Raw genomic sequence first — 68,762 nt, forward strand, 5'->3', positions numbered from 1 at the left:
CTGGTTTAGACCTGGTTTAGACCTGGTTTAGTCCTGGTTTAGACCTGGTTTAGTCCTGGTTTAGTCCTGGTTTAGACCTGGTTTAGTCCTGGTTTAGACCTGGTTTAGACCTGGTTTAGTCCTGGTTTAGTCCTGGTTTAGACCTGGTTTAGTCCGGGTTTAGACCTGGTTTAGTCCTGGTTTAGACCTGGTTTAGACCTGGTTTAGTCCTGGTTTATTCCTGGTTTAGACCTGGTTTATTCCTGGTTTAGTCCTTGTTTAGACCTGGTTTAGTCCTGGTTTAGTCCTGGTTTAGTCCTTGTTTAGTCCTGGTTTAGTCCTGGTTTAGACCTGGTTTAGTCCTGGTTTAGACCTGGTTTAGACCTGGTTTAGTCCTGGTTTAGTCCTGGTTTAGTCCTGGTTTAGACCTGGTTTAGTCCTGGTTTAGTCCTGGTTTAGACCTGGTTTAGACCTGGTTTAGTCCTGTTTTAGTCCTGGTTTAGTCCTGGTTTAGACCTGGTTTAGTCCTGGTTTAGTCCTGGTTTAGACCTGGTTTGGACCTGGTTTAGTCCCTGTTTAGTCCTGGTTTAGACCTGGTATAGTCCTGGTTTAGTCCTGGTTTAGACCTGGTTTAGTCCTGGTTTAGTCCAGGTTTAGTCCTGGTTTAGACCTGGTTTAGTCCTGGTTTAGAACTGGTTTAGTTCTGGTTTAGTCCTGGTTTAGACCTGGTTTAGTCCTGGTTTAGAACTGGTTTAGTCCTGGTTTAGTCCTGGTTTAGACCTGGTTTGGTCCTGGTATAGTCCTGGTTTAGTCCTGGTTTAGTCCTGGTTTAGTCCTGGTTTTGACCTGGTTTTGACCTGGTTTAGTCCTGGTTTAGTCCTGGTTTAGAACTGGTTTAGTCCTGGTTTAGTCCTGGTTTAGACCTGGTTTGGACCTGGTTTAGTCCTGGTTTAGTCCTGGTTTAGTCCTGGTTTAGACCTGGTTTAGTCCTGGTTTAGTCCTGGTTTAGTCCTGGTTTAGACCTGGTTTAGACCTGGTTTAGTCCTGGTTTAGTCCTGGTTTAGTCATGGTTTAGTCCTGGTTTAGACCTGGTTTAGTCCTGGTTTAGACCTGGTTTACTCCTTGTTTAGACCTGGTTTAGTCCTGGTTTAGTCCTGGTTTAGACCTGGTTTAGTCCTGGTTTAGTTCTGGTTTAGTCCTGGTTTTGACCTGGTTTAGTCCTGGTTTAGTCCTGGTTTAGAACTGGTTTAGTCCTGGTTTAGTCCTGGTTTAGTCCTGGTTTAGACCTGGTTTAGACCTGGTTTAGTCCTGGTTTAGTCCTGGTTTAGTCCTGGTTTAGTCCTGGTTTAGACCTGGTTTTGACCTGGTTTAGTCCTGGTTTAGTCCTGGTTTAGTCCTGGTTTAGACCTGGTTTAGACCTGGTTTAGTCCTGGTTTAGTCCTGGTTTAGTCCTGGTTTAGACCTGGTTTAGTCCTGGTCTAGTCCTGGTTTAGACCTGGTTTAGTCCTGGTTTAGACCTGGTTTAGTCCTGGTTTAGACCTGGTTTAGACCTGGTTTAGACCTGGTTTAGACCTGGTTTAGTCCTGGTTTAGACCTGGTTTAGTCCTGGTTTAGTCCTGGTTTAGACCTGGTTTAGTCCTGGTTTAGACCTGGTTTAGACCTGGTTTAGTCCTGGTTTAGTCCTGGTTTAGACCTGGTTTAGTCCGGGTTTAGACCTGGTTTAGTCCTGGTTTAGACCTGGTTTAGACCTGGTTTAGTCCTGGTTTATTCCTGGTTTAGACCTGGTTTATTCCTGGTTTAGTCCTTGTTTAGACCTGGTTTAGTCCTGGTTTAGTCCTGGTTTAGTCCTTGTTTAGTCCTGGTTTAGTCCTGGTTTAGACCTGGTTTAGTCCTGGTTTAGACCTGGTTTAGACCTGGTTTAGTCCTGGTTTAGTCCTGGTTTAGTCCTGGTTTAGACCTGGTTTAGTCCTGGTTTAGACCTGGTTTAGTCCTGGTTTAGTCCTGGTTTAGACCTGGTTTAGACCTGGTTTAGTCCTGTTTTAGTCCTGGTTTAGTCCTGGTTTAGACCTGGTTTAGTCCTGGTTTAGTCCTGGTTTAGACCTGGTTTGGACCTGGTTTAGTCCCTGTTTAGTCCTGGTTTAGACCTGGTATAGTCCTGGTTTAGTCCTGGTTTAGACCTGGTTTAGTCCTGGTTTAGTCCAGGTTTAGTCCTGGTTTAGACCTGGTTTAGTCCTGGTTTAGAACTGGTTTAGTTCTGGTTTAGTCCTGGTTTAGACCTGGTTTAGTCCTGGTTTAGAACTGGTTTAGTCCTGGTTTAGTCCTGGTTTAGACCTGGTTTGGTCCTGGTTTAGTCCTGGTTTAGTCCTGGTTTAGTCCTGGTCTAGTCCTGGTTTTGACCTGGTTTTGACCTGGTTTAGTCCTGGTTTAGTCCTGGTTTAGAACTGGTTTAGTCCTGGTTTAGTCCTGGTTTAGACCTGGTTTGGACCTGGTTTAGTCCTGGTTTAGTCCTGGTTTAGTCCTGGTTTAGACCTGGTTTTGACCTGGTTTAGTCCTGGTTTAGTCCTGGTTTAGTCCTGGTTTAGACCTGGTTTAGACCTGGTTTAGTCCTGGTTTAGTCCTGGTTTAGTCATGGTTTAGTCCTGGTTTAGACCTGGTTTAGTCCTGGTTTAGACCTGGTTTAGTCCTTGTTTAGACCTGGTTTAGTCCTGGTTTAGTCCTGGTTTAGACCTGGTTTAGTCCTGGTTTAGACCTGGTTTAGACCTGGTTTTGACCTGGTTTAGTCCTGGTTTAGTCCTGGTTTAGACCTGGTTTAGACCTGGTTTAGTCCTGGTTTAGACCTGGTTTAGTCCTGGTTTAGTCCTGGTTTAGACCTGGTTTAGTCCTGGTTTAGACCTGGTTTAGTCCTGGTTTAGACCTGGTTTGGACCTGGTTTAGTCCTGGTTTAGTCCTGGTTTAGACCTGGTTTAGTCCTGGTTTAGACCTGGTTTAGACCTGGTTTAGTCCTGGTTTATTCCTGGTTTAGACCTGGTTTAGTCCTGGTTTAGTCCTTGTTTAGACCTGGTTTAGTCCTGGTTTAGTCCTGGTTTAGACCTGGTTTAGACCTGGTTTAGTCCTGGTTTAGTCCTGGTTTAGTCCTGGTTTAGACCTGGTTTAGACCTGGTTTAGTCCTGGTTTAGTCCTGGTTTAGTCCTGGTTTAGACCTGGTTTAGTCCTGGTTTAGTCCTGGTTTAGTCCTGGTTTAGACCTGGTTTAGTCCTGGTTTAGTCCTGGTTTAGTCCTGGTTTAGTCCTGGTTTAGACCTGGTTTAGTCCTGGTTTGGACTTGGTTTAGTCCTGGTTTAGACCTGGTTTAGTCCTGGTTTAGACCTGGTTTAGACCTGGTTTAGTCCTGGTTTAGTCCTGGTTTAGTCCTGGTTTAGACCTGGTTTGGTCCTGGTTTAGTCCTGGTTTAGTCCTGGTTTAGTCCTGGTTTAGTCCTGGTTTTGACCTGGTTTAGTCCTGGTTTAGTCCTGGTTTAGAACTGGTTTAGTCCTGGTTTAGTCCAGGTTTAGTCCTGGTTTAGACCTGGTTTAGACCTGGTTTAGTCCTGGTTTAGTCCTGGTTTTTGACCTGGTTTTGACCTGGTTTAGTCCTGGTTTAGTCCTGGTTTAGTCCTGGTTTAGACCTGGTTTAGTCCTGGTTTATTCCTGGTTTAGTCCTGGTTTAGTCCTGGTTTGGACCTGGTTTAGTCCTGGTTTAGACCTGGTTTAGTCCTGGTTTAGACCTGGTTTTGACCTGGTTTAGTCCTGGTTTAGTCCTGGTTTAGACCTGCTTTAGTCCTGGTTTAGTCCTGGTTTAGTCCTGGTTTAGACCTGCTTTAATCCTGGTTTAGTCCTGGTTTAGTCCTGGTTTAGACCTGGTTTAGTCCTGGTTTATTCCTGGTTTAGTCCTGGTTTAGTCCTGGTTTGGACCTGGTTTAGTCCTGGTTTAGACCTGGTTTAGTCCTGGTTTAGACCTGGTTTTGACCTGGTTTAGTCCTGGTTTAGTCCTGGTTTAGACCTGCTTTAGTCCTGGTTTAGTCCTGGTTTAGTCCTGGTTTAGACCTGCTTTAATCCTGGTTTAGTCCTGGTTCAGTCCTGGTTTAGTCCTGGTTTAGACCTGGTTTAGTCCTTGTTTAGACCTGGTTTAGACCTGGTTTAGTCCTGGTTTAGTCCTGGTTTAGTCCTGATTTAGACCTGGTTTAGTCCTGGTTTAGACCTGGTTTAGACCTGGTTTAGTCCTGGTTTAGTCCTGGTTTAGACCTGGTTTAGACCTGGTTTAGTCCTGTTTTAGTCCTGGTTTAGTCCTGATTTAGACCTGGTTTAGTCCTGGTTTAGTCCTGGTTTAGACCTGGTTTGGACCTGGTTTAGTCCCTGTTTAGTCCTGATTTAGACCTGGTTTAGTCCTGGTTTAGTCCTGGTTTAGACCTGGTTTGGACCTGGTTTAGTCCTGGTTTAGTCCTGGTTTAGACCTGGTTTAGTCCTGGTTTAGTCCTGGTTTAGTCCTGGTTTAGACCTGGTTTAGTCCTGGTTTAGACCTGGTTTTGTCCTGATTTAGTCCTGGTTTAGACCTGGTTTGGACCTGGTTTAGACCTGCTTTAGTCCTGGTTCAGTCCTAGTTTAGACCTGGTTTAGTCCTGGTTTATTGCTGGTTTAGACCTGGTTTTGACCTGGTTTAGTCCTGGTTTAGACCTGGTTTTACCTGGTTTAGTCCTGGTTTAGTCCTGGTTTAGTCCTGGTTTAGACCTGGTTTAGTCCTGGTTTAGTCCTGGTTTAGTCCTGGTTTAGACCTGGTTTAGTCCTGGTTTAGACCTGGTTTAGTCCTGGTTTAGAACTGGTTTAGTCCTGGTTTAGTCCTGGTTTAGACCTGGTTTAGTCCTGGTTTAGACCTGGTTTAGACCTGGTTTTGACCTGGTTTAGTCCTGGTTTAGTCCTGGTTTAGTCCTGGTTTAGACCTGGTTTTACCTGGTTTAGTCCTGGTTTAGTCCTGGTTTAGTCCTGGTTTAGACCTGGTTTAGTCCTGGTTTAGTCCTGGTTTAGTCCTGGTTTAGACCTGGTTTAGTCCTGGTTTAGACCTGGTTTAGTCCTGGTTTAGAACTGGTTTAGTCCTGGTTTAGTCCTGGTTTAGACCTGGTTTAGTCCTGGTTTAGACCTGGTTTAGACCTGGTTTTGACCTGGTTTAGTCCTGGTTTAGTCCTGGTTTAGACCTGGTTTAGACCTGGTTTAGACCTGCTTTAGTCCTGGTTTAGACCTGGTTTAGTCCTGGTTTAGACCTGGTTTAGTCCTGGTTTAGTCCTGGTTTAGTCCTGGTTTAGACCTGGTTTAGTCCTGGTTTAGTCCTGGTTTAGTCCTGGTTTAGACCTGCTTTAGTCCTGGTTTAGTCCTGGTTTAGTCCTGGTTTAGTCCTGGTTTAGACCTGCTTTAGTCCTGGTTTAGTCCTGGTTTAGTCCTGGTTTAGACCTGCTTTAATCCTGGTTTAGTCCTGGTTCAGTCCTGGTTTAGTCCTGGTTTAGTCCTGGTTTAGACCTGCTTCAGTCCTGGTTTAGTCCTGGTTTAGTCCTGGTTTAGACCTGCTTTAATCCTGGTTTAGTCCTGGTTCAGTCCTGGTTTAGTCCTGGTTTAGACCTGGTTTAGTCCTTGTTTAGACCTGGTTTAGACCTGGTTTAGTCCTGGTTTAGTCCTGGTTTAGTCCTGGTTTAGACCTGGTTTAGTCCTGGTTTAGACCTGGTTTAGACCTGGTTTAGTCCTGGTTTAGTCCTGGTTTAGACATGGTTTAGACCTGGTTTAGTCCTGTTTTAGTCCTGGTTTAGTCCTGATTTAGACCTGGTATAGTCCTGGTTTAGTCCTGGTTTAGACCTGGTTTAGTCCTGGTTTAGTCCTGGTTTAGTCCTGGTTTAGACCTGGTTTAGTCCTGGTTTAGACCTGGTTTAGTCCTGATTTAGTCCTGGTTTAGAAATGGTTTAGACCTGGTTTAGACCTGCTTTAGTCCTGGTTCAGTCCTAGTTTAGACCTGGTTTAGTCCTGGTTTATTGCTGGTTTAGACCTGGTTTTGACCTGGTTTAGTGCTGGTTTAGACCTGGTTTTACCTGGTTTAGTCCTGGTTTAGTCCTGGTTTAGTCCTGGTTTAGACCTGGTTTAGTCCTGGTTTAGTCCTGGTTTAGTCCTGGTTTAGACCTGGTTTAGTCCTGGTTTAGACCTGGTTTAGTCCTGGTTTAGAACTGGTTTAGTCCTGGTTTAGTCCTGGTTTAGTCCTGGTTTAGAACTGGTTTAGTCTTGGTTTAGTCCTGGTTTAGTCCTGGTTTAGTCCTGGTTTAGACCTGGTTTGGTCCTGGTTTAGTCCTGGTTTAGTCCTGGTTTAGTCCTGGTTTTGACCTGGTTTAGTCCTGGTTTAGTCCTGGTTTAGAACTGGTTTAGTCCTGGTTTAGTCCTGGTTTAGACCTGGTTTAGACCTGGTTTAGTCCTGGTTTAGTCCTGGTTTAGTCCTGGTTTAGACCTGGTTTTGACCTGGTTTAGTCCTGGTTTAGTCCTGGTTTAGTCCTGGTTTAGACCTGGTTTAGACCTGGTTTAGTCCTGGTTTAGTCCTGGTTTAGTCCTGGTTTAGACCTGGTTTAGTCCTGGTCTAGTCCTGGTTTAGACCTGGTTTAGTCCTGGTTTAGACCTGGTTTAGACCTGGTTTAGACCTGGTTTAGACCTGGTTTAGTCCTGGTTTAGACCTGGTTTAGTCCTGGTTTAGTCCTGGTTTAGACCTGGTTAAGTCCTGGTTTAGACCTGGTTTAGACCTGGTTTAGTCCTGGTTTAGTCCTGGTTTAGACCTGGTTTAGTCCGGGTTTAGACCTGGTTTAGTCCTGGTTTAGACCTGGTTTAGACCTGGTTTAGTCCTGGTTTATTCCTGGTTTAGACCTGGTTTATTCCTGGTTTAGTCCTTGTTTAGACCTGGTTTAGTCCTGGTTTAGTCCTTGTTTAGTCCTGGTTTAGTCCTGGTTTAGACCTGGTTTAGTCCTGGTTTAGACCTGGTTTAGACCTGGTTTAGTCCTGGTTTAGTCCTGGTTTAGTCCTGGTTTAGACCTGGTTTAGTCCTGGTTTAGACCTGGTTTAGTCCTGGTTTAGTCCTGGTTTAGACCTGGTTTAGACCTGGTTTAGTCCTGTTTTAGTCCTGGTTTAGTCCTGGTTTAGACCTGGTTTAGTCCTGGTTTAGTCCTGGTTTAGACCTGGTTTGGACCTGGTTTAGTCCCTGTTTAGTCCTGGTTTAGACCTGGTATAGTCCTGGTTTAGTCCTGGTTTAGACCTGGTTTAGTCCTGGTTTAGTCCAGGTTTAGTCCTGGTTTAGACCTGGTTTAGTCCTGGTTTAGAACTGGTTTAGTTCTGGTTTAGTCCTGGTTTAGACCTGGTTTAGTCCTGGTTTAGAACCGGTTTAGTCCTGGTTTAGTCCTGGTTTAGACCTGGTTTGGTCCTGGTTTAGTCCTGGATTAGTCCTGGTTTAGTCCTGGTTTAGTCCTGGTTTTGACCTGGTTTTGACCTGGTTTAGTCCTGGTTTAGTCCTGGTTTAGAACTGGTTTAGTCCTGGTTTAGTCCTGGTTTAGACCTGGTTTGGACCTGGTTTAGTCCTGGTTTAGTCCTGGTTTAGTCCTGGTTTAGTCCTGGTTTAGACCTGGTTTTGACCTGGTTTAGTCCTGGTTTAGTCCTGGTTTAGTCCTGGTTTAGACCTGGTTTAGACCTGGTTTAGTCCTGGTTTAGTCCTGGTTTAGTCATGGTTTAGTCCTGGTTTAGACCTGGTTTAGTCCTGGTTTAGACCTGGTTTAGTCCTTGTTTAGACCTGGTTTAGTCCTGGTTTAGTCCTGGTTTAGACCTGGTTTAGTCCTGGTTTAGACCTGGTTTAGACCTGGTTTTGACCTGGTTTAGTCCTGGTTTAGTCCTGGTTTAGACCTGGTTTAGACCTGGTTTAGTCCTGGTTTAGACCTGGTTTAGTCCTGGTTTAGTCCTGGTTTAGACCTGGTTTAGTCCTGGTTTAGACCTGGTTTGGACCTGGTTTAGTCCTGGTTTAGTCCTGGTTTAGACCTGGTTTAGTCCTGGTTTAGACCTGGTTTAGACCTGGTTTAGTCCTGGTTTATTCCTGGTTTAGACCTGGTTTAGTCCTGGTCTAGTCCTTGTTTAGACCTGGTTTAGTCCTGGTTTAGTCCTGGTTTAGACCTGGTTTAGACCTGGTTTAGTCCTGGTTTAGTCCTGGTTTAGTCCTGGTTTAGACCTGGTTTTGACCTGGTTTAGTCCTGGTTTAGTCCTGGTTTAGTCCTGGTTTAGACCTGGTTTAGACCTGGTTTAGTCCTGGTTTAGTCCTGGTTTAGTCCTGGTTTAGTCCTGGTTTAGACCTGGTTTAGTCCTGGTTTGGACTTGGTTTAGTCCTTGTTTAGACCTGGTTTAGTCCTGGTTTAGACCTGGTTTAGTCCTGGTTTAGACCTGGTTTAGTCCTGGTTTAGACCTGGTTTAGACCTGGTTTAGTCCTGGTTTAGTCCTGGTTTAGTCCTGGTTTAGACCTGGTTTGGTCCTGGTTTAGTCCTGGTTTAGTCCTGGTTTAGTCCTGGTTTTGACCTGGTTTAGTCCTGGTTTAGTCCTGGTTTAGAACTGGTTTAGTCCTGGTTTAGTCCAGGTTTAGTCCTGGTTTAGACCTGGTTTAGACCTGGTTTAGTCCTGGTTTAGTCCTGGTTTTTGACCTGGTTTTGACCTGGTTTAGTCCTGGTTTAGTCCTGGTTTAGTCCTGGTTTAGACCTGGTTTAGTCCTGGTTTATTCCTGGTTTAGTCCTGGTTTAGTCCTTGTTTAGACCTGGTTTAGTCCTTGTTTAGACCTGGTTTAGTCCTGGTTTAGTCCTGGTTTAGACCTGGTTTAGTCCTGGTTTAGACCTGGTTTAGACCTGGTTTTGACCTGGTTTAGTCCTGGTTTAGTCCTGGTTTAGACCTGGTTTAGACCTGGTTTAGTCCTGGTTTAGACCTGGTTTAGACCTGGTTTAGTCCTGGTTTAGTCCTGGTTTAGTCCTGGTTTAGTCCTGGTTTTGACCTGGTTTAGACCTGGTTTAGTCCTGGTTTAGACCTGGTTTAGTCCTGGTTTAGAACTGGTTTAGTCTTGGTTTAGTCCTGGTTTAGTCCTGGTTTAGTCCTGGTTTAGACCTGGTTTGGTCCTGGTTTAGTCCTGGTTTAGTCCTGGTTTAGTCCTTGTTTAGTCCTGGTTTTGACCTGGTTTAGTCCTGGTTTAGTCCTGGTTTAGAACTGGTTTAGTCCTGGTTTAGTCCTGGTTTAGTCCTGGTTTAGTCCTTGTTTAGTCCTGGTTTTGACCTGGTTTAGTCCTGGTTTAGACCTGGTTTTGACCTGGTTTAGTCCTGGTTTAGTCCTGGTTTAGACCTGGTTTAGACCTGGTTTAGTCCTGGTTTAGTCCTGGTTTAGTCCTGGTTTTGACCTGGTTTAGTCCTGGTTTAGTCCTGGTTTAGTCCTGGTTTAGACCTGGTTTAGTCCTGGTTTAGTCCTGGTTTAGTCCTGGTTTAGACCTGGTTTAGTCCTGGTTTAGACCTGGTTTAGACCTGGTTTAGTCCTGGTTTAGTCCTGGTTTAGACCTGGTTTTGACCTGGTTTAGTCCTGGTTTAGTCCTGGTTTAGTCCTGGTTTAGACCTGGTTTAGTCCTGGTTTAGTCCTGGTTTAGTCCTGGTTTAGTCCTGGTTTAGTCCTGGTTTAGACCGGGTTTAGTCCTTGTTAAGACCTGGTTTAGACCTGGTTTAGTCCTGGTTTAGTCCTGGTTTATTCCTGGTTTAGACCTGGTTTAGTCCTTGTTTAGTCCTTGTTTAGACCTGGTTTAGTCCTGGTTTAGTCCTGGTTTAGACCTGGTTTAGTCCTTGTTTAGTCCTGGTTTAGTCCTGGTTTAGTCTGGTTTAGTCCTGGTTTAGACCTGGTTTAGTCCTGGTTTATTGCTGGTTTAGACCTGGTTTTGACCTGGTTTAATCCTGGTTTAGACCTGGTTTATACCCGGTTTAGTCCTGGTTTAGTCCTGGTTTAGACCTGGTTTAGTCCTGGTTTAGTCCTGGTTTAGTCCTGGTTTAGACCTGGTTTAGTCCTGGTTTAGACCTGGTTTAGTCCTGGTTTAGTCCTGGTTTGGACCTGGTTTAGACCTGGTTTAGTCCTGTTTTAGTCCTGGTTTAGTCCTGGTTTAGACCTGGTTTAGTCCTGGTTTAGACCTGGTTTAGACTTGGTTTGGACCTGGTTTAGTCCCTGTTTAGTCCTGGTTTAGACCTGGTATAGTCCTGGTATAGTCCTGGTTTAGACCTGGTTTAGTCCTGGTTTAGTCCTGGTTTAGCCCTGGTTTAGACCTGGTTTAGTCCTGGTTTAGACCTGGTTTAGTCCTGATTTATTCCTGGTTTAGACCTGGTTTAGACCTGGTTTAGACCTGCTTTAGTCCTGGTTCAGTCCTTGTTTAGACCTGGTTTAGTCCTGGTTTAGTCCTGGTTTAGACCTGGTTTAGTCCTGGTTTAGACCTGGTTTAGACCTGGTTTAGACCTGGTTTTGACCTGGTTTAGTCCTGGTTTAGTCCTGGTTTAGTCCTGGTTTAGACCTGGTTTAGACCTGGTTTAGACCTGGTTTTTTCCTGGTTTAGTCCTGGTTTAGTCCTGGTTTAGACCTGGTTTAGACCTGGTTTAGTCCTGGTTTAGTCCTGGTTTAGACCTGGTTTAGTCCTGGTTTAGACCTGGTTTAGTCCTGGTTTAGTCCTGGTTTAGACCTGGTTTAGACCTGGTTTAGTCCTGGTTTAGTCCTGGTTTAGTCCTTGTTTAGTCCTGGTTTAGACCTGCTTTAGTCCTGGTTTAGTCCTGGTTTAGTCCTGGTTTAGTCCTGGTTTAGACCTGCTTTAGTCCTGGTTTAGTCCTGGTTTAGTCCTGGTTTAGACCTGCTTTAATCCTGGTTTAGTCCTGGTTCAGGCCTGGTTTAGTCCTGGTTTAGTCCTGGTTTAGACCTGCTTTAGTCCTGGTTTAGTCCTGGTTTAGTCCTGGTTTAGACCTGCTTTAATCCTGGTTTAGTCCTGGTTCAGTCCTGGTTTAGTCCTGGTTTAGACCTGGTTTAGTCCTTGTTTAGACCTGGTTTAGACCTGGTTTAGTCCTGGTTTAGTCCTGGTTTAGTCCTGGTTTAGACCTGGTTTAGTCCTGGTTTAGACCTGGTTTAGACCTGGTTTAGTCCTGGTTTAGTCCTGGTTTAGACCTGGTTTAGACCTGGTTTAGTCCTGTTTTAGTGCTGGTTTAGTCCTGATTTAGACCTGGTTTAGTCCTGGTTTAGTCCTGGTTTAGACCTGGTTTGGACCTGGTTTAGTCCCTGTTTAGTCCTGGTTTAGACCTGGTATAGTCCTGGTTTAGTCCTGGTTTAGACCTGGTTTAGTCCTGGTTTAGTCCTGGTTTAGTCCTGGTTTAGACCTGGTTTAGTCCTGGTTTAGACCTGGTTTAGACCTGGTTTAGTCCTGGTTTAGACCTGGTTTGGACCTGGTTTAGTCCCTGTTTAGTCCTGGTTTAGACCTGGTATAGTCCTGGTTTAGTCCTGGTTTAGACCTGGTTTAGTCCTGGTTTAGTCCTGGTTTAGTCCTGGTTTAGACCTGGTTTAGTCCTGGTTTAGACCTGGTTTAGTCCTGATTTAGTCCTGGTTTAGACATGGTTTAGACCTGGTTTAGACCTGCTTTAGTCCTGGTTCAGTCCTAGTTTAGACCTGGTTTAGTCCTGGTTTATTGCTGGTTTAGACCTGGTTTTGACCTGGTTTAGTCCTGGTTTAGTCCTTGTTTAGTCCTGGTTTTGACCTGGTTTAGTCCTGGTTTAGTCCTGGTTTAGAACTGGTTTAGTCCTGGTTTAGTCCTGGTTTAGTCCTGGTTTAGTCCTTGTTTAGTCCTGGTTTTGACCTGGTTTAGTCCTGGTTTAGACCTGGTTTTGACCTGGTTTAGTCCTGGTTTAGTCCTGGTTTAGTCCTGGTTTAGACCTGGTTTAGACCTGGTTTAGTCCTGGTTTAGTCCTGGTTTAGTCCTGGTTTTGACCTGGTTTAGTCCTGGTTTAGTCCTGGTTTAGTCCTGGTTTAGACCTGGTTTAGACCTGCTTTAGTCCTGGTTCAGTCCTAGTTTAGACCTGGTTTAGTCCTGGTTTATTGCTGGTTTAGACCTGGTTTTGACCTGGTTTAGTCCTGGTTTAGTCCTTGTTTAGTCCTGGTTTTGACCTGGTTTAGTCCTGGTTTAGTCCTGGTTTAGAACTGGTTTAGTCCTGGTTTAGTCCTGGTTTAGTCCTGGTTTAGTCCTTGTTTAGTCCTGGTTTTGACCTGGTTTAGTCCTGGTTTAGACCTGGTTTTGACCTGGTTTAGTCCTGGTTTAGTCCTGGTTTAGTCCTGGTTTAGACCTGGTTTAGACCTGGTTTAGTCCTGGTTTAGTCCTGGTTTAGTCCTGGTTTTGACCTGGTTTAGTCCTGGTTTAGTCCTGGTTTAGTCCTGGTTTAGACCTGGTTTAGTCCTGGTTTAGTCCTGGTTTAGACCTGGTTTAGTCCTGGTTTAGTCCTGGTTTAGACCTGGTTTAGTCCTGGTTTAGTCCTGGTTTAGACCTGGTTTTGACCTGGTTTAGTCCTGGTTTAGACCTGGTTTAGTCCTGGTTTAGTCCTGGTTTAGTCCTGGTTTAGTCCTGGTTTAGACCTTGTTTAGTCCTGGTTTAGACCGGGTTTAGTCCTTGTTTAGACCTGGTTTAGACCTGGTTTAGTCCTGGTTTAGACCTGGTTTAGTCCTGGTTTTGACCTGGTTTAGACCTGGTTTAGTCCTGGTTTAGTCCTGGTTTAGACCTGGTTTAGTCCGGGTTTAGACCTGGTTTAGTCCTGGTTTAGACCTGGTTTAGACCTGGTTTAGTCCTGGTTTATTCCTGGTTTAGACCTGGTTTAGTCCTTGTTTAGTCCTTGTTTAGACCTGGTTTAGTCCTGGTTTAGTCCTGGTTTAGACCTGGTTTAGTCCTTGTTTAGTCCTGGTTTAGTCCTGGTTTAGTCCTGGTTTAGACCTGGTTTAGTCCTGGTTTATTGCTGGTTTAGACCTGGTTTTGACCTGGTTTAGTCCTGGTTTAGACCTGGTTTATACCTGGTTTAGTCCTGGTTTAGTCCTGGTTTAGTCCTGGTTTAGACCTGGTTTAGTCCTGGTTTAGTCCTGGTTTAGTCCTGGTTTAGACCTGGTTTAGTCCTGGTTTAGACCTGGTTTAGTCCTGGTTTAGTCCTGGTTTAGTCCTGGTTTGGACCTGGTTTAGACCTGGTTTAGTCCTGTTTTAGTCCTGGTTTAGTCCTGGTTTAGACCTGGTTTAGTCCTGGTTTAGACCTGGTTTAGACCTGGTTTGGACCTGGTTTAGTCCCTGTTTAGTCCTTGTTTAGACCTGGTATAGTCCTGGTTTAGTCCTGGTTTAGACCTGGTTTAGTCCTGGTTTAGTCCTGGTTTAGCCCTGGTTTAGACCTGATTTAGTCCTGGTTTAGACCTGGTTTAGTCCTGATTTATTCCTGGTTTAGACCTGGTTTAGACCTGGTTTAGACCTGCTTTAGTCCTGGTTCAGTCCTAGTTTAGACCTGGTTTAGTCCTGGTTTATTGCTGGTTTAGACCTGGTTTTGACCTGGTTTAGTCCTGGTTTAGTCCTGGTTTAGACCTGGTTTAGTCCTGGTTTAGTCCTAGTTTAGTCCTGGTTTAGACCTGGTTTAGACCTGGTTTATACCTGGTTTAGTCCTGGTTTAGTCCTAGTTTAGTCCTGGTTTAGACCTGGTTTAGTCCTGGTTTAGTCCAGGTTTAGTCCTGGTTTAGACCTGGTTTAGTCCTGGTTTAGACCTGGTTTAGTCCTGGTTTAGAACTGGTTTAGTCCTGGTTTAGTCCTGGTTTAGACCTGGTTTAGTCCTGGTTTAGACCTGGTTTAGACCTGGTTTAGTCCTGGTTTATTCCTGGTTTAGTCCTGGTTTAGACCTGGTTTAGTCCTTGTTTAGACCTGGTTTAGTCCTGGTTTAGTCCTGGTTTAGACCTGCTTTAATCCTGGTTTAGTCCTGGTTCAGTCCTGGTTTAGTCCTGGTTTAGTCCTGGTTTATTGCTGGTTTAGACCTGGTTTTGACCTGGTTTAGTCCTGGTTTAGACCTGGTTTATACCTGGTTTAGTCCTGGTTTAGTCCTGGTTTAGTCCTGGTTTAGACCTGGTTTAGTCCTGGTTTAGACCTGGTTTAGACCTGGTTTAGTCCTGGTTTATTCCTGGTTTAAACCTGGTTTAGTCCTTGTTTAGTCCTTGTTTAGACCTGGTTTAGTCCTGGTTTAGTCCTGGTTTAGACCTGGTTTATTCCTTGTTTAGTCCTGGTTTAGTCCTGGTTTAGTCCTGGTTTAGACCTGGTTTAGTCCTGGTTTATTGCTGGTTTAGACCTGGTTTTGACCTGGTTTAGTCCTGGTTTAGACCTGGTTTATACCTGGTTTAGTCCTGGTTTAGTCCTGGTTTAGTCCTGGTTTAGACCTGGTTTAGTCCTGGTTTAGTCCTGGTTTAGTCCTGGTTTAGACCTGGTTTAGTCCTGGTTTAGACCTGGTTTAGTCCTGGTTTAGTCCTGGTTTAGTCCTGGTTTGGACCTGGTTTAGACCTGGTTTAGTCCTGTTTTAGTCCTGGTTTAGTCCTGGTTTAGACCTAGTTTAGTCCTGGTTTAGACCTGGTTTAGACCTGGTTTGGACCTGGTTTAGTCCCTGTTTAGTCCTTGTTTAGACCTGGTATAGTCCTGGTTTAGTCCTGGTTTAGACCTGGTTTAGTCCTGGTTTAGTCCTGGTTTAGCCCTGGTTTAGACCTGATTTAGTCCTGGTTTAGACCTGGTTTAGTCCTGATTTATTCCTGGTTTAGACCTGGTTTAGACCTGGTTTAGACCTGCTTTAGTCCTGGTTCAGTCCTAGTTTAGACCTGGTTTAGTCCTGGTTTATTGCTGGTTTAGACCTGGTTTTGACCTGGTTTAGTCCTGGTTTAGTCCTGGTTTAGACCTGGTTTAGTCCTGGTTTAGTCCTAGTTTAGTCCTGGTTTAGACCTGGTTTAGACCTGGTTTATACCTGGTTTAGTCCTGGTTTAGTCCTAGTTTAGTCCTGGTTTAGACCTGGTTTAGTCCTGGTTTAGTCCAGGTTTAGTCCTGGTTTAGACCTGGTTTAGTCCTGGTTTAGACCTGGTTTAGTCCTGGTTTAGAACTGGTTTAGTCCTGGTTTAGTCCTGGTTTAGACCTGGTTTAGTCCTGGTTTAGACCTGGTTTAGACCTGGTTTAGTCCTGGTTTATTCCTGGTTTAGTCCTGGTTTAGACCTGGTTTAGTCCTTGTTTAGACCTGGTTTAGTCCTGGTTTAGTCCTGATTTAGTCCTGGTTTAGTCCTGGTTTAGTCCTGGTTTAGTCCTGGTTTAGACCTGGTTTAGTCCTGGTTTAGACCTGGTTTAGTCCTGGTTTAGACCTGGTTTAGTCCTGGTTTAGACCTGGTTTAGACCTGGTTTTGACCTTGTTTAGACCTGGTTTAGTCCTGGTTTAGTCCTGGTTTAGACCTGGTTTAGTCCTGGTTTAGACCTGGTTTAGTCCTGGTTTAGTCCTGGTTTCGAACTGGTTTAGTCCTGGTTTAGTCCTGGTTTAGACCTGGTTTAGACCTGGTTTAGTCCTGGTTTAGTCCTGGTTTAGTCCTGGTTTAGTCCTGTTTAGACCTGGTTTAGTCCTTGTTTAGACCAGGTTTAGTCCTGGTTTAGTCCTGGTTTAGACGTGGTTTAGTCCTGGTTTAGTCCTGGTTTAGAACTGGTTTAGTCCTGGTTTAGTCCTGGTTTAGTCCTGGTTTAGTCCTGGTTTAGACTTGGTTTAGTCCTGGTTTAGTCCTGGTTTAGTCCTGGTTTAGACCTGGTTTTGACCTGGTTTAGTCCTGGTTTAGACCTGGTTTAGTCCTGGTTTAGAACTGGTTTAGTCCTGGTTTAGACCTGGTTTAGACCTGCTTTAGTCCTGGTTTAGTCCTGGTTTAGACCTGGTTTAGACCTGGTTTAGACCTGCTTTAGTCCTGGTTTAGTCCTGGTTTAGTCCTGGTTTAGACCTGGTTTAGTCCTGGTTTAGTCCTGGTTTAGTTCTGGTTTGGACCTGGTTTATACCTGGTTTAGTCCTGGTTTAGTCCTGGTTTAGACCTGCTTTAGTCCTGGTTTAGTCCTGGTTTAGACCTGGTTTAGACCTGGTTTAGACCTGGTTTAGTCCTGGTTTAGACCTGCTTTAGTCCTGGTTTAGTCCTGGTTTAGACCTGGTTTAGACCTGGTTTAGACCTGGTTTAGTCCTGGTTTAGTTCTGGTTTAGTCCTGGTTTAGTCCTGGTTTAGACCTGCTTTAGTCCTGGTTTAGTCCTGGTTTAGTCCTGGTTTAGACCTGGTTTAGTCCTGGTTTAGTCCTGGTTTAGTCCTGGTTTAGACCTGGTTTAGTCCTGGTTTAGTCCTGGTTTAGACCTGGTTTAGTCCTGGTTTAGACCTGGTTTAGTCCTGGTTTAGTCCTGGTTTAGTCCTGGTTTAGTCCTGGTTTAGACCTGGTTTAGTCCTGGTTTAGACCTGGTTTAGTCCTTGTTTAGACCTGGTTTAGTCCTGGTTTAGTCCTGGTTTAGACCTGGTTTAGACCTGGTTTAGACCTGGTTTAGTCCTGGTTTAGACCTGGTTTAGTCCTGGTTTAGTCCTGGTTTAGACCTGGTTTAGTCCTGGTTTAGACCTGGTTTAGACCTGGTTTAGACCTGGTTTTGACCTGGTTTAGTCCTGGTTTAGTCCTGGTTTAGTCCTGGTTTAGACCTGGTTTAGACCTGGTTTAGACCTGGTTTAGTCCTGGTTTAGTCCTGGTTTAGTCCTGGTTTAGACCTGGTTTAGTCCTGGTTTAGACCTAGTTTAGTCCTGGTTTGGACCTGGTTTAGACCTGGTTTAGTCCTGGTTTAGTCCTGGTTTAGACCTGCTTTAGTCCTGGTTTAGTCCTGGTTTAGACCTGGTTTAGACCTGGTTTAGACCTGGTTTAGTCCTGGTTTAGACCTGCTTTAGTCCTGGTTTAGTCCTGGTTTAGACCTGCTTTAGTCCTGGTTTATTCCTGGTTTAGACCTGGTTTAGACCTGGTTTAGACCTGGTTTAGTCCTGGTTTAGACCTGCTTTAGTCCTGGTTTAGTCCTGGTTTAGACCTGGTTTAGACCTGGTTTAGACCTGGTTTAGTCCTGGTTTAGTTCTGGTTTAGTCCTGGTTTAGTCCTGGTTTAGACCTGCTTTAGTCCTGGTTTAGTCCTGGTTTAGTCCTGGTTTAGACCTGGTTTAGACCTGGTTTAGTCCTGGTTTAGACCTGGTTTAGTCCTGGCTTAGACCTGGTTTAGTCCTGGTTTAGTCCTGGTTTAGACCTGGTTTAGTCCTGGTTTAGTCCTGGTTTAGTCCTGGTTTAGAACTGGTTTAGTCCTGGTTTAGTCCTGGTTTAGTCCTGGTTTAGACCTGGTTTAGACCTGGTTTAGACCCGGTTTAGTCCTGGTTTAGACCTGGTTTAGACCTGGTTTAGTCCTGGTTTAGTCCTGGTTTAGTCCTGGTTTAGACCTGGTTTAGACCTGGTTTAGTCCTGGTTTAGACCTGGTTTAGACCTGGTTTAGTCCTGGTTTAGTCCTGGTTTAGACCTGGTTTAGTCCTGGTTTAGTCCTGGTTTAGTCCTGGTTTAGAACTGGTTTAGTCCTGGTTTAGTCCTGGTTTAGACCTGGTTTAGACCTGGTTTAGACCTGGTTTAGTCCTGGTTTAGACCTGGTTTAGACCTGGTTTAGTCCTGGTTTAGTCCTGGTTTAGTCCTGGTTTAGTCCTGGTTTAGACCTGGTTTAGACCTGGTTTAGACCTGGTTTAGTCCTGGTTTAGACCTGGTTTAGACCTGGTTTAGTCCTGGTTTAGTCCTGGTTTAGTCCTGGTTTAGTCCTGGTTTAGTCCTGGTTTAGACCTGGTTTAGACCTGGTTTAGTCCTGGTTTAGTCCTGGTTTAGTCCTGGTTTAGACCTGGTTTAGACCTGGTTTAGACCTGGTTTAGTCCTGGTTTAGACCTGGTTTAGTCCTGGTTTAGTCCTGGTTTAGACCTGGTTTAGTCCTGGTTTAGACCTGGTTTAGACCTGGTTTAGACCTGGTTTTGACCTGGTTTAGTCCTGGTTTAGTCCTGGTTTAGTCCTGGTTTAGACCTGGTTTAGACCTGGTTTAGACCTGGTTTAGTCCTGGTTTAGTCCTGGTTTAGTCCTGGTTTAGACCTGGTTTAGTCCTGGTTTAGACCTGGTTTAGTCCTGGTTTGGACCTGGTTTAGACCTGGTTTAGTCCTGGTTTAGTCCTGGTTTAGACCTGCTTTAGTCCTGGTTTAGTCCTGGTTTAGACCTGGTTTAGACCTGGTTTAGACCTGGTTTAGTCCTGGTTTAGACCTGCTTTAGTCCTGGTTTAGTCCTGGTTTAGACCTGCTTTAGTCCTGGTTTATTCCTGGTTTAGACCTGGTTTAGACCTGGTTTAGACCTGGTTTAGTCCTGGTTTAGACCTGCTTTAGTCCTGGTTTAGTCCTGGTTTAGACCTGGTTTAGACCTGGTTTAGACCTGGTTTAGTCCTGGTTTAGTTCTGGTTTAGTCCTGGTTTAGTCCTGGTTTAGACCTGCTTTAGTCCTGGTTTAGTCCTGGTTTAGTCCTGGTTTAGACCTGGTTTAGACCTGGTTTAGTCCTGGTTTAGACCTGGTTTAGTCCTGGCTTAGACCTGGTTTAGTCCTGGTTTAGTCCTGGTTTAGACCTGGTTTAGTCCTGGTTTAGTCCTGGTTTAGTCCTGGTTTAGAACTGGTTTAGTCCTGGTTTAGTCCTGGTTTAGTCCTGGTTTAGACCTGGTTTAGACCTGGTTTAGACCCGGTTTAGTCCTGGTTTAGACCTGGTTTAGACCTGGTTTAGTCCTGGTTTAGTCCTGGTTTAGTCCTGGTTTAGACCTGGTTTAGACCTGGTTTAGACCTGGTTTAGTCCTGGTTTAGTCCTGGTTTAGACCTGGTTTAGACCTGGTTTAGTCCTGGTTTAGTCCTGGTTTAGACCTGGTTTAGTCCTGGTTTAGTCCTGGTTTAGTCCTGGTTTAGAACTGGTTTAGTCCTGGTTTAGTCCTGGTTTAGTCCTGGTTTAGACCTGGTTTAGACCTGGTTTAGACCTGGTTTAGTCCTGGTTTAGACCTGGTTTAGTCCTGGTTTAGACCTGGTTTAGACCTGGTTTAGACCTGGTTTAGACCTGGTTTAGTCCTGGTTTAGACCTGGTTTAGTCCTGGTTTAGACCTGGTTTAGTCCTGGTTTAGACCTGGTTTAGACCTGGTTTAGTCCTGGTTTAGTCCTGGTTTAGTCCTGGTTTAGTCCTGGTTTAGACCTGGTTTAGAGCTCCTTCTGAACATCACTCACATGGAAGTACAAGGCCTGTGATGTGGCTCTCTGTCATTTTGGACAGAAACTGTTGTAGCACAAATAGAAAAACGCCTGTGGATTTAGCAACTTTTTATTGTAAATAGTTGTTTATTGCTTGTATATATCACAAGAATACTTTTATATGTTCATATTTGCACCTTGTGGTTCACTTTGAACCTTTTTAAACGCTTGGTTGAGCATGTTTGAGGGTTTTATAATGAAAAAAACATAATTTTTCTAGACTTTGTGTTTTCTGTGTGTGTTTAGGTCCAGTATGTTGAAATAGTATGTCAAAGTGAAAAACTAACTGAACATATTGATGAGGTTGTGCTGGAAAAAAGATACCCAACATTGGTCTGGTAAACATTTCTTAATGTAGTATATCAGGGCAAAATTGAAGGTACCCAAGAACGGCCAAAAAAGCTTCGGACCCCGAAGGGTTAAAGTATATTTAGCAACGGTAACTGAAAAAATACACTAAATGTCAGGAAAACTATTTAATGACAACAATGAAGAAGCACTGCAGACATACAAACCGTGTAAGAGAAGGCAGGTAAATAACACAACAGTTATGGTAAAATAACACAACAGTTATGTTAAAACAACACAACAGTTATGTTAAAATAACACAACAGTTATGTTAAAATAACACAACAGTTATGTTAAAATAACACAACAGTTATGTTAAAATAACACAACAGTTATGTTAAAATAACACAACAGTTATGTTAAAATAACACAACAGTTATGTAAAACAACACAACAGTTATGTTAAAATAACACAACAGTTAAGTTAAAATAACACAACAGTTATGTTAAAATAACACAACAGTTATGTTAAAATAACACAACAGTTATGTTAAAATAACACAACAGTTATGTTAAAATAACACAACAGTTATGTTAAAATAACACAACAGTTATGTTAAAACAACACAACAGTTATGTTAAAATAACACAACAGTTAAGTTAAAATAACACAACAGTTATGTTAAAATAACACAACAGTTATGTTAAAATAACACAACAGTTATGTTAAAATAACACAACAGTTATGTTAAAATAACACAACAGTTATGTTAAAATAACACAACAGTTATGTTAAAATAACACAACAGTTATGTAAAACAACACAACAGTTATGTTAAAATAACACAACAGTTATGTTAAAATAACACAACAGTTATGTTAAAATAACACAACAGTTATGTTAAAATAACACAACAGTTATGTTAAAATAACACAACAGTTATCCTTAACACAGACAATAACAGTAGAGAACAAACCTGGAAGTGTGAGCTAAAGCTGGTACATTCTACATCACAATTATCTCTAACACAGATACTGTACTGCTCTCAGATCTGCTCTCTACGCGTTGAATAGTTGTGTATTTGAAACGCAGATCAAGACAGCTTACAATGATTTACAATTGTGGTGTGAAAAGTTCGAATGAAACTGAAAAACAAACATAAATAAGTCTACATTAGCATCATAAGTGTATCGACAAATACACCAGGAAGTAGCCAGCGCCACAAAATGCTAAACATGATGCTTATTATGTCGTAAATACGTGTGAATAAAGTTATGGTTGGCACCAGATCATCATGCATGGATCTATTATAATATCTGGATAGGGCGTGGCTCGCTGCAGCATGTCGCAGACTCCCCCAGTGGCCATTTTGTATTGTTTTATTTTGTACATAATATTTGGCCCACGATTTGAGAAAGAGTTTGGTTTGATGGAAACTGTGGCTCATGCAAATTATTCTATATTTTCAAGGCCTGAGGCGAAACTTAACCTCCTTAAACGCTCCACGTGTGTTTGTGTTTAATGGTGAGTCAGTTCAGGTGTAAAGAGAACTACAGAGAACTACAGAGAACTACAGATGACTACAGAGAACTACAGAGAACTACAGAGAACTACAGATGACTACAGAGAACTACAGAGAACTACAGAGAACTACAGATGACTACAGAGAACTACAGAGGACTACAGAGAACTACAGATAACTACAGAGAACTACAGAGGACTACAGAGAACTACAGAGGACTACAGAGAACTACAGAGAACTACAGATGACTACAGAGAACTACAGAGGACTACAGAGGACTACAGATGACTACAGAGAACTACAGAGAACTACAGAGAACTACAGAGGAATACAGAGAACTACAGAGAACTACAGAGGACTACAGAGAACTACAGAGGACTACAGAGAACTACAGAGAACTACAGAGGACTACAGAGACCTACAGATAACTACAGAGAACTACAGAGAACTACAGAGGACTACAGAGAACTACAGAGACCTACAGAGAACTACAGAGAACTACAGATGACTACAGAGAACTACAGAAAACTACAGAGAACTACAGAGAACTACAGAGAACTACAGAGAACTACTGAGACCTACAGAGAACTACAGAGAACTACAGAGAACTACAGAGAACTACAGAGGACTACAGAGGACTACAGAGGACTACAGAGAACTACAGAGGACTACAGAGGACTACAGAGAACTACAGAGAACTACAGAGAACTACAGATGACTACAGAGGACTACAGAGGACTACAGAGGACTACAGATGACTACAGAGAACTATAGATGATACAGAGAACTACAGAGAACTACAGAGGACTACAGATTACTACAGAGAACTACAGAGAACTACAGAGGACTACAGAGAACTACAGAGGACTACAGAGAACTACAGAGAACTACAGATAACTACAGAGGACTACAGAGAACTACAGAGAACTACAGAGAACTACAGAGGACTACAGAGAACTACAGAGAACTACAGAGAACTACAGATGACTACAGAGAACTACAGAGAACTACAGAGAACTACATATGACTACAGAGAACTACAGAGGACTACAGAGAACTACAGAGGACTACAGAGGACTACAGAGAACTACAGAGGACTACAGAGAACTACAGAGAACTACATAGGACTACAGATGACTACAGAGAACTACAGAGGACTACAGAGAACTACAGAGGACTACAGAGAACTACAGAGAACTACAGAGAACTACAGATGACTACAGAGAACTACAGAGGACTAGAGAGAACTACAGAGAACTACAGAGGACTACAGAGAACTACAGAGGACTACAGAGGACTACAGAGAACTACAGAGAACTACAGAGAACTACAGATGACTACAGAGAACTACAGAGGACTACAGATGACTACAGAGAACTACAGATGACTACAGAGAACTACAGAGAACTACGGAGGACTACAGAGGACTACAGATGACTACAGAGAACTACAGAGGACTACAGATGACTACAGAGAACTACAGAGGACTACAGAGGACTACAGAGGACTACAGAGGACTACAGAGAACTACAGAGAACTACAGATGACTACAGAGAACTACAGAGAACTACAGATGACTACAGAGAACTACAGAGAACTACAGAGAACTACAGATGACTACAGAGAACTACAGAGAACTACAGAGAACTACAGAGAACTACAGATGACTACAGAGAACTACAGAGGACTACAGAGGACTACAGAGAACTACAGAGGACTACAGAGAACTACAGATAACTACAGAGAACTAGAGAGGACTACAGAGAACTACAGAGGACTACAGAGGACTACAGAGAACTACAGAGAACTACAGATGACTACAGAGAACTACAGAGGACTACAGAGGACTACAGATGACTACAGAGAACTACAGAGAACTACAGAGAACTACAGAGAACTACAGAGGAATACAGAGAACTACAGAGAACTACAGAGGACTACAGAGAACTACAGAGGACTACAGAGAACTACAGAGAACTACAGAGGACTACAGAGACCTACAGATAACTACAGAGAACTACAGAGAACTACAGAGGACTACAGAGAACTACAGAGACCTACAGAGAACTACAGAGAACTACAGAGGACTACAGATGACTACAGAGAACTACAGAAAACTACAGAGAACTACAGAGAACTACAGAGAACTACAGAGACCTACAGAGAACTACAGAGAACTACAGAGAACTACGGAGAACTACAGAGAACTACAGAGGACTACAGATGACTACAGAGAACTACAGAGAACTACAGAGAACTACAGAGAACTACAGAGGACTACAGATGACTACAGAGAACTACAGAGGACTACAGAGAACTACAGAGAACTACAGAGGACTACAGAGAACTACAAAGGACTACAGAGAACTACAGAGAACTACAGAGAACTACAGAGGACTACAGAGAACTACAGAGAACTACAGAGAACTACAGAGGACTACAGAGAACTACAGAGAACTACAGATGACTACAGAGAACTACAGAGAACTACAGAGAACTACAGAGAACTACATATGACTACAGAGAACTACAGAGGACTACAGAGAACTACAGAGGACTACAGAGAACTACAGAGAACTACAGAGAACTACAGATGACTACAGAGAACTACAGAGAACTACATATGACTACAGAGAACTACAGAGGACTACAGATGACTACAGAGAACTACAGAGAACTACAGAGAACTACAGAGAACTACATATGACTACAGAGAACTACAGAGGACTACAGAGAACTACAGAGGACTACAGAGGACTACAGAGAACTGCAGAGGACTACAGAGAACTACAGAGAACTACATAGGACTACAGATGACTACAGAGAACTACAGAGGACTACAGAGAACTACAGATGACTACAGAGAACTACAGAGAACTACATATGACTACAGAGAACTACAGAGGACTACAGATGACTACAGAGAACTACAGAGGACTACAGAGAACTACAGAGAACTACAGAGAACTACAGATGACTACAGAGAACTACAGAGAACTACATATGACTACAGAGAACTACAGAGGACTACAGATGACTACAGAGAACTACAGAGGACTAGAGAGAACTACAGAGAACTACAGAGAACTACAGAGAACTACAGAGGACTACAGAGAACTACAGAGAACTACAGAGAACTACAGATGACTACAGATAACTACAGAGAACTACATATGACTACAGAGAACTACAGAGGACTACAGATGACTACAGAGAACTACAGAGGACTACAGAGACCTACAGATAACTACAGAGAACTACAGAGAACTACAGAGGACTACAGAGAACTACAGAGACCTACAGAGAACTACAGAGAACTACAGAGGACTACAGATGACTACAGAGAACTACAGAAAACTACAGAGAACTACAGAGAACTACAGAGAACTACAGAGACCTACAGAGAACTACAGAGAACTACAGAGAACTACGGAGAACTACAGAGAACTACAGAGGACTACAGAGGACTACAGATGACTACAGAGAACTACAGAGAACTACAGAGAACTACAGAGAACTACAGAGGACTACAGATGACTACAGAGAACTACAGAGAACTACAGAGGACTACAGAGAACTACAAAGGACTACAGATGATACAGAGAACTACAGAGAACTACAGAGGACTACAGATGACTACAGAGAACTACAGAGAACTACAGAGGACTACAGAGAACTACAGAGGACTACAGAGAACTACAGAGAACTACAGAGAACTACAGAGGACTACAGAGAACTACAGAGAACTACAGAGAACTACAGAGGACTACAGAGAACTACAGAGAACTACAGATGACTACAGAGAACTACAGAGAACTACAGAGAACTACAGAGAACTACATATGACTACAGAGAACTACAGAGGACTACAGAGAACTACAGAGGACTACAGAGGACTACAGAGAACTGCAGAGGACTACAGAGAACTACAGAGAACTACATAGGACTACAGATGACTACAGAGAACTACAGAGGACTACAGAGAACTACAGAGGACTACAGAGAACTACAGAGAACTACAGAGAACTACAGAGAACTACAGATGACTACAGAGAACTACAGAGAACTACATATGACTACAGAGAACTACAGAGGACTACAGATGACTACAGAGAACTACAGAGAACTACAGAGAACTACAGAGAACTACAGAGAACTACATATGACTACAGAGAACTACAGAGGACTACAGAGAACTACAGAGGACTACAGAGGACTACAGAGAACTGCAGAGGACTACAGAGAACTACAGAGAACTACATAGGACTACAGATGACTACAGAGAACTACAGAGGACTACAGAGAACTACAGAGGACTACAGAGAACTACCGAGAACTACAGAGAACTACAGATGACTACAGAGAACTACAGAGAACTACATATGACTACAGAGAACTACAGAGGACTACAGATGACTACAGAGAACTACAGAGGACTAGAGAGAACTACAGAGAACTACAGAGAACTACAGAGGACTACAGAGAACTACAGAGAACTACAGATGACTACAGATAACTACAGAGAACTACATATGACTACAGAGAACTACAGAGGACTACAGATGACTACAGAGAACTACAGAGGACTACAGAGAACTACAGAGAACTACAGAGGACTACAGAGAACTACAGAGGACTACAGATGACTACAGAGGACTACAGAGAACTACAGAGAACTACAGATGACTACAGAGAACTACAGAGGACTACAGATGACTACAGAGAACTACAGATGACTACAGAGAACTACAGAGAACTACAGAGGACTACAGAGGACTACAGATGACTACAGAGAACTACAGAGGACTAAAGATGACTACAGAGAACTACAGAGGACTAGAGAGGACTACAGATGACTACAGAGAACTACAGAGAACTACAGATGACTACAGAGAACTACAGAGGACTACAGATGACTACAGAGAACTACAGATGACTACAGAGAACTACAGAGAACTACAGATGACTACAGAGAACTACAGAGGACTACAGATGACTACAGAGAACTACAGAGAACTACAGAGAACTACAGAGGACTACAGAGGACTACAGATGACTACAGAGAACTACAGAGAACTACAGAGGACTACAGAGAACTACAGAGAACTACAGATGACTACAGAGAACTACAGAGAACTACAGAGAACTACACAGAAGTGGAAATGTTACTTAGTACTTTTAAAAGGTTTTTTTAGATCTTGAGAAGTTTATTTTGTTAATTCAAATACAATATTTAACTATATTTAACAATAGACTAAATGTTTATCTCTGTAGATCAACTCTGAAGTTGTGATGCTCATAAACTGAAGCTCAGAGTTGGTGAAATGACACTTGTTTTTCTAAATACATTTCAGTTTATGAGAACAAACGTGTTTGTAATTTCTTTTAATTGATCCAGTAATTGCTTGAAAAACAGCGTAGGCTTTATAAAGCTATTTATTTCTTATATTTTGTATTGTTTTATTTTTTACGTTGTGTTCGGCCCGCGACCCAATTGAGTTTGACCCCCCTGGTCTAGACCAATCAGAGCGCGTGTAGGTGACGTGAACGGGCGAGGTGCCGTGGGTGAGCCCAAATGCCTCGAATAACCTACAGGCGTAAAACTATGATCCATGAGTTTAATAACTGAACATATCATCAAACTGATGACCACCACGGGCCTGAGGGCCGTGGGTCTGAGGGCCTCTGAGGGCCGTGGGTCTGAGGGCCTCTGCGGGCCGTGGGTCTGAGGGCCTCTGAGGGCCTCTGAGGGCCGTGGATCTGAGGGCCGTGGGTCTGAGGGCCGTGTAATAAATGCTATGGAAATGGAATGTTTTGCCAGGTATAAACTAATCGATGTTACGTCCCGTGCTCCACACTCTCTGCTCGCCCGTCCTCAGGTCTTTTACTCGGCTCCCTGAGCTTGGACTATACAGGCCTCTAGTGGCCGGTTGTAAACTCTGCATCCTCACAGTCTGCAAACATATAAACATGATCGATTGACGGACTCAGGCCCGTATCCAACGGCCAGTCTCAGGTTCATAACGTTTGGGCGGGTTCATACTTCCCAACTTATTTACCATCCCGGGGGGAGATAATGCATAAAGAAGCAGAAGATTGTTTTGAGCAGAGGGGGTTGTCTGGGCTGTGACAGCTCTGGATGTGGACTAAAGACAACAGAAAGATGTTACAATGTCTTGGACTCATTTTGGGCCCAAAATCAAGTTATGATTTTGTTCTAATACATTTAGTTGACCAGTACATTCAATATTACCTCCAAGTGCCCATTTTCAGGTTCACTGCTAAAGTTGGTCTTTTCATTTTGTAAATGTCCAGTTACTTCAGTTCAGTCCATTTCATCCATATAATCACCATATAAATGATAAAGGGCTGTGATTTCAGGTACTCTTGAGTCTTGTTTTGTCTTTATATCCAGAAGTTAAAACTGTCTAAATCCAGTTAAATCCCATATTATCTTCACCCTCTGGTGGTGGATGTGATCACTGGTCATTTATCTGTGAATTTAAGTCACAGATAGAGCTCCCATTTATATATATATATATATATATATATATATATATATATATATATATATATATATATATATATATATATATATATATATATATATATATATATATATATATATATATATCTGAGACAGTTCATAGCCACGCTGTAGATCTACGGTTTTATTCTACTTTTTCCAGTTTTAATAATTTAGGATCAAACGAGGTGTAACCATGAGAAAAGATAATGCTCTTCTGCACATGTGTGTGGCTCTTAAAAGAGCCGTTGTTGTTGTTGTCGTGTTCAGTCAAGTGTCGTTTAACCTCCGAAGCCGTACAGAGTGCGGCCCTGTCTCTTCAGGGCGTACACCACGTCCATGGCGGTCACGGTCTTCCTCTTGGCGTGCTCGGTGTAGGTGACGGCGTCACGGATGACGTTCTCCAGGAAAACCTTGAGCACTCCGCGGGTCTGTTGGGTTCATTGCAGCGTTTCGCTCAGCTTGTGCACTCTCTCCCGTGCCATCTGACTGTGACATCTTTGCAGAATATTCAGTCTTGGTACACCAGGTATATAATGCAGGACAGAAGACTCGTGTGTCGTTTTATCGGTAGCCGCACTGTTCACTGCTCCGGTCCCGTGAGTCAAGTGAACAGGAGGTTCCGCCTTTTTTAATTGAACAGAGCGTATCCCTACGCCGAACAATATAGTGCTAACATGTAGTGGAACACATCGCTCTCTAACACCCCCACTCGATGGTGCCACTCACATTTCAATAAGCATTAGTTACCAAACATATAATCACAAAACTTTTCAATTTTGACCCTTGTGGCAGATTTTGTGAACACATCTGCGACCATGTTCTCAGTAGGACAGTACACAAGGAGTATTTTACCCTGCAACACATTAGACCTGATAAAGTGGTATTTAATGTCTACATGTTTGCTCCGCTGGCGGTTTACAGGATTCCTCGCAAGACGTATAGTCCCTTGGTTGTCCTCAAAGACCTTTGTTGTTGGTTCAAAGTTAGGGTCCATGCCCGTCAAAAGTTGTGTGAGGTAAAGTGCTTCTTGAATAGTAGCGGCTAGCGCCACATATTCTGCTTCACACGTTGATAGTGCAACAGTTTGCTGTTTCTTTGTTTTCCACGAAACAATCGCACCGTTCTGGCTTAGACTGTAGCAGTAGCCTGTAATGCTCTTTCTGTCCTCTGGGTCGTTGGCCCAGTCTGCATCAGAATATCCCATTAGTTGAAGTTTAGTGTCACATTTGTGGTAACACAACTTATAGTCCTTTGTCCCTTGTAGGTACCTGTACACATGCTTTAAAGCTGTCATGTGTTTCTCTCTGGGATCTGACAGACATTGTGACAATCTGCTCACTATCCAACTCACATCAGGCCTAGTACAAGTCATGATATAGATGAGGCTGCCCAACATCCCCCTGTATTTTCTTTGATCAGTTTGATCCCCGTCTGGAGTCAAATCACACTTTATTTCACTAGGAGTTGCTCTGGATTTGCAATCAGACATTCCAAATTTTTCCAAAATTTTGGCAATGTATCTGGTCTGGTTCATTGTGATAGAACCCTCTTTTTGTGTGAAATCAATCCCTAAGAAATGAGTAAGTTGTCCGAGGTCTTTCATTTTAAATGTACTTTTTAGTTCCTCTTTGACCTCCTTTAAACACTTTTCATTGGTTGCAGCCACAACAATATCATCAACCCATACTAACAAAATTACATTTTCATTTTCAGACAGTTTTGTGTAAATACAGTGGTCTGCCTGACTTTGCACAAAATTCTTCTCAAGCAAGAAATTGTGGAGCATAATGTTCCAATTTCTGCCCGACTGTTTAAGCCCATAGATTGATTTATGCAATTTACACACCAGTTGTGCACCATTTTTTGGTTTAGCCTGAAAACCTTCTGGTTGTTCCATGTATATTTCGCAGTCAATAGGTGCATGCAAGTAAGCTGCTTTAACATCCATTTGATGTAATTTCAAATCATGCTGTGCTGCCAGCTGCATCAGCACACGTAAGGAAGTCAAATTAGCAGTCGGTGAGAATGTCTCAGAATAGTCCAGTCCCTCCACCTGACTGTATCCTTTTGCCACATATCTGGCCTTGTATGTTTCATTTCCCCGGTCATCTTCTTTGAGCGCATAAACCCACCTTCCCCCCACTGTCTGTCTACCCTCTGGTAACGGTACAAGTGAGAAGGTGTCATTTTCTTTAAACGTCTCCATTTCATCTCTCATTGCCTTTTTCCAGTTGTCAGCCATTGGTGATGCCAGAGCCTCTTTAAAGGTTTGTGGCAGCCCAACTGTAGCTCTGTAACAGTAGTCGATAGTTAACTCACTGCTCTGCACTGTACATTCATAGTCATCCAAATACTTTGGTTTCTTTCTAATTCTACCTATAAGTGGCGTCTGTGTATCAGTCTTTGCGTCACTGTCTGGGTTAGAAACCTGCTCGTTTGTTTCTTCCCAGTCAGTCTGTGGTAGAGTCACTTCAGTTGGTGCCGTTACCCACTCAACGTAGTGGTCCTCTGCTTGGTCCATGTCAGTCTGTGTCTGCCTCTCAGTCACTTCTTTTGTTATGAAGTGGACCAATCTGTGTTTTTGAACTTTGTTCGTCTCTGGAAAATAAATCAGATAAGCTGGTGAATGACGGTCAAAACTCACAAAAATTCCCTTTTTGCCTTTTGGATCTAGCTTTTTCCGGTTTTGTTCATACACCACACAATCTGAACCAAACTTTTTCATTTTTGACAAATCTGGTCTTTTGCCAGTGAAAAGGTAATAAGGTGTCTCTCCTGTTCTCTTACAGTAACACCTGTTTCTTATGATGGCTGCAGTTCTAGCCGCATAGGGCCATAGCTCTTTTGGTAGTCCTGACTCTATCAACATGCAGCGCACCATTTCAAACAGTGTACGCCAGTTCCGCTCTGCAGTCCCATTCTGATGGGGAGAGTAGGGTGCTGACCTCTCATGCTTAATAGTATTGTCCAACAGTAGTGACTGATACTCCTCAGCAACAAACTCTGTCCCATTGTCGGATCTCAGGCGTTTCACTTTACCGTAAGGTGCTGTGTCGGCCAAGAACTGTTTTGTAGCTTCTACTGCCTTGTTTTTGTTTTTAAGGAAATACACATAGATTGCACCAGAAAAATCATCAGTGAAAGTGATCGCATATTTGTACCCTTCAGGTGACTCTGGGGCAATAGGCCCACCAAGGTCTGTATGTATGAGCTCTAAAGGGGCTTTGGCTCTTACATCTGCCTCTCTGTTTCTGCTCTGGATGAATTTTCCCTGAAGACATGTTTCACACTGATTTGGTTTGCACTTTCCATCTTTGATTTTCATGCCATCTACAACCGTTTCAAGTTTTAATATGTCACCATAGTTGCAATGACCCATTATCTCATGCCCAGTTTTCAGATCAAAACATGCATTACAAGAATCATTACAGCTCTCTTCCACAACGTCCAAATAGTATAGTCTGTCTTTTACCTTCATGTCACATGTGGTACCATCAGGAAGGATCATTTTGTTATTGTTCATCTCAAAGTTGAACTTAGCTCCTTTTGAAGCTGCTGCCTCCACAGAAAGGATGTTCTGTGGGTATCCAGGGATCAAAAGGGCGTTGGTAAGCTTGACACTGACCACTCCGCCGCTGCTGTCAGCAAGTTTGATCTGGGCGTCGCCTTTCTTCAGCACGCTGCCAGTGATCCGCGATCCATCTGCCAGCTGCATGACGTGGTTCTTTGGCCAGAACGTCTCGTCGAATCTGGTGAAAGCTCCTTCGTTGGTGATGATGTGGGCAGAGGCACCGCTGTCCACAAGTAGTCCCTCCGGCTGGGCGTTGTGAGGTTGCCATTCCGTCGCCTTGAGTAAGAAGGTTTCCTCCTCTGTTCTCTGGTTGTCTCTAGTGCGAGAACTGTACTGCCCAGTGTCTTTTATGGCGGCCACCTTGCTGTTTGGTGTAGCAGGAGCCCTGAAGTCACGTTGTGCTTTCTTCTCTTTGTATCTACAGTCTCTTGCTTTGTGCCCAACTTTATCACAAATAAAGCATTCCCCTTTGAAGTATTTCTTCTCCTTGTAGTCTTTAAACTTTGGTTTGACAGCTCTGTAGTTTGCGGTCATTACCTCGTCTGCCCGTGGTCTGCTGCGGTAGCGTAGCGAGCACTCGAAGCTCCTCAGCCTGGCTTTGAACTCGTTGAAGGTTAAAACTTCTCTTGTCTGAGTGACATGCACAGAAAATGGATTGTATTCGTCTGTGAGTCCTTTTAACACCATAGATACCAAGAGTGCATCACTGAGGGTCTCTTTAGCTCTGTTTAGTGCGGCCACTATCTTCTCAACACGTGCTAGATAGTCCGCTAGCTCTTCCCCATTAGCCATTAGCACATTGGTTAGCTCCGTGTAAAGCCCCACGATCCGCGGCTTTTCTTCAGACTCAAAATGGCGCCTCAGTATTTCCAAACTTTTCTTTCCATCGTCTGGCGCCTCATATAGGATTAGCAAAAGTGTCTTATCATCCAAACATCCACACATTTCTGCATATGCTAGTTCATTTTTCCTACCGGCCTCCACCGCCTCTTGTGGGTTAGCCGCTGCAGCTTCCTGACCTCCGAGGATAGCGTCTTTTAGGCCAATTGTTTTCAAGTACGCTAAAAATCTTGCCTCCCAGATGTGATAGCGGGCTTCGTCTCCGTCGAACCTCGGCGGTAGTCCGCGTCCGTGCATTGCTGTACCTGGGGTTTGCCTGGGCCCATAACCTGTTGGGTTCATTGCAGCGTTTCGCTCAGCTTGTGCACTCTCTCCCGTGCCATCTGACTGTGACATCTTTGCAGAATACTCAGTCTTGGTACACCAGGTATATAATGCAGGACAGAAGACTCGTGTGTCGTTTTATCGGTAGCCGCACTGTTCACTGCTCCGGTCCCGTGAGTCAAGTGAACAGGAGGTTCCGCCTTTTTTAATTGAACAGAGCGTATCCCTACGCCGAACAATATAGTGCTAACATGTAGTGGAACACATCGCTCTCTAACAGGGTCTCCTCGTAGATCAGACCGGAGATGCGCTTCAGAGCCCTCAGAGGCAACTGTTGTTGTGATTTTGGGCCTTACAAAAATAAATTGATTTGATTTGATTTGACGCCGCCGCGGCGAGCCAGACGGCGGATAGCGGGCTTGGTGATGCCCTGGATGTTGTCACGGAGAACTTTGCGGTGGCGCTTGGAGCCTCCTTTACCGAGTCCTTTTCCTCCTTTGCCGCGTCCACTCATGTTTACTGTTTCTTGGTGGAAGAGTCAGATGTGGCTCTAACGGCCGCTCCAATGGTGTTTATCCTGCTTTTGCGGACGCAGGTGAAGACAGTCTGTGGGCGTGGCCGTTCTTCCACCAATAGGAACGTGCCTCCCAAAGGTCGTTTACGCAGAACAATACTTTTGCTTTTTTTAGTCTTAAAAGAAAAAAACGTACACATTTCTCACGATATTAACAAACTGAAAAACGATGCCCTTTCACTTAAATGAAAATACTGTTCATTCACAGCATACAATTAACTCCACAATAAAGTGCGTAAGTGCTCATCTTTCCACTTTTGAAACATTTCACAAAAATCTAAGTATATACATTATTAATAATATGGGCCTACATTAAATATGCTCATCTACGAGGTTGTAACATTTGTGAATGAATACTTAACATTTCCATTTACAATAGAGTATAACACTCCAGTAACTAACTTTACATATTTAGTTTACTGCTTTATTCAGAGCATGATTCATTTCAAGTCCGTCAAACAATCTTTGAATTTAACCAGACGTTGCAAATTTAGAGCGGTTTAACCAACCTAATTTTACTCTGGGTGGAGACCTTTATATATATATATATTATATAAAAATAAATAAAAGCAAGTGGTAGACGTTCATCTTTGTCAGATGTGGGTGGCCCTGAGAAGGGCCGTTGTTGAAAGGTTGGAGCACACTGGGGTTTACTTGGAGCTGGTGTACTTGGTCACGGCCTTGGTGCCCTCGGACACGGCGTGCTTGGCCAGCTCTCCGGGCAGCAGGAGGCGCACGGCGGTCTGGATCTCTCTGGAGGTGATGGTGGAGCGCTTGTTGTAGTGCGCCAGGCGGGAGGCCTCTCCGCCGATCCTCTCGAAGATGTCGTTGACGAAAGAGTTCATGATGCCCATGGCCTTGGAGGAGATGCCGGTGTCGGGGTGGACCTGCTTCAGCACCTTGTACACGTAGATGGCGTAGCTCTCCTTCCTGGACTTTCTCCTCTTCTTGCCGCCTTTCCCAGCGGTCTTGGTCACGGCTTTCTTGGAGCCCTTCTTGGGCGCGGCCTTGGCGGGTTCAGGCATCGTGAGCTGTTCTGAGGACAGACGGACGAATGACTTGAGAGCGCGCCGCCCCGCGCTTTAAAGCAAGCCTCATGCAGATAAGCTGTGCTGTTCCTCGAAGCTGATTGGTGGATTATAAGAAGTGGTGTTTTCTCTTTTACAATTCCTCTGGGAAATATTGAAATAAAGAACTAAAGGATTTCTAAAATATCTAAATAAAAAAAAAGAAAAGAAAATCTCAGATGAAACTACTAAATTCAGAACTATCATTTAATAAAACCAAAAGTACACATATTGATAATAATGCTCAATTCTTACTAAATCACAAGAAATAATTACAAGGTAAATTCATAGCTTCAATCCAGTTGTTTGTAAATACAAAATATTATGCATTCCCTTTTTCATATATTTTACATTGTATGTTGCACCTTTGATGCCAAAGCATTTCCCAGTCTGTGAATTCTGTAATTGACACTAACCCTTTCTTAGTTAGAACACGTGTTTATTTTGTTTTCTGATACAGTAAATGTATTTTCAAAGCAGTTGATCTCATCACTGATGGTACTTTACTGTGTATTAAACAACTCAACAAAAATAACTGCAAACCACACAATTAACAAACACAGTTCTTTCACAGAAGTGCTTGTGGGATCTACAAACTTTAACTAATATTATAGTTGTTTTTACTATTGAATAAACACTAAAATCTAAAGTTTAGCCCAATTATCAAAACCTTACAGTCAAGGAGCAAAACTGGGCCTCAGATCTGCACCACTGTAACACAATAAGTCAGTTCACACTTTGTGCAAAACAACACACACAGTGATTTACAACACTGAACACACTTGTATGTATTTAAGACACAGAAGTTTATCAAAATGTCACTTCTTTGCAATGCTAAAGCGCTGACTGTCAAATGACCACACCCATGTGCCAAATGACCACACCCATGAGCCAAATGACCACACCCATCTGGTGTGTAACTGGAGTGTATCTGGTGTGTAACTGGTGTATAACTGGAGTGTATCTGGTGTGTAACTGGTGTGTAACTGGTGTGTATCTGGTGTGTAACTGGTGTGTAACTGGAGTGTATCTGGTGTGTAACTGGTGTGTATCTGGAGTGTAACTGGTGTGTAACTGGTGTGTATCTGGTGTGTAACTGGTGTGTAACTGGTGTGTATCTGGTGTGTAACTGGTGTGTAACTGGTGTGTAACTGGAGTGTATCTGGTGTGTAACTGGTGTGTAACTTGTGTGTATCTGGTGTGTAACTGGTGTGTATCTGGTGTGTATCTGGTGTGTAACTGGTGTGTAACTGGTGTGTATCTGGTGTGTAACTGGTGTGTAACTTGTGTGTATCTGGTGTGTAACTGGTGTGTAACTGGTGCAAACATAGATAAGTCATATGCAACATGTGTGTTTCATATGGTAAAAAAATATGGTTTTGATCAATTAGTGAAGAGTTTTTACAAGAGGGGTTCATTTTGCAAAGGAGCTAAGGTGTTTTGCAAATTGGGTTTGTGGTTGTGCTAATTGTGTGTAGGGTTTTGCTAAATGAAACAAAACAATCAAAATTGTGTTTATTTAATCGTAAAAAAATGTAATATATATATATATATATATAAATGGGAGCTTTGTCTGTGACTTGAATTCACAGTTAAATGACCGTCAGTGATCAAATCCACCACTAGAGAGCGAAGATAATATGGCATTTAACTGGATTTAGACAAGTTTTAACTTTTGGATAGACAAAGCAAAACAAGACTCAAGAGTACCTGAAATCACAGCACTTTATAATTTATATGGTTTAATTCAATTCGGTTGTTGGAATATTTAACAGGCTTTTAGTTTTGGGATTTGACCAATTCATCACTGTTAGTTTTGACCAGTGAGACGTTTGACAATTATTTTCTTTGCCATGTTTGACATATTCTCACCCATTTGTAAGTCACTAAAATGTGGACAAGTTGACCTGCAAACAAGTTTCAGTTAGAAATCAGGCAACAGTTTTGTTTCCTTCTCTGGAGTGGGTGGCTCTTAAAAGAGCCGTTGTGTTGTTATCCGGGTCTGGCTTTACTTGGCCTTCTCGGTCTTCTTGGGCAGGAGCACGGCCTGGATGTTGGGCAGCACGCCTCCCTGGGCGATGGTCACTCCTCCCAGCAGCTTGTTCAGCTCCTCGTCGTTGCGGACGGCCAGCTGCAGGTGGCGGGGGATGATCCTGGTCTTCTTGTTGTCTCTGGCGGCGTTACCGGCCAACTCCAGGATCTCAGCGGTCAGGTACTCGAGCACCGCGGCCAGGTAGACGGGAGCTCCGGCTCCGACGCGCTGGGCGTAGTTACCCTTCCTCAGCAGCCTGTGCACACGGCCCACGGGGAACTGCAGCCCGGCTCTGGAGGAGCGGCTCTTTGCCTTTGCTCTGGCTTTACCGGCGCCCTTTCCTCTTCCAGACATGTTTGTAGTATCAGATGATTTCACACGAGGGAGAAACTGTTCTCTGTGGCCGCGCACAGGCGGTATATATAGCAGCAGTGCTGACTTCTGATTGGTCGGCTGAGCGTTAGTTTGATTCTCCAATCAGAGCACGGACATCCTCTCCGCTTTACCAAAGTAACAATACATGAAACAATACATTCAAGTTCACGACTGTACATTTAGGACAAGAGAACTTACAATGGGGAACAACACTGTGGCTATAACACTACTACTAAATTGTAATGTTGATAATTGTATCCTGTAGCAGATTAGAATTGTTTTTCGTTTTGAGTTTATAAAAGTTGTTTTATCATTGTACATTTTTGTTTTATTTATTTTTTACTTTTGTTAAGAATATAAGGTTTTTCTTTTTTTCCTTTTGTAAGGGCTCCTCTATTTGCACATGAATTGCAATTACTGTGAAATGCATGTGCAGTCTATGTGCTGTCGTGACACATATGCATGTGCAATTACTGTCGTGATCACATGCAATGGTATTTATGTATTTATTTATTTGTCTATGGGAGTTTTTATTTATTTATAGGAGATCTTCTACTGAAAGTGTTTTTCAGACTTCCTATAAGTGATCTGTATCTACCAACGTTGCACCAATGAAATTTCCCCATGTGGGACAATAAAGGAATATCTTAACTATTAAAAGTGTAAGTTATCTGATGTCTCACTTCTGTACCTATGTTGTAACACTGACATTTCCCCACTGTGTGGATTATTAAAGGTTTATCTTAATCTTATGTTCGTGAATTCAGTTCATTGGCAATGGCAAAAAAAAAAAACACTTTTGACTCCGGTTCTACAGCAAGTGACATGTCTTATAAATATATGATATAACATACGTGTTAGGCTGAATTAACTTTAGGAAGTATGAGAAAAAAAACTTCTTATAGAACAAAACTCCTCTCATATCTTAATAGGGAATGGAGGAAAACCATAAATAAAAGTAAAGTAAAACTAGCTAGAATAAGACTAAATACTAATACAGTTACGTACACTCTTATTTACATCAGTTATAGGCACATGAACTTGGCCTTAATTGCTTGAGAGTATAATTGCACATGAACATGACAGTTTCACATAATTGAGTTGGTATTTAATATGTTTTTTAAAGGTGGCCCTATTTAGGATTCCAAGCAATGTTCTGGTCAAGTGTGGCTCTTAGAATGTGTTGGTGGCTCTTAAAAGAGCCGTTGCTTTGGGTTCACTCGGGGTCAGTTTAAGCCCTCTCTCCGCGGATGCGTCGGGCCAGCTGGATGTCCTTGGGCATGATGGTCACTCTCTTGGCGTGGATGGCGCACAGGTTGGTGTCCTCGAACAGACCCACCAGGTAGGCCTCGCTGGCCTCCTGCAGAGCCATGACGGCAGAGCTCTGGAAGCGCAGGTCGGTCTTGAAGTCCTGGGCGATCTCCCTGACGAGGCGCTGGAAGGGCAGCTTGCGGATGAGCAGCTCGGTGGACTTCTGGTAGCGGCGGATCTCCCTCAGGGCCACGGTGCCGGGCCTGTAACGGTGAGGCTTCTTGACGCCGCCGGTGGCCGGGGCGCTCTTGCGGGCCGCCTTGGTGGCGAGCTGCTTCCTGGGAGCCTTTCCTCCGGTGGATTTACGCGCTGTCTGCTTCGTTCTGGCCATTTTCTCTGCTCTTGGGTCAGTGTCAAACCTGAAACTCTTTGCTCTCTCAGCCAGCGGCAGCGGGCTTTATACAACCAGGGCGAAGCCGATTGGCTGAGCTGGGCTCGCGCTCTGAATTCAAACATTAACCACGCCTCTGTCCCACGCGCCCCGTGTTCTGTCCCTTTCATTCTATAACTTCATAAATAACGTGATCAGATTTTAGTTTGAGTTTCTTCAAGGCTTTTGAAACTGTAACAGTTCATTTTGAGTTGTCCTCATCAAACATATTAAACACTTTGTTCGTCAAAAACGTCACAATGCGTCCATGTTTCAGGATCACATAGAATAATATATTGTAGTGATATAAGATCACAAGCCTTTATTTGTCCCACAATGTGGAAATTCCACTGTTGCAACACAAAGTAGGTACAGAAGTGAAAAATAACGGATGAAAACAACTCGAAAAGCTCTTATAAAAAAAGCTCTTATACTATATAATAACAATAGTGACACTCTTATTTACAGCTGTTTCATGGACAGAGAATATTGAAAACATAATAATAAAAAATACAAAATATATACTATTTTTATAAATGTATAAAAACGTGAAACTGATGAAATAAAGCAAGACAACGTGCCTATTGCACTGCCTTGTAAAGTACTATAGTATTGTATTATAATTCTGTTCTTCTGTGGGTGAGTCTCACAGAAGAACCGTTTTGTGTCAATGTTGTGCTATTTACGTTCACAGAAATGACCAGCACAATCAAAAAGGAGCAGAGAAGAAAACAAATATATAAAAACAACAACAAAACAAGATGGTTTTGAACACATTTTGTTTAAGACAACTTGTTTAACGTTTCTCATTTACGACATGCCACACTTCAATGGTTCAGTCATTTTTTTTCCCTTTTCAAATTAATATGATTTTGTTGTTGCTTTAAACTGATAAATATAGAGAGATTAGGTGATGTTTTTGAGTGACAATCCAATGAGTCCCAAAGTTTTACCCGAGCCACAGATATTGTCATTGTGGCGCCCCCTGCAATCCCTGTAATTGTCTTCAATGAATATGGTCTATGGTTTGGAAGTTCTTTTTGAGGTCGATATAAACTGCTAGAGCGCTGTTTATTTTCAATTGCTGTGGTGATATGTTCTGTTTTCTGTGGAAGTGCTAAAGATGTAGGTCGTTCTTTCCTGAAACCAAACTGACTCTCCCAGTAATAAACATAATGTGTTTCATGATTACTGTGATTGTGATTCTGCAACATTGATATTCAAGGGAAGAGCTGCTCTTTAGAGAGAGTGGTGGCTCTTAAAAGAGCCTTTTGAGGGTCGTGGTGGTCGCTGTGACTTTACTTCTTGGCCTTCCTTGCCGGGGCCTTCTTTGCGGGGGCCTTCTTCGCGGGGCTCTTCTTCACTGCCTTGGCGGCCTTCTTGGGCGCAGCTTTCTTGGGGCTCTTGGCGGGCTTCTTGGCTGCCACTTTCTTGGGGCTCTTGGCGGGCTTCTTCGCCGCTTTCTTGGCCGGGGACTTGGCCTTCTTGGCGGGCGCCTTCTTCACCACCTTCTTCTTGGGGGAAGCTGCCTTCTTCACCGCCGCCGCGGGCTTCTTGGCTTTAACGGGGCTCTTCTTCTTCGCTGCGGTCTTGGGCTTGGCCTCCTTCGTGGCCAGTTTGAAGGAGCCGGAGGCCCCCGTGCCCTTGGTCTGGCTCACGGTGCCTGAGGCCACCATCTTCTTCAGAGTGGTGTTGATGCGCTTGTTGGCTTTCGCCACATCGACGCCCTTTGCCGCCAGCGCCTTCTTCACCGCGGCCACGGAAGTGCCCTTGCGCTCCTTGGACTCGGCGATGGCGTCGGTGATCAGCTTCGTGAGGCTGGGGCCCGCGTCCTTCTTCTTGGCCGCGGCCTTCTTCTTGGGGGCCTTGGCTTTGGCCGGAGCCGGGGCTGCTGTGGGAGCGGTCTCTGCCATGATTCGTGTCGGTTAGATCTGTGTCTGGAGCCGGGGCGCGCGCGGAGGATCCTTATAACGGACATGAGAACCGTAGAGACTCAACCCTCTCTGCTGAGCGGCGCCGGCTCCGCTTTGTGTTTTCTCTTCGCAGTTTAGAGTTAAAAATACAGTAACGTGACTAATTTTTTGCAAACTATTTGACACGAATCTTTAGAACAAAGTCACATCTAGTTGTCTAATGCAGTCATAGACTGACAGAGTCTTGTGTTTTTAAGAACGAGCCATCAAACCCTGGCCATGTCCACACCAGCGAGACACTCGGCATCGACTTTTTCCTACATTTAGCTTTAAAGTGGACTAAACTTTGATACATAAGAAACTATTTGTATTTAGACAAACAAAAGAGATGTCAAGGAGTAAATACACAAACTAAACTTGTAGTGTGGCTTCAGTGTTTAGTTGTAATTAACCGAGTTTGTGGCGGTAGTAAACACAAAGCTGAGGAGCCTTTCTGTGTCAGTCTGCGCTGGGGCAATGGTATAATTCTGTTCATGTACATAACTATATGTGTTTACACGAGTGTGATGTGTGGAAACTGTGTGGAGAAAGGTTTTGGAACAAATTAAGGAATATCAGAAATCAACATGTACATTTCAAACCATGGCGACTTGGTTAATTGCTGAATTTGTGTTAGAAGGATATAATGTATTTGATGTACACAGGCATTGTAAGTACAAGCACAATATTGTAGGTAAATCACTGATGGCTCAGTTATACATTAAGTAATGGAACGTTTGCCTTAAAAACAGATGACAGTCAAAGTATACGTCCATGCCCGGGCACATTTTATACATGAGTTTCCAACGGTGCATGACAAATTAAGTATTAAGATGTAAAGTGAGATGTTCAGTTTTGGATTAAAACCCAAACCAACACAAATAAGTGGAGATTGTGCTATAATATAATAGGATCATATATTTTACAAACAGTTATGATACGACCATAAGTGATCATATGTTAATGATCATTTCCTGGTGTCAAATTGTCAAAATAAAAAAAAACAAAAAGTGTTAAAAATATATACCGCTCCATTGTCTAAGGACAGCTGTAACAATCGAGGCCTTTTAAACAGAAGTATTAAATATTGATTGAAGGTGTTTTTGATGATGATCCAAATGAAGCCAACGTGGCTTTTATAATTGTCCAATTCTGGTTTATCATCAAAAAGACAAAGGCATAAGAAAAACTTAGATGACGCTTGAAAGTGAATATAAACTTTAAAAAACTAAGTTCCTCAATATTAAAAAAAGCAGCAACAACTTTATGTGTTCACTGCCATCAGCCTAAGGTCAGGAAACGTATTTAGACGCTTGATTACGTTTGTAGCTCCTCAGAAACAACGCTGCACATGGATCTCGAGATATTTATTAGCCTTTTTGATAGTAAAACGCCGTGAAAATTACAGACAGAACAAAAACAGTACATTTAGACACTCCCCATAATCATTGTTAAACACAGTATAATACAAACAGCTCAGGTCTTTTACTTGCTGGTACCATATAAGTGCATTTCATGCTGTTTATGACTTGATATAGTTAACATGACACAAATTCGCAATCACATCATTTTTTCATACAAAAGGTTCCTTGATCATTGGGCTGGGCTATTGCTTGTGCTGCCTTCAGCGTGGCACTGGTTCTGCCTTTCCTGCATGTGCGTGATAATCAATCCCATCTATGAAACAAAAATGCATTAACTATTTACTGACAGTTACAACGTTTATAGATGAATTTTTCAGCACCATAAATTGCCTCTATTATTAGTTTGTATAGCATTTCAGAAGTTAAGCCTCTGTAAATCCAGTTTATGTTAATGAGTAAAATCACCATATATAAGTTTGTCCCTGCCCACCATCTTTTTCCAGAGTTTGAGGTTCCCCACCCAAGGAGTTCTTAAAGTTTCATGTCTAAATTAATTAATGTAGAAAAATATTCAGTTGTAGTCATCTAGACTCGGATGAGTCGAAACGTATCAGAGTCAGAACTACAATGGAACACTCCTGGACGAATGAGGGACACACCCACATGTTTCTGATTTTGATGAAATGTACAGCCACATTTTGCTTGTTTTGGCAGAGGACGGATTGAACATAACAAATTAGTTTTGAAAACAAAAATAAAATATAATTATTCTTAATTGCAAAGTTATTTGTCCGTTTTCCCATTTATTAAATAATGTTGTATTGTGTCATTTACAGTTCCTGAGGTCTTTGTTTTCCTCTGATCCAGACGCTTCAGTTTTGAATTTGAAGCATTTTCATAAATAAACTGCAGATAAGCAACAATATTCATATTATAGACTTGTTGGAGGTAATGCAATATTTTACTTAAGACATTAAATTTATAAAGAATTATATACTATGTTTCCCCTGTAAAGCAGGATTAGTGTCTCATTCGGACCAGAAGGTTTCTCTTCATGTTCTGTGTGTGGCTCTTAGATCCATTAATAAGCAGAAGATTTAAGATGAGATAAAATATTCCGTTATTGTCCCACATGGGGAAATTTCATTGATGCAACGCAGGACGATACAGAGGAAGAGAACAGATCACTTATAGGAAGTTTGAAAAGCACTGAAAAAATAAAGATAAAAATAAATACCATTGCATTTGATGTTAGAGAACTGAGATGACTTTTAAAGTTTACCTTCATCATACACAAGATGGCGACATCAACCAGATCGTCTGCTGACGGTTTTAGTGAATTCAGTAAAGTAGCTTTGTTAAGCACAAAACACTCAGTTTTTGTCAAGTGAGAAACGACTCGCGCGTGATTTAGAGAATGGTTTAATGACACGATTATTTCTAGATTTGCTTTAAGAGATTCGTTTACATTGATGTGACAATTCTGCGGGTGGAAACGCGAAAGTCTAGAAGTTGCTCTTCTGCACATGTGTGTGGCTCTTAAAAGAGCCGTTGTTGTTGTTGTCGTGTTCAGTCAAGTGTCGTTTAACCTCCGAAGCCGTACAGAGTGCGGCCCTGTCTCTTCAGGGCGTACACCACGTCCATGGCGGTCACGGTCTTCCTCTTGGCGTGCTCGGTGTAGGTGACGGCGTCACGGATCACGTTCTCCAGGAAAACCTTGAGCACTCCGCGGGTCTCCTCGTAGATCAGACCGGAGATACGCTTCACGCCGCCGCGGCGAGCCAGACGGCGGATAGCGGGCTTGGTGATGCCCTGGATGTTGTCACGGAGAACTTTGCGGTGGCGCTTGGCGCCTCCTTTACCGAGTCCTTTTCCTCCTTTGCCGCGTCCACTCATGTTTACTGTTTCGTAGTAGAAGAGTCGGATGTGGCACCAGTGGCCGCTCCATGGAATTTAAACTGCTTTTCCGGACGTAGGTGAAGACAGTCTGTGGCGGGGCAGTTCTTCCACCAATAGGAACGGGCGAAGGGGAGATGTCCCGGAAAAAACAATACTTTTGCTTTTTTCGACAATGCTTTTATGACTTTTATGACAATAAAGCTGTATTTATCTAAGTATGCACTGTTCACAGCATAAATATACTCCACATTAATATTAATATGCTGAACTGTGTTACCGGCCTGGCTGACCCTTTAAGAGAGAGCGGGGCATTGTGGGTAACCGGAAGTGTGCTGTTGTTTTTGGTCGTGTTTTTCGGCGCGCGTATTACTATCACAGTGTACGCCTCATTATAAACGTGTTACCTAATTTCCATATGAACTGCTGCAGCGCTTTTGTTATTTTTCGACCAATCAGCTGCACAAAGCGATACACATGGCTACTTATTCTGGCTCACGCTCTGGCTTTAGCACTACTGTAGAAGCATTGAACCGAGTCGCAGAATAATAGTGCAAATGCAGAATCACAACTATATTAGACAGTTACTGTATGAATAAACACAAATGTCTTAATCAAATGTCACATGTCTTAATCTAATCTCTCTCTGTCTTCTACAGATGCACTTTCCCTCAAACCCTCTGCAGCCGGGGCCAATGTATTTCCTGTCTCCACGACAATGTGGCCTTTTTGGTGTCTCCTGTGAAGGGATGCAGAAGCAGGTCAATTTCCTGATCGATGAAGGCATGTCGTCAAGTAAGGGAAGCAATGAAGTCATAAGCTACATGCATCATTTCTTCAACAACTTTGGTGTTGGAGAAAAATACGTGGATCTTCATTGTGACAACTGCAGTGGCCAAAACAAAAACAGTTTCATGTTGTGGTATGCTGCCTGGCGTGTTGGACACAAGCTTCACCACACAATGGACATCCACTTCCCCATTGCTGGACACACCAAATTCTCCCCTGATTGTGGCTTTGGACTTATCAAGCGAGCATACATGAAGACCAGGGTCGACACTCTGGAAGACATCGCTCAGGTTAGTTTATATTATTTGACTACTATAATGTGTAAACATTAGCCTGGCAAAACTTATTTTTCTTCTGTTCTCATTTTTTTTACATTTGTCGCTCTTGTCATCAGGTAGTGGAAAACAGCTCTCCTGAGTCTCACCTCAATATCCCACAGCTTGTTGGAACGGCGGATGGCAAAGTGTTTGTCAAGAACTTGGACTGGCAGAAGCATCTGAGTCCCTTCTTCAGACGGCTTCCAAAGATCAAGAGTTATCAGCACTTCAGGTGTTTATATTGAAACTCTCATATTGTGTTCATATAAAATTAATTGGTTAATGATGGTGTTTTATGATAAATAGTTTGCTATTTCTTAAATGTCCTGTTAATTGTTTACAGCTTTGATGCCGAGAGACCAGGTGTGGTGCTTGCAAAAAGTCACTGTGAAGCAGAACCTGTGGAATTTCAGCTACTGCGCAATTCAGCTGATCTGCCTCCGGTTGACTGTCTTCCTGTCCTGGTCCCACCTGGACTGAACTTTGACAGGCAGACCTATCTGCATGAAAAAATCAGGCCTTTCTGTGCTGACCAGGCTAAAGACATCACATGCCCAGCTCCAAGAGTCACTACAGAGAAGAATATGCGGAAGAGGATGCGGATGTGATCTCTGATGTAATTGGACTCTCCTTCACAACCTCTTGCTTGCTATGTTAGCCCTTATGCACAGCCTCTCCCTCCAACAGCCTGGACTAAATTCACTTTACTCTAGTTCTGACTTATTGTGTTGCCTCCAAAGTCTACTGACTTAAAACTGCACTGTGTATTAATGCATGTTATTCAATCAAAGCATTTCCATTTTAATAAAGTACCTTGTAATTCTGATTCAAGTCCTAATGAAAATAACACTACATCAATATTAACAACACTACAATTCTTGAGTCTTCAGTGACACCTGTAGAGGGAAGAACTACAGATACCAGATGTCAGTGTGACTAATGACAGTAGTCACAGTTTACACTGACTAACTGTTCAAACCTATAATGTACTCACGGTCTTCAGAGGTGGAACAAACTTCTCTGGCCACTAGGAGTTTGAGTCTTTGGTAGTGACTGTGCTTGGATGAATGCCTCTGTATTTGTACTTTATCACCCAGAGAATCACTGGCTCTATCACTGCTGCCCTGGTCCTTTCACCTGCACAGAGCCTTTTGCTTGGAACATGTTGCAGAAAAACTGAACATGGACAGTATTCCTGTCCATTAGAGACGGCCTCGATCATGTCCAGAATATGAATAATCTGTGATCGATCAAATTATTAATTTAAAGTAATCCCAAGGGACCCCTCAAATAAAGATGAAGAAATAGAATAAGAAGCTTTGTGTTACGTGTACGTGGCCCATTCTGAGCAGTATATTTAGAGTCCTGTATATTCTATTTATTCTAGACTTAGTAATTTGAATTGAAAAAAAATAATTCTAGCTATTTTGATCAATTAAACAGTTCTCTAAAAAAACGTCAGTCAAATCCTCTGAGATCACTTTTAAAAGTTTACCTTCATCATTATCAATCTTATACATTCAAGTCTGCAGCGTGTGTGAAACTTACTCTGTTCTGCCACAAGAGGGCGACATCCACCAGACCCTCTGCAAATGTCCTCAATAAGACCACAAAATATGACAATCACCATTTGATTCGGCACAATTATCAAATCGCAAAGGCTGACATTATTTAGATGGAATTTTATCTTCAAACAACAAAATGTCTCAATCTACAGTCAAATCTGAATCTAACTTACTGCAGCGAAACAACAATAGAACAGACATTTCTGATTCAAACCACAAGGAGGCGCAGACAGAAGGTGAAGATGTTTTTGAGGAGCACGATCCAGATCTCATGTTTTAGACCTAAACTGTCTCTTCTGCTGTAAACATATTCTAAATTATATGTGTGAGTGAATTCAGCAAATTCAAAGTCGACAAAAAATATCCCTTTTTCCCTCCAATAAAGGGATAAAACAATCAACTTCATTAAATACATTTTAATTGTTTCGGATTTGAGTGACACTATTGAATCACTGAAAATGTGCAGTATAGAAATAAACACATGGCATAAGAAAAAAAAAAACTTTTTGGCGTACAGCTCCTACCAATAAATCCACCTTTACAAAAATATATATAAAATATAGCCGCAAGCGGCAATGATCGGCCCTCGCCACGCCGCCGCCACACCGCCGCCACGCCGCAAGAGGAGGGGGCGCTAACGCGCCCCAATTGTCCTTTTATTACGCCTACTGCTGAATCTGTGACGCTGTCACATCTTCTCCCCTTTGTTTTACCATCAAAAAGCAATTTTATTTTGAATTCTTGGCAAAATGTGCGGCTTTGCCGCACAGACACCGTGACTCTTTGAATGAAAATGTGGATAACTTTTGATGGTCCACCCCTGAAGATGAGTCTCACCAAATTTCAGGTTAATAGGGCTGACGCCCTGGGAGGAGTTTGTGAAAGTCTAAAGTGTAAACATGTTCTGGCGATTTCCCCATTGGAATAACATGAAAGGTTTCGGTCATCGTTACGGCAACGCCATAACAATTATGACATGGGTCTCATTGACTTTTTTGATGGGGATGCTAAAATTGAGTTGTGTGTCAAATTTCATATAATTTCGCAAAACTAAACATTTAACCTCCATATAAAATCTGTAGGGGGCGCTGTGGCGCCAAATGAATTTATTTCACTTCAAGTAGGTTTAGGGCAAAGAGTTTAACAACTGATTCTAATTTGACGCAATTCGGACTTTATCTGCGCAAACGGCAGAAATTTTAAATATGGGAGATTTCTGAAATTCTAGCTACAGTTTGCGGCTTCGCCGCACAGAGACCGTGAGAGGTATCAATGTAATTTGGATAACTTTTGATGTCCCACTCCTCAGTAGCATTTTCACCAAATTTCAGCTTTTTAGGGCCAACGCCCTGGGAGGAGTTCGTAAAAGTACGACGTTTGGAAAAACTCCGAAGTCATGTTTAGCCATTTTTGAAGCAATATGGCCGACATTTGGTTGGGCGGACGGCGTTGCCGTAATAATATTTTTTACTTCTCTTGTCACCATCTACCTCGGCGCCAAATTTCATGATTCTACGATCAGATTTTTTTTGGGTCATTTCCCATCTCTCAATGCATTTTTGGTACATTTGGGGGCGCTGACGCGCCAATTTTTTTTATTTTAGAAAAGGGAAATAGCCAGAATGTAGAGAGGCACGATTTTTAGAGGTGTGAACATTTTTGTGACTTTTCGTCAATGTTCACTGGGTGAAAAATAGGGGGGTTGGTCCCGAGAAGAAAGAATAATATTCCGATGCGAAAACAATGTTTCCCATTTTTCAAATATCATAAACTATACATTTTCGGAAAGCGCTCGCGCTTTCCTACCTCATGGTGTGGGTCCCTGGTCACTGACGGGTACTTTCGTTAATTTTGAGTGGGCTCCGCCCACTTTGTGTTTTTGGCCCTCTATACAGTAATAATGTTCAATTTTTGCATTACATGCTTATATGCACGGAACATGCAAGAGATGGGGAACGTATTCGTGAGCTACTTAGCGCAAATGAGTGCTTTATATGGGGATGACGACCGCTTCGCGGTCGTCATCTCAATGTAAAGTGCTCGTTTAGTGCGCACTTTTGCACGGGCTTCGCCCGTTTACAACGGTAATGTTCCATTTTCCTACTACTAATTAGTATGCACGGGGCGTGCATGAGTGAAGGAGTGTGTTAGTGAGTGTTTGGAAGTGGGCGAGCGCTTCGCGCTCGATTTCGTGCGCACTACGTGCGCACTTTCGCAGCCGTGCTTCGCACGGCCTTACGAGATTAATAGGCCTCTCGCCAGCTTGTGGCGCTCGGGCCTAACTAGATATTGTGCAATGGTTGAAGCCATTGAGAGTGTCTGCATTCTTGCATAAAAGTACTACATGTGTAGTAAAGACTTTATTCTTGTTCGGCTCGAGCCATGGAATGAGCATTGAGGATGAGGAGGAAGAGGATGTTATAACGTGCTTTGAACTCATGGGCTTTGAAACACCAAAGTAATGGAAGGCGATGTAACGCTTGGAAACCAACCGCCATAAAACAACAACAACAACACAAAGTCTGAGGAATAAAGTCTGGCGGTAATGCAACACTTGGATGCCAACCGCCATAAAACAACAACAACAACATAAACCTTGCTCAACACCCGGTCTGGAGAGACGGGAGATGGCGGAGGAGAGTGGATCGGGGATGGAAGACATTCTGGACGGCGTGGAGGAGCAGCCTTTTCTGCCTGCACGTGCCCGGAAACGTAAAAAGTCCCTTAGCTCGTCCGAGGGTTCTGGGAATGAGCAGCAGGATGAGGCTGAAGCTATTGATATCCGGGGTGAGAGCAGAGACTGTAAGGTGATCATAAAGCTTGCACAGGATAGTGCATCCTTTAAGGAGTGGAATTCAGTGGCATTGTCAAAGAGCCTAACTGTAGCTGTGGGAGTGATCAAGAGTGCGAGTGTCCTTAGAGATGGCTCGCTGCTGGTCGTGTGCAAGGACGCGGCTCAGCAACGGAAGGCGATTGGAACTAAACGTCTGGGTGGAAAGGACATTCTTGTGTCTGATGCTGAAAGAAACACGGTCAGAGGAGTTATCGTAGGTGTCCCTACGGCGACGTCTGTGGATGAAGTTAAGGAGAATTTGACTGGAGTTACGGTGGTGGACGCTAGGCGTTTGAAGGTGACCCGGTTTGGGGTAAGATGTGACAGCTTGTCGGTAATGGTAACACTTGAAGGGAGGTGCCTGCCTAGTAAGGTGTTCATTGGGTACATGTGCTATAGCGTCAGGCCATATGTTCCGCCGCCCCTGCGTTGCTTTAAGTGCCAGCGCTTTGGGCATATTGCAGCGGTCTGTAGAGGGAAGCAAAGATGTGGTAAATGTGCAGGAGATCATGAGTATGGGAAGTGTGACGTGGGTGCAAAACTGAAGTGCTGTAACTGTGGGGAAGAACATAGCTCTGCCTATGGGGGATGCAGGTTTAGCAAAAGAGCTGCTGAGGTGCAGAAAATAAAGGTCTCTCAAGATATATCCTATGCAGATGCAGTCAAGAAAGTTTCAAGTAACGAGTTTAGAGTAAATACAGAGAGAGGAGCCAGCGCTGCTCCCAGCCAGGGCGAAATGAGAAAGGCCAGCGTGGCTCCCAAGAAGTGTGAAGGTTTCAAGAGTGGAGGTCCCAAGTGTGCAGGTTCCAGAATTAATGAGAATACCCTGGTTGTGGATAGAGAGGATTTTGTACTCTTTATGGTGGATGTTGTAAACTGTGCTGCTCAGGCTCAAAGCAGAACTGAAAGGATCAGGATCATTGCTAAAGCTGCAGGAAGATTCCTTGGAACAAAGGAGCTTGATTGGGCAGATATAGAAAACAGGCTAAAGGCGCTAAATGGGAGTCGGAGTGATGGGGGTCTGCTTTTGGGGAGTCAGAGTGATCAGAGTGACGAGATGGGGGTGGGGGTGGTCTCCTGTCCTCGCCCAGTCTCGTAGACGCACGGCTACCAAGCAGCGACATCAGTGGACATATTAAAGCCTGTAGAATGAAGCCTAAAGAATAAAGCTGTACGGTGGAAGCACCGAACGTCAAAGAAGGAGAGGAAGATGAAGAAGAGTCTCCCTGGAATAAAGCCGGTTGTTGTCTGAAACAACAACAACTATTCTAGTCACAAAGACATATCATGACCTCATGGGCTTTGTAACACCAAAGCAATGGAAGGAGTACTTTTACGGACTACGACAGAGTCTGAGGACTACGACAAAGTCTGAGGAATAAAGTCTGGCGGTAATGCAACACTTGGATGCCAACCGCCATAAAACAACAACAACAACAACAACAACAACAACAACAACAAAACTGAAAGGATCAGGATCATTGCTAAAGCTACAGGAAGATTCCTTGGAACAAAAGAGCTGGATTGGGCAGAAATAAAAAAACAGGCTAAAGGTGCTAAATGGGAGTCGGAGTGATGGAGGTTCTACTTTTGGGGAGTCAGAGTGATCAGAGTGAAGAACTGGAGGTGGGCGTGGTCTCCTGTCCTCGCCCAGTCTCGTAGATGCACGGCTGCCAAGCAACGACATCAGTGGAAATATCAAAGCCTAAAGAATAAAGCTGTGGCAGAAGCACCGAACGTCAAAGGAGAGGAAGATGAAGGAGTCAGTCCTGGAATAAAGCCGGTCGGACTCTGACAAATGAAGTCGAAAGAATAAAGTCTGGCGGTGATGCAACACTTGGATACCAACCGCCATAAAAACAACAACAACAACAACATGTAGTTTAGTTGTGACACGTGTGTCAGAGTACTACATGAGTTGTTGAACATTTTCAATATTTGCTGATATATATTCGGCCTGCCGCCCGTCCATGTTTTCTGCTGCGTTTTGTGACATACCAAACAACGCTCAGTAATTCACAGATTGCGTAGTTTGCGACTCAAATAGTAGTTTGTCCTGACAAATTGCAAGATCGTGCTGAACGCAGACCTGAGCAGGGAGAAAGAGAGAGCCTCTGTGACCCGGCTGCACCCCCTCCTCCCTGTAGAGACGCTTAGCATTAGCAATTTACTTTTGCAAATACTGAAAAATATTCTGGTATGTAAAAAATGTCTAAAGCAACAGCCCCTAAGACGGTGAAAGTGTGAAGGAGCTGAAACGCGTCAAAAAACCTACAATGAACATATAGTGTCTGTTTATGATAATCATAATAATATGATAATCATAAGCAGACACTCATTATAATACATTTGTGACATATTCCAGTGTCATTCTGAACGAGGTCGTAAAACGTGCGGATATTTATATTTTTTATGAAAGAAACTTGAGCCGGTCGAAGTGTTTAGCGTCGCGTCTGTAAAGATTCCACCTGTCACATATAAAGTGTTAAACATGTGTCACATATAAAGTGTTAAACATGTGTCACATATAAAGTGTTAAACATGTGTCACATATAAAGTGTTAAACATGTGTCACATATAAAGTGTTAAACATGTGTCACATATAAAGTGTTAAACATGTGTCACATATAAAGTGTTAAACACGTGTCACATATAAAGTGTTAAACACGTGTCACATATAAAGTGTTAAACACGTGTCACATATAAAGTGTTAAACACGTGTCACATATAAAGTGTTAAACACGTGTCACATATAAAGTGTTAAACATGTGTCACATATAAAGTGTTAAACATGCCCCGTGTGGTGAGGAGGTGCTCTGCTGAGAGCGAGGAGACTCTGAGGGACTGCTTCAGCACCACTGTCTGGACTGAGCTCTATGGCCCACATGGGGAGGACATCAGCACCATCACAGAGCATCAGGACTACATTAACTTCTGTTTTGAGAACACTGTTCCCTCCGGACGGTGTTTTCCAAACAACAAGCCGCGGAACATGAGCCTGAAGCTGAGGGTGGTACCACAGGTCTGAAGACCTCTTGTCTGGTACCTGTGCCCAAGACACCACACGCCAAAGACCTCAACAGCTTCAGGCCGGTGGGTCTCACGTCCTGATGAAGACACTGGAGCTGGTCCTGGACCACCTCCGCTCCACCGTGAGCCCAGCCATGGACCCGCTGCAGTTTGCATATCGGCCTGACATCGGAGTGGAGGACGCCGTCATCTCCTGCTGCACCGCTCTCTCTCTCACCTGGAGAAGCCTGGCAGCTCTGTGAGGATCCTGTTCTTTCATCTCTCCAGCGCCTTCAACACCATCAGCTCCTGAGGGACAAGCTGGAGACGGCTGGTGTGGAGTACGACCTGCAGAGTGGATCCTGGACGACCTCACAGACCGACCCCAGTTTGTGAGAGCCCGGGACTGTGTGTCTGACACTCGGACCTGCAGTGTGGGACCTGCAGTGTGGGGGCCCTGCAGTGTGGGGGCGCCCCAGGGCACCATCCTTGCGCCCTTTCTCTTCACCCTCTACACTGCAGACCTCAGACACGACACGGACAGCTGTGTCCTGCAGAAGTTCTCTGACCACTCTGCCATCATCGGACTCATCACGGACGATGATGATGTGGAGGACAGAGGACTGGAGCAGGACTTTGTGGACTGGTGTCAGCGGAACCACCTCCTCATCAACGCGGGGAAGACCAAGGAGATGGTGGTGGACTTCCACAGAGGCCACGCCCCCCTCACCAGAGAACATCCAGGGACGGGACATTGAGAGAGTGACTCATACAAGGACCTGGTGTTCATCTGAACCACAAACTGGACTGGACTCATAACACAGACTGTACAGGAAGAGCCAGAGTGGGCTCTACCTCCTGAGGAGACTCAGGTCTTTTGGAGTGACAGGGCCACTCCTGACAGGGCCACTCCTGAAGACCTTCTCTGACTCTGTGGTGCATCAGCTCCTGTAGGTGTGGTCTGCTGGAGCAGCAGCATCACAGAGAGGGAGAGGAAGAAGCTGGACAAAGCTCCGTCCTGGGCTGTCCTTTGGACTCGGTGCAGGAGGTGGGGGACAGAAGGGTCCTGGCTAAACTCACATCTATGCTGGACCATGAGTGTCGCCCCCTGCAGGACACTCTGCCCCCTGCAGGACACTCTGTCCACTCTGGAGAGCACCTTCAGTGACTGATCCACCCTCGCTGTGTGAAGGAGACGTTTCACAGTCTGTCCTTCTGCTGCTGTCACACTCTTCAACACACACTGTCATACCCATGTGCAATACTGTCATACCCATGTGCAATACTGTCATACACATGTGCAATACTGTCATACCCATGTGCAATACTGTCACACCCATGTGCAATACTGTCATACCCATGTGCAATACTGTCACACCCATGTGCAATACTGTCATACCCATGTGCAATACGGTCACACCCATGTGCAATACGGTCACACCCATGTGCAATACTGTCATACCCATGTGCAATACTGTCACACCCATGTGCAATACTGTCATACCCATGTGCAATACTGTCATACCCATGTGCAATACTGTCACACCCATGTGCAATACTGTCATACCCATGTGCAATACTGTCACACCCATGTGCAATACTGACATACTCATGTGCAATACTGTCATACCCATGTGCAATACTGTCACACCCATGTGCAATACTATCATACCCATGTGCAATCCTGTCATACCCATGTCCAATCCTGTCATACCCATGTGCAATACTGACATACCCATGTGCAATACTGTCATACCCATGTGCAATACTGTCATACCCATGTGCAATACTGTCATACCCATGTGCAATGCTGTCATACCCATGTGCAATACTGTCATACCCATGTGCATATAACTGATGTAAATAAGAGTGTTTACTTTACCATTATTATTAGTATTATTTGTCTAATGCCAGCTATTATTATTATTATTATTATTATTATTATTATTGAGATTTTTATAAGAGATCTTCTACTGAGAGTGTTTTTCAAACTTTCTATAAGTTATTTGTTCTTTTCTTCTGTATCTACCTCTGTATCTACCTGCGTTGCATCAATGGAATTTCCCCATGTGGGACAATAAAGGATTATCTTATCTTATCTTATCTTATCTTATCTTATCTTATCTTATTTTATCTTTATTTTTATTTTCTTCCCTCCATTCCCTATTAAGATATGAGAGGACCTGTTTACAGGAGTTTTGTTAATAAGAGTTTTTTTTTTTTTCTTTATAAGAATTCTTCTATTAAGAGTGTTTTTTTTAACTTCCTATAAGTTTTCTGTTCTTTACCCCTGTATCTACTGCGTTGCAACATCAAAATTTCCCCATGTGTGGACAATAAAGGCTTATCTTACCTTATCTTATGTGGGACAGAGCATGAAAGACTGTGGCATGTTTACAGCGTCATGAACATGCTCCGCCCACCAACTCACACTCATGAACATGCTCCGCCCACCAACTCACTCATGAACATGCTCCGCCCACCAACTCACACTCATGAACATGCTCCGCCCACCAACTCACACTCATGAACATGCTCCGCCCACCAACTCACACTCATGAACATGCTCCGCCCACCAACTCACACTCATGAACATGCTACGTCTGAGTAAAGTTTTGTGTAAATCCACCTAATAAAACCGAAGTAATGATCATTTCAATTCCATTAAAAATGTGCGGAAAAATATGCGCTCTTTTATGCGCGCGTTGCATTTATTATAATAACTTTGTCGTCTTTTGTGATAAAAAGGATCTGAAAAAAACGTTAGCTTGTGCTAACCCGGATGTTCAGGACGCACACGAGTAATGTAAACATTAGTCACATGACAAATAGTCAAAGAGGAAGAACGAACGAAAGGAATCATGCTGTTTTTGAGTAGTTTTGAAGAGTTTTAATATTTCAAGTATTTCATTGCCAGTAATATAGTTGTTGTGAAGCAAAATGAGGGGCACACTTCATGTTGATCAAGTTTAGACCTGGTTTAGACCTGGTTTAGACCTGGTTTAGACCTGCTTTAGTCCTGGTTTAGACCTGGTTTAGTCCTGGTTTAGACCTGGTTTAGTCCTGGTTTAGTCCTGGTTTAGACCTGGTTTAGTCCTGGTTTAGTCCTGGTTTAGTCCTGGTTTAGACCTGCTTTAGTCCTGGTTTAGTCCTGGTTTAGTCCTGGTTTAGACCTGCTTTAGTCCTGGTTTAGTCCTGGTTTAGTCCTGGTTTAGACCTGCTTTAATCCTGGTTTAGTCCTGGTTTAGTCCTGGTTTAGTCCTGGTTTAGACCTGGTTTAGTCCTGGTTTAGACCTGGTTTAGTCCTGGTTTAGTCCTGGTTTAGTCCTGGTTTAGTCCTGGTTTAGACCTGGTTTAGACCTGGTTTAGTCCTGGTTTAGTCCTGGTTTAGACCTGGTTTAGACCTGGTTTAGTCCTGTTTTAGTAATGGTTTAGTCCTGATTTAGATCTGGTTTAGTCCTGGTTTAGTCCTGGTTTAGACCTGGTTTGGACCTGGTTTAGTCCCTGTTTAGTCCTGGTTTAGACCTGGTATAGTCCTGGTTTTGTCCTGGTTTAGACCTGGTTTAGTCCTGGTTTAGTCCTGGTTTAGTCCTGGTTTAGACCTGGTTTAGACCTGGTTTAGTCCTGGTTTAGACCTGGTTTAGTCCTGATTTAGTCCTGGTTTAGACCTGGTTTAGACCTGCTTTAGTCCTGGTTCAGTCCTAGTTTAGACCTGGTTTAGTCCTGGTTTATTGCTGGTTTAGACCTGGTTTTGACCTGGTTTAGTCCTGGTTTAGACCTGGTTTATACCTGGTTTAGTCCTGGTTTAGTCCTGGTTTAGTCCTGGTTTAGACCTGGTTTAGTCCTGGTTTAGTCCTGGTTTAGTCCTGGTTTAGACCTGGTTTAGTCCTGGTTTAGAACTGGTTTAGAACTGGTTTAGTCCTGGTTTAGACCTGGTTTAGTCCTGGTTTAGACCTGGTTTAGTCCTGGTTTAGTCCTGGTTTAGTCCTGGTTTAGACCTGGTTTAGTCCTGGTTTAGTCCTGGTTTAGAACTGGTTTAGTCTTGGTTTAGTCCTGGTTTAGTCCTGGTTTAGTCCTGGTTTGGTCCTGGTTTAGTCCTGGTTTAGTCCTGGTTTAGTCCTGGTTTTGACCTGGTTTAGTCCTGGTTTAGTCCTGGTTTAGAACTGGTTTAGTCCTGGTTTAGTCCTGGTTTAGTCCTGGTTTAGACCTGGTTTAAACCTGGTTTAGTCCTGGTTTAGTCCTGGTTTAGTCCTGGTTTAGACCTGGTTTTGACCTGGTTTAGTCCTGGTTTAGTCCTGGTTTAGTCCTGGTTTAGACCTGGTTTAGACCTGGTTTAGTCCTGGTTTAGTCCTGGTTTAGACCTGGTTTAGTCCTGGTTTAGACCTGGTTTAGTCCTTGTTTAGACCTGGTTTAGTCCTGGTTTAGTCCTGGTTTAGACCTGGTTTAGTCCTGGTTTAGACCTGGTTTAGTCCTGGTTTAGACCTGGTTTAGACCTGGTTTAGTCCTGGTTTAGACCTGCTTTAGTCCTGGTTTAGTCCTGGTTTAGTCCTGGTTTAGACCTGGTTTAGTCCTGGTTTAGTCCTGGTTTAGACCTGGTTTAGTCCTGGTTTAGTCCTGGTTTAGACCTGGATTAGTCCGGGTTTAGACCTGGTTTAGTCCTGGTTTAGACCTGGTTTAGACCTGGTTTAGTCCTGGTTTAGTCCTGGTTTAGTCCTGGTTTAGACCTGGTTTAGTCCTGGTTTAGACCTGGTTTAGACCTGGTTTAGTCCTGGTTTAGTCCTGGTTTAGACCTGGTTTAGACCTGGTTTAGTCCTGTTTTAGTCCTGGTTTAGTCCTGATTTAGACCTGGTTTAGTCCTGGTTTAGTCCTGGTTTAGACCTGGTTTGGACCTGGTTTAGTCCCTGTTTAGTCCTGGTTTAGACCTGGTATAGTCCTGGTTTAGTCCTGGTTTAGACCTGGTTTAGTCCTGGTTTAGTCCTGGTTTAGTCCTGGTTTAGTCCTGGTTTAGACCTGGTTTAGACCTGGTTTAGTCCTGGTTTAGACCTGGTTTTGTCCTGATTTAGTCCTGGTTTAGACCTGGTTTAGACCTGCTTTAGTCCTAGTTCAGTCCTAGTTTAGACCTGGTTTAGTCCTGGTTTATTGCTGGTTTAGACCTGGTTTTGACCTGGTTTAGTCCTGGTTTAGACCTGGTTTATACCTGGTTTAGTCCTGGTTTAGTCCTGGTTTAGTCCTGGTTTAGGCCTGGTTTAGTCCTGGTTTAGTCCTGGTTTAGTCCTGGTTTAGACCTGGTTTAGTCCTGGTTTAGTCCTGGTTTAGAACTGGTTTAGTCCTTGTTTAGTCCTGGTTTAGTCCTGGTTTAGACCTGGTTTAGTCCTGGTTTAGACCTGGTTTAGTCCTGGTTTAGTCCTGGTTTAGTCCTGGTTTAGACCTGGTTTAGTCCTGGTTTAGTCCCTGTTTAGTCCTGGTTTAGACCTGGTATAGTCCTGGTTTAGTCCTGGTTTAGACCTGGTTTAGTCCTGGTTTAGTCCTGGTTTAGTCCTGGTTTAGACCTGGTTTAGTCCTGGTTTAGACCTGGTTTAGTCCTGATTTAGTCCTGGTTTAGACCTGGTTTAGACCTGGTTTAGACCTGGTTTAGACCTGCTTTAGTCCTGGTTCAGTCCTAGTTTAGACCTGGTTTAGTCCTGGTTTATTGCTGGTTTAGACCTGGTTTTGACCTGGTTTAGTCCTGGTTTAGTCCTGGTTTAGACCTGGTTTAGTCCTGGTTTAGTCCTGGTTTAGTCCTGGTTTTGACCTGGTTTAGTCATGGTTTAGTCCTGGTTTAGACCTGGTTTAGACCTGGTTTAGTACTTGTTTAGACCTGGTTTAGTCCTAGTTTAGACCTGGTTTTGACCTGGTTTAGACCTGGTTTTGACCTGGTTTAATCCTGGTTTAGTCCTGGTTTAGACCTGGTTTAGACCTGGTTTAGTCGTGGTTTAGACCTGGTTTAGTCCTGGTTTAGTCCTGGTTTAGACCTGGTTTAGTCCTGGTTTAGTCCTGGTTTAGTCCTGGTTTAGTCCTGGTTTAGACCTGGTTTGGACCTGGTTTAGTCCTGGTTTAGTCCTGGTTTAGACCTGGTTGAGTCCTGGTTTAGTCCTGGTTTAGTCCTGGTTTAGACCTGGTTTAGACCTGGTTTAGTCCTGGTTTATTCCTGGTTTAGACCTGGTTTAGACCTGGTTTAGTCCTGGTTTAGTCCTTGTTTAGACCTGGTTTAGTCCTGGTTTAGTCCTGGTTTAGACCTGGTTTAGTCCTGGTTTAGTCCTGGTTTAGACCTGGTTTTGACCTGGTTTAGTCCTGGTTTAGTCCTGGTTTAGACCTGGTTTAGACCTGGTTTAGTCCTGGTTTAGTCCTGGTTTAGTCCTGGTTTAGACCTGGTTTAGTCCTGGTTTAGACTTGGTTTAGTCCTTGTTTAGACCTGGTTTAGTCCTGGTTTAGCCCTGGTTTAGACCTGGTTTAGTCCTGGTTTAGACCTGGTTTAGTCCTGGTTAAGACCTGGTTTTGACCTGGTTTAGTCCTGGTTTAGTCCTGGTTTAGTCCTGGTTTAGTCCTGGTTTAGACCTGGTTTGGTCCTGGTTTAGTCCTGGTTTAGTCCTGGTTTAGTCCTGGTTTTGACCTGGTTTAGACCTGGTTTAGACCTGGTTTAGTCCTGGTTTAGACCTGGTTTAGTCCTGGTTTAGTCCTGGTTTAGAACTGGTTTAGTCCTGGTTTAGTCCTAGTTTAGTCCTGGTTTAGACCTGGTTTGGTCCTGGTTTAGTCCTGGTTTAGTCATGGTTTAGTCCTTGTTTAGTCCTGGTTTTGACCTGGTTTAGTCCTGGTTTAGTCCTGGTTTAGAACTGGTTTAGTCCTGGTTTAGTCCTGGTTTAGTCCTGGTTTAGACCTGGTTTAGACCTGGTTTAGTCCTTGTTTAGTCCTGGTTTTGACCTGGTTTAGTCCTGGTTTAGTCCTGGTTTAGAACTGGTTTAGTCCTGGTTTAGTCCTGGTTTAGTCCTGGTTTAGACCTGGTTTAGACCTGGTTTAGTCCTGGTTTAGTCCTGGTTTAGACCTGGTTTAGTCCTGGTTTAGACCTGGTTTAGTCCTGGTTTAGTCCTGGTTTAGTCCTGGTTTAGTCCTGGTTTAGACCTGGTTTAGACCTGGTTTAGTCCTGGTTTAGTCCTGGTTTAGTCCTGGTTTAGTCCAGGTTTAGTCCTGGTTTAGACCTGGTTTAGTCCTGGTTTAGTCCTGGTTTAGTCCTGGTTTAGACCTGGTTTAGTCCTGGTTTAGAACTGGTTTAGTCCTGGTTTAGTCCTGGTTTAGTCCTGGTTTAGACCTGGTTTAGTCCTGGTTTAGTCCTGGTTTAGTCCTGGTTTAGTCCTGGTTTAGACCTGGTTTAGTCCTGGTTTAGTCCTGGTTTAGTCCTGGTTTAGTCCTGGTTTAGTCCTGGTTTAGACCTGGTTTAGTCCTGGTTTAGACCTGGTTTAGTCCTTGTTTAGACCTGGTTTAGACCTGGTTTAGTCCTGGTTTAGACCTGGTTTAGTCCTGGTTTAGTCCTGGTTTAGACCTGGTTTAGTCCTGGTTTAGACCTGGTTTAGACCTGGTTTAGTCCTGGTTTAGTCCTGGTTTAGACCTGGTTTAGTCCGGGTTTAGACCTGGTTTAGTCCTGGTTTAGACCTGGTTTAGACCTGGTTTAGTCCTTGTTTAGACCTGGTTTAGTCCTGGTTTAGTCCTTGTTTAGTCCTGGTTTAGACCTGGTTTAGACCTGGTTTAGTCCTTGTTTAGACCTGGTTTAGTCCTGGTTTAGTCCTTGTTTAGTCCTGGTTTAGTCCTGGTTTAGTCCTGGTTTAGACCTGGTTTAGTCCTGGTTTAGTCCTGGTTTAGTCCTGGTTTAGTCCTGGTTTAGACCTGGTTTAGTCCTGGTTTAGTCCTGGTTTAGACCTGGTTTAGTCCTGGTTTAGTCCTGGTTTAGACCTGGTTTAGTCCTGGTTTAGTCCTGGTTTAGACCTGGTTTAGACCTGGTTTAGTCCTGGTTTAGTCCTGGTTTAGTCCTGGTTTAGTCCTGGTTTGGACCTGGTTTAGACCTGGTTTAGTCCTGTTTTAGTCCTGGTTTAGTTCTGGTTTAGACCTGGTTTAGTCCTGGTTTAGACCTGGTTTAGACCTGGTTTGGACCTGGTTTGGACCTGGTTTAGTCCCTGTTTAGTCCTGGTTTAGACCTGGTATAGTCCTGGTTTGGACCTGGTTTAGTCCCTGTTTAGTCCTGGTTTAGACCTGGTATAGTCCTGGTTTAGTCCTGGTTTAGACCTGGTTTAGTCCTGGTTTAGTCCTGGTTTAGCCCTGGTTTAGACCTGGTTTAGTCCTGGTTTAGACCTGGTTTAGACCTGGTTTAGTCCTGGTTTAGACCTGGTTTAGTCCTGATTTATTCCTGGTTTAGACCTGGTTTAGACCTGGTTTAGACCTGCTTTAGTCCTGGTTCAGTCCTAGTTTAGACCTGGTTTAGTCCTGGTTTATTGCTGGTTTAGACCTGGTTTTGACCTGGTTTAGTCCTGGTTTAGTCCTGGTTTAGACCTGGTTTATACCTGGTTTAGTCCTGGTTTAGTCCTGGTTTAGTCCTGGTTTAGACCTGGTTTAGTCCTGGTTTAGTCCAAGTTTAGTCCTGGTTTAGACCTGGTTTAGTCCTGGTTTAGACCTGGTTTAGACCTGGTTTAGTCCTGGTTTAGTCCTGGTTTAGTCCTGGTTTAGACCTGGTTTAGTCCTGGTTTAGACCTGGTTTAGACCTGGTTTAGTCCTTGTTTAGACCTGGTTTAGGACTGGTTTAGTCCTGGTTTAGACCTGGTTTAGTCCTGGTTTAGACCTGGTTTAGACCTGGTTTTGACCTGGTTTAGTCCTGGTTTAGTCCTGGTTTAGACCTGGTTTAGACCTGGTTTAGTCCTGGTTTAGACCTGGTTTAGTCCTGGTTTAGACCTGGTTTAGTCCTGGTTTAGTCCTGGTTTAGACCTGGTTTAGACCTGGTTTAGACCTGGTTTAGTCCTGGTTTAGTCCTGGTTTAGACCTGGTTTAGTCCGGGTTTAGACCTGGTTTAGTTCTGGTTTAGACCTGGTTTAGACCTGGTTTAGTCCTGGTTTATTCCTGGTTTAGACCTGGTTTAGTCCTTGTTTAGTCCTTGTTTAGACCTGGTTTAGTCCTGGTTTAGTCCTGGTTTAGACCTGGTTTAGTCCTTGTTTAGTCCTGGTTTAGTCCTGGTTTAGTCCTGGTTTAGTCCTGGTTTAGTCCTGATTCAGACCTGGTTTAGTCCTGGTTTATTGCTGGTTTAGACCTGGTTTTGACCTGGTTTAGTCCTGGTTTAGACCTGGTTTATACCTGGTTTAGTCCTGGTTTAGTCCTGGTTTAGACCTGGTTTAGTCCTGGTTTGGTCCTGGTTTAGTCCTGGTTTAGACCTGGTTTAGTCCTGGTTTAGACCTGGTTTAGTCCTGGTTTAGTCCTGGTTTAGTCCTGGTTTAGTCCTGGTTTGGACCTGGTTTAGACCTGGTTTAGTCCTGGTTTAGTCCTGGTTTAGACCTGGTTTAGTCCTGGTTTAGACCTGGTTTAGATCTGGTTTGGACCTGGTTTAGTCCCTGTTTAGTCCTAGTTTAGACCTGGTTTTGACCTGGTTTAGTCCTGGTTTAGTCCTGGTTTAGACCTGGTTTATACCTGGTTTAGTCCTGGTTTAGTCCTGGTTTAGTCCTGGTTTAGACCTGGTTTAGTCCTGGTTTAGTCCAGGTTTAGTCCTGGTTTAGACCTGGTTTAGTCCTGGTTTAGAACTGGTTTAGTTCTGGTTTAGTCCTGGTTTAGACCTGGTTTAGTCCTGGTTTAGACCTGGTTTAGTCCTGGTTTAGACCTGGTTTAGACCTGGTTTAGTCCTGGTTTAGTCCTGGTTTTGACCTGGTTTAGTCCTGGTTTAGACCTGGTTTAGACCTGGTTTAGTCCTGGTTTAGACCTGGTTTAGTCCTGGTTTAGTCCTGGTTTAGACCTGGTTTAGTCCTGGTTTAGACCTGGTTTAGACCTGGTTTAGTCCTGGTTTAGTCCTGGTTTAGACCTGGTTTAGTCCGGGTTTAGACCTGGTTTAGTTCTGGTTTAGACCTGGTTTAGACCTGGTTTAGTCCTGGTTTATTCCTGGTTTAGACCTGGTTTAGTCCTTGTTTAGTCCTTGTTTAGACCTGGTTTAGTCCTGGTTTAGTCCTGGTTTAGACCTGGTTTAGTCCTTGTTTAGTCCTGGTTTAGTCCTGGTTTAGTCCTGGTTTAGTCCTGGTTTAGACCTGGTTTAGTCCTGGTTTATTGCTGGTTTAGACCTGGTTTTGACCTGGTTTAGTCCTGGTTTAGACCTGGTTTATACCTGGTTTAGTCCTGGTTTAGTCCTGGTTTAGTCCTGGTTTAGACCTGGTTTAGTCCTGGTTTAGTCCTGGTTTAGTCCTGGTTTAGACCTGGTTTAGTCCTGGTTTAGACCTGGTTTAGTCCTGGTTTAGTCCTGGTTTAGTCCTGGTTTGGACCTGGTTTAGACCTGTTTTAGTCCTGTTTTAGTCCTGGTTTAGTCCTGGTTTAGACCTGGTTTAGTCCTGGTTTAGACCTGGTTTAGACCTGGTTTGGACCTGGTTTAGTCCCTGTTTAGTCCTAGTTTAGACCTGGTTTTGACCTGGTTTAGCCCTGGTTTAGTCCTGGTTTAGACCTGTTTTATACCTGGTTTAGTCCTGGTTTAGTCCTGGTTTAGTCCTGGTTTAGACCTGGTTTAGTCCTGGTTTAGTCCAGGTTTAGTCCTGGTTTAGACCTGGTTTAGTCCTGGTTTAGACCTGGTTTAGTCCTGGTTTAGAACTGGTTTAGTCCTGGTTTAGTCCTGGTTTAGTCCTGGTTTAGTCCTGGTTTAGACCTGGTTTAGTCCTGGTTTAGACCTGGTTTAGTCCTGGTTTAGTCCTGGTTTAGACCTGGTTTAGACCTGGTTTAGTCCTGGTTTAGTCCTGGTTTAGTCCTTGTTTAGACCTGGTTTAGTCCTTGTTTAGACCTGGTTTAGTCCTGGTTTAGTCCTTGTTTAGTCCTGGTTTAGTCCTGGTTTAGTCCTGGTTTAGTCCTGGTTTAGTCCTGGTTCAGACCTGGTTTAGTCCTGGTTTATTGCTGGTTTAGACCTGGTTTTGACCTGGTTTAGTCCTGGTTTAGACCTGGTTTATACCTGGTTTAGTCCTGGTTTAGTCCTGGTTTAGTCCTGGTTTAGACCTGGTTTAGTCCTGGTTTGGTCCTGGTTTAGTCCTGGTTTAGACCTGGTTTAGTCCTGGTTTAGACCTGGTTTAGTCCTGGTTTAGTCCTGGTTTAGTCCTGGTTTGGACCTGGTTTAGACCTGGTTTAGTCCTGGTTTAGTCCTGGTTTAGTCCTGGTTTAGACCTGGTTTAGTCCTGGTTTAGACCTGGTTTAGACCTGGTTTGGACCTGGTTTAGTCCCTGTTTAGTCCTAGTTTAGACCTGGTTTTGACCTGGTTTAGTCCTGGTTTAGTCCTGGTTTAGACCTGGTTTATACCTGGTTTAGTCCTGGTTTAGTCCTGGTTTAGTCCTGGTTTAGACCTGGTTTAGTCCTGGTTTAGTCCAGGTTTAGTCCTGGTTTAGACCTGGTTTAGTCCTGGTTTAGAACTGGTTTAGTCCTGGTTTAGTCCTGGTTTAGACCTGGTTTAGTCCTGGTTTAGACCTGGTTTAGTCCTGGTTTAGACCTGGTTTAGACCTGGTTTAGTCCTGGTTTAGTCCTGGTTTTGACCTGGTTTAGTCCTGGTTTAGACCTGGTTTAGACCTGGTTTAGTCCTGGTTTAGACCTGGTTTAGTCCTGGTTTAGTCCTGGTTTAGACCTGGTTTAGTCCTGGTTTAGTCCTGGTTTAGACCTGGTTTAGTCCTGGTTTAGACCTGGTTTAGACCTGGTTTAGTCCTGGTTTAGTCCTGGTTTAGACCTGGTTTAGTCCGGGTTTAGACCTGGTTTAGTTCTGGTTTAGACCTGGTTTAGACCTGGTTTAGTCCTGGTTTATTCCTGGTTTAGACCTGGTTTAGTCCTTGTTTAGTCCTTGTTTAGACCTTGTTTAGTCCTGGTTTAGTCCTGGTTTAGACCTGGTTTAGTCCTTGTTTAGTCCTGGTTTAGTCCTGGTTTAGTCCTGGTTTAGTCCTGGTTTAGACCTGGTTTAGTCCTGGTTTATTGCTGGTTTAGACCTGGTTTTGACCTGGTTTAGTCCTGGTTTAGACCTGGTTTATACCTGGTTTAGTCCTGGTTTAGTCCTGGTTTAGTCCTGGTTTAGACCTGGTTTAGTCCTGGTTTAGTCCTGGTTTAGTCCTGGTTTAGACCTGGTTTAGTCCTGGTTTAGACCTGGTTTAGTCCTGGTTTAGTCCTGGTTTAGTCCTGGTTTGGACCTGGTTTAGACCTGTTTTAGTCCTGTTTTAGTCCTGGTTTAGTCCTGGTTTAGACCTGGTTTAGTCCTGGTTTAGACCTGGTTTAGACCTGGTTTGGACCTGGTTTAGTCCCTGTTTAGTCCTAGTTTAGACCTGGTTTTGACCTGGTTTAGCCCTGGTTTAGTCCTGGTTTAGACCTGTTTTATACCTGGTTTAGTCCTGGTTTAGTCCTGGTTTAGTCCTGGTTTAGACCTGGTTTAGTCCTGGTTTAGTCCAGGTTTAGTCCTGGTTTAGACCTGGTTTAGTCCTGGTTTAGACCTGGTTTAGTCCTGGTTTAGAACTGGTTTAGTCCTGGTTTAGTCCTGGTTTAGTCCTGGTTTAGTCCTGGTTTAGACCTGGTTTAGTCCTGGTTTAGACCTGGTTTAGACCTGGTTTAGTCCTGGTTTAGTCCTGGTTTAGTCCTTGTTTAGACCTGGTTTAGTCCTTGTTTAGACCTGGTTTAGTCCTGGTTTAGTCCTGGTTTAGACCTGGTTTAGTCCTGGTTTAGACCTGGTTTAGACCTGGTTTTGACCTGGTTTAGTCCTGGTTTAGTCCTGGTTTAGTCCTGGTTTAGACCTGCTTTAGTCCTGGTTTAGACCTGGTTTAGTCCTGGTTTAGTCCTGGTTTAGTCCTGGTTTAGACCTGGTTTAGTCCTGGTTTAGTCCTGGTTTAGTCCTGGTTTAGACCTGCTTTAGTCCTGGTTTAGTCCTGGTTTAGTCCTGGTTTAGTCCTGGTTTAGACCTGCTTTAGTCCTGGTTTAGTCCTGGTTTAGTCCTGGTTTAGACCTGCTTTAATCCTGGTTTAGTCCTGGTTCAGTCCTGGTTTAGTCCTGGTTTAGTCCTGGTTTAGACCTGCTTTAGTCCTGGTTTAGTCCTGGTTTAGTCCTGGTTTAGACCTGCTTTAATCCTGGTTTAGTCCTGGTTCAGTCCTGGTTTAGTCCTGGTTTAGACCTGGTTTAGTCCTTGTTTAGACCTGGTTTAGACCTGGTTTAGTCCTGGTTTAGTCCTGGTTTAGTCCTGGTTTAGACCTGGTTTAGTCCTGGTTTAGACCTGGTTTAGACCTGGTTTAGTCCTGGTTTAGTCCTGGTTTAGACCTGGTTTAGACCTGGTTTAGTCCTGTTTTAGTCCTGGTTTAGTCCTGATTTAGACCTGGTTTAGTCCTGGTTTAGTCCTGGTTTAGACCTGGTTTGGACCTGGTTTAGTCCCTGTTTAGTCCTGGTTTAGACCTGGTATAGTCCTGGTTTAGTCCTGGTTTAGACCTGGTTTAGTCCTGGTTTAGTCCTCGTTTAGTCCTGGTTTAGACCTGGTTTAGTCCTGGTTTAGACCTGGTTTAGTCCTGGTTTAGACATGCTTTAGTCCTGGTTCAGTCCTAGTTTAGACCTGGTTTAGTCCTGGTTTATTGCTGGTTTAGACCTGGTTTTGACCTGGTTTAGTCCTGGTTTAGTCCTGGTTTAGACCTGGTTTAGACCTGGTTTAGACATGCTTTAGTCCTGGTTCAGTCCTAGTTTAGACCTGGTTTAGTCCTGGTTTATTGCTGGTTTAGACCTGGTTTTGACCTGGTTTAGTCCTGGTTTAGACCTGGTTTTACCTGGTTTAGTCCTGGTTTAGTCCTGGTTTAGTCCTGGTTTAGACCTGGTTTAGTCCTGGTTTAGTCCTGGTTTAGTCCTAGTTTAGACCTGGTTTAGTCCTGGTTTAGACCTGGTTTAGTCCTGGTTTAGAACTGGTTTAGTCCTGGTTTAGTCCTGGTTTAGACCTGGTTTAGTCCTGGTTTAGACCTGGTTTAGACCTGGTTTTGACCTGGTTTAGTCCTGGTTTAGTCCTGGTTTAGTCCTGGTTTAGACCTGGTTTTACCTGGTTTAGTCCTGGTTTAGTCCTGGTTTAGTCCTGGTTTAGACCTGGTTTAGTCCTGGTTTAGTCCTGGTTTAGTCCTGGTTTAGACCTGGTTTAGTCCTGGTTTAGACCTGGTTTAGTCCTGGTTTAGAACTGGTTTAGTCCTGGTTTAGTCCTGGTTTAGACCTGGTTTAGTCCTGGTTTAGACCTGGTTTAGACCTGGTTTTGACCTGGTTTAGTCCTGGTTTAGTCCTGGTTTAGACCTGGTTTAGACCTGGTTTAGACCTGCTTTAGTCCTGGTTTAGACCTGGTTTAGTCCTGGTTTAGACCTGGTTTAGTCCTGGTTTAGTCCTGGTTTAGTCCTGGTTTAGACCTGGTTTAGTCCTGGTTTAGTCCTGGTTTAGTCCTGGTTTAGACCTGCTTTAGTCCTGGTTTAGTCCTGGTTTAGTCCTGGTTTAGTCCTGGTTTAGACCTGCTTTAGTCCTGGTTTAGTCCTGGTTTAGTCCTGGTTTAGACCTGCTTTAATCCTGGTTTAGTCCTGGTTCAGTCCTGGTTTAGTCCTGGTTTAGTCCTGGTTTAGACCTGCTTTAGTCCTGGTTTAGTCCTGGTTTAGTCCTGGTTTAGACCTGCTTTAATCCTGGTTTAGTCCTGGTTCAGTCCTGGTTTAGTCCTGGTTTAGACCTGGTTTAGTCCTTGTTTAGACCTGGTTTAGACCTGGTTTAGTCCTGGTTTAGTCCTGGTTTAGTCCTGGTTTAGACCTGGTTTAGTCCTGGTTTAGACCTGGTTTAGACCTGGTTTAGTCCTGGTTTAGTCCTGGTTTAGACCTGGTTTAGACCTGGTTTAGTCCTGTTTTAGTCCTGGTTTAGTCCTGATTTAGACCTGGTTTAGTCCTGGTTTAGTCCTGGTTTAGACCTGGTTTGGACCTGGTTTAGTCCCTGTTTAGTCCTGGTTTAGACCTGGTATAGTCCTGGTTTAGTCCTGGTTTAGACCTGGTTTAGTCCTGGTTTAGTCCTGGTTTAGTCCTGGTTTAGACCTGGTTTAGTCCTGGTTTAGACCTGGTTTAGTCCTGATTTAGTCCTGGTTTAGAAATGGTTTAGACCTGGTTTAGACCTGCTTTAGTCCTGGTTCAGTCCTAGTTTAGACCTGGTTTAGTCCTGGTTTATTGCTGGTTTAGACCTGGTTTTGACCTGGTTTAGTCCTGGTTTAGACCTGGTTTTACCTGGTTTAGTCCTGGTTTAGTCCTGGTTTAGTCCTGGTTTAGACCTGGTTTAGTCCTGGTTTAGTCCTGGTTTAGTCCTGGTTTAGACCTGGTTTAGTCCTGGTTTAGACCTGGTTTAGTCCTGGTTTAGAACTGGTTTAGTCCTGGTTTAGTCCTGGTTTAGACCTGGTTTAGTCCTGGTTTAGTCCTGGTTTAGTCCTGGTTTAGACCTGGTTTAGTCCTGGTTTAGTCCTGGTTTAGAACTGGTTTAGTCTTGGTTTAGTCCTGGTTTAGTCCTGGTTTAGTCCTGGTTTAGACCTGGTTTGGTCCTGGTTTAGTCCTGGTTTAGTCCTGGTTTAGTCCTGGTTTTGACCTGGTTTAGTCCTGGTTTAGTCCTGGTTTAGAACTGGTTTAGTCCTGGTTTAGTCCTGGTTTAGTCCTGGTTTAGACCTGGTTTAGACCTGGTTTAGTCCTGGTTTAGTCCTGGTTTAGTCCTGGTTTAGTCCTGGTTTAGACCTGGTTTTGACCTGGTTTAGTCCTGGTTTAGTCCTGGTTTAGTCCTGGTTTAGACCTGGTTTAGACCTGGTTTAGTCCTGGTTTAGTCCTGGTTTAGTCCTGGTTTAGACCTGGTTTAGTCCTGGTCTAGTCCTGGTTTAGACCTGGTTTAGTCCTGGTTTAGACCTGGTTTAGTCCTGGTTTAGACCTGGTTTAGACCTGGTTTAGACCTGGTTTAGACCTGGTTTAGTCCTGGTTTAGACCTGGTTTAGTCCTGGTTTAGTCCTGGTTTAGACCTGGTTTAGTCCTGGTTTAGACCTGGTTTAGACCTGGTTTAGTCCTGGTTTAGTCCTGGTTTAGACCTGGTTTAGTCCGGGTTTAGACCTGGTTTAGTCCTGGTTTAGACCTGGTTTAGACCTGGTTTAGTCCTGGTTTATTCCTGGTTTAGACCTGGTTTATTCCTGGTTTAGTCCTTGTTTAGACCTGGTTTAGTCCTGGTTTAGTCCTGGTTTAGTCCTGGTTTAGTCCTTGTTTAGTCCTGGTTTAGTCCTGGTTTAGACCTGGTTTAGTCCTGGTTTAGACCTGGTTTAGACCTGGTTTAGTCCTGGTTTAGTCCTGGTTTAGTCCTGGTTTAGACCTGGTTTAGTCCTGGTTTAGACCTGGTTTAGTCCTGGTTTAGTCCTGGTTTAGACCTGGTTTAGACCTGGTTTAGTCCTGTTTTAGTCCTGGTTTAGTCCTGGTTTGGACCTGGTTTAGTCCTGGTTTAGTCCTGGTTTAGACCTGGTTTGGACCTGGTTTAGTCCCTGTTTAGTCCTGGTTTAGACCTGGTATAGTCCTGGTTTAGTCCTGGTTTAGACCTGGTTTAGT

General features: G+C 43.7%; 6 protein-coding genes across 6 annotated transcripts; 1 reads left to right on the forward strand and 5 right to left on the reverse strand.

Moving 5' to 3' along the window:
- Positions 1-33,637: 33,637 nt before the first annotated feature.
- Positions 33,638-34,104, reverse strand: LOC140376583 (histone H2B 1/2). The gene has a single exon (XM_072462061.1). The coding sequence runs from the start codon at positions 34,085-34,087 to the stop codon at positions 33,713-33,715; it is 375 nt and encodes a 124-aa protein (XP_072318162.1). The 5' UTR covers positions 34,088-34,104; the 3' UTR covers positions 33,638-33,712.
- A 1,974-nt stretch (positions 34,105-36,078) lies between these two features.
- LOC140376581 (histone H2A-like) lies at positions 36,079-36,546 on the reverse strand. The gene has a single exon (XM_072462059.1). The coding sequence runs from the start codon at positions 36,513-36,515 to the stop codon at positions 36,138-36,140; it is 378 nt and encodes a 125-aa protein (XP_072318160.1). The 5' UTR covers positions 36,516-36,546; the 3' UTR covers positions 36,079-36,137.
- Positions 36,547-37,751: 1,205 nt separating this feature from the next.
- On the reverse strand, positions 37,752-38,199 carry LOC140376601 (histone H3). The gene has a single exon (XM_072462083.1). It carries the CDS (start codon positions 38,176-38,178, stop codon positions 37,768-37,770), a length of 411 nt encoding a protein of 136 aa, XP_072318184.1. The 5' UTR covers positions 38,179-38,199; the 3' UTR covers positions 37,752-37,767.
- A 1,316-nt stretch (positions 38,200-39,515) lies between these two features.
- LOC140376585 (histone H1.03-like) lies at positions 39,516-40,145 on the reverse strand. Its single transcript, XM_072462064.1, has one exon. The coding sequence runs from the start codon at positions 40,128-40,130 to the stop codon at positions 39,516-39,518; it is 615 nt and encodes a 204-aa protein (XP_072318165.1). The 5' UTR covers positions 40,131-40,145.
- A 2,947-nt stretch (positions 40,146-43,092) lies between these two features.
- LOC140376610 (histone H4) lies at positions 43,093-43,437 on the reverse strand. Its single transcript, XM_072462093.1, has one exon. The coding sequence runs from the start codon at positions 43,427-43,429 to the stop codon at positions 43,118-43,120; it is 312 nt and encodes a 103-aa protein (XP_072318194.1). The 5' UTR covers positions 43,430-43,437; the 3' UTR covers positions 43,093-43,117.
- Positions 43,438-43,772: 335 nt separating this feature from the next.
- Positions 43,773-45,375, forward strand: LOC140376631 (uncharacterized). Its single transcript, XM_072462117.1, has 3 exons — positions 43,773-44,508; positions 44,613-44,767; positions 44,879-45,375. The coding sequence occupies exons 1-3, from the start codon at positions 44,089-44,091 to the stop codon at positions 45,141-45,143; spliced, it is 840 nt and encodes a 279-aa protein (XP_072318218.1). The 5' UTR covers positions 43,773-44,088; the 3' UTR covers positions 45,144-45,375.
- The last annotated feature ends 23,387 nt before the right edge of the window (positions 45,376-68,762 follow it).

This window comes from Eucyclogobius newberryi, unplaced genomic scaffold (genome assembly GCF_026437365.1).
Source record: "Eucyclogobius newberryi isolate DKJ021-1_F unplaced genomic scaffold, fEucNew1.0.hap1 SCAF_37, whole genome shotgun sequence".
NCBI classification, from domain to species: Eukaryota; Metazoa; Chordata; class Actinopteri; order Gobiiformes; family Gobiidae; genus Eucyclogobius; species Eucyclogobius newberryi.

Coding starts and splice junctions, on each gene's coding strand:
- LOC140376583 (XM_072462061.1), bottom strand. CDS start 34,087: ATGCCTGAACCCGCCAAGGCCGCGCCCAAGAAGGGCTCCAAGAAAGCC.
- LOC140376581 (XM_072462059.1), bottom strand. CDS start 36,515: ATGTCTGGAAGAGGAAAGGGCGCCGGTAAAGCCAGAGCAAAGGCAAAG.
- LOC140376601 (XM_072462083.1), bottom strand. CDS start 38,178: ATGGCCAGAACGAAGCAGACAGCGCGTAAATCCACCGGAGGAAAGGCT.
- LOC140376585 (XM_072462064.1), bottom strand. CDS start 40,130: ATGGCAGAGACCGCTCCCACAGCAGCCCCGGCTCCGGCCAAAGCCAAG.
- LOC140376610 (XM_072462093.1), bottom strand. CDS start 43,429: ATGAGTGGACGCGGCAAAGGAGGAAAAGGACTCGGTAAAGGAGGCGCC.
- LOC140376631 (XM_072462117.1), top strand. CDS start 44,089: ATGCACTTTCCCTCAAACCCTCTGCAGCCGGGGCCAATGTATTTCCTG. Junction 44,509..44,612: donor CTCTGGAAGACATCGCTCAG/GTTAGTTTATAT, acceptor TCTTGTCATCAG/GTAGTGGAAAACAGCTCTCC. Junction 44,768..44,878: donor AAGAGTTATCAGCACTTCAG/GTGTTTATATTG, acceptor AATTGTTTACAG/CTTTGATGCCGAGAGACCAG.